Genomic DNA, 56,913 nt, shown 5'->3' on the forward strand with positions numbered 1-56,913 from the left:
TTCCACAGAGATGGCACCATTTTACATTCCCACCGGCAAGGCAATGTCTGAGGGCTCCAATTTCTCCACATCCTTGCCAATACTTGTTATTTTCCTTTTTTTTTTTTTTTTTTTTTTTGGTTAGAGTTATCCCAGTCGGTGTAAAGTGTCATCCCACTGTGGGTTTTTGTGTTTTTGTTTTTTTTTTAAGATTTTATTTATTTCTTTGACAGAGAGAGACACAGTGAGAGAGGAAATACAAGCAGGAGGAGTGGGAGAGGGAGAAGCAGGCTTCCCGCCAAGCAGGGAGCCCGATGTGAGGCTCGATCCCAGGACCCTGGGATCATGACCTGAGCCGAAGGCAGACGCTTAACCAACTGAGCCACCCAGGCACCCCAAGATTTTTTTTTAAGATTTTATTTACTTTTGACAGAGAGAGAGAGCACAAGCAGGGGAAGCAGCAGGTGGAGGCAGAGGGAGAAGCAGGCTCTGCACTGAGCAGGGAGCCCGATGTGAGGCTCGATCCCAGGACTCTGGGATCATGACCTGAGCCGAAGGCAGACGCTTAACAACTGAGCCACCCAGGCGCCCCCCGCTGTGGTTTTGATTGGCGTTCTGCTAATGACTAATCTGTTGAGCATCTGTTGCAAGCCTTTTGGTTACTTTTGATTCATTTGCAGAGTTCTGAAAAAGTTGATTTTTGTATCTTTTCTAAGTGTTCACATTGTTTATGGGGGGCGGAGATTTGCGGAGGTCCTCACTCCACCATTTCAAAAGTGCCACGGTCCTGGCTGACTTCCCAGTGGATGACACGCATCACATTACCATCATCATCCCGTTCTAGGGTCATTTCTACAAGAGACAGAGTCTAACAGCATCATCAGACAAGGACGAAATAAGCCTGAGGTCTCATCAACTCATAGATTCTCTAATTCTTATTGTTCCACAACCTGTCTCCGCGCCAAGACAAGCGTCTGGCAGCAGGAGCGGTGGGATGCTCCGCGGCCCTCCCTCTGGTTCCCAGCACCGTGCTTTGCCTGCCCTAGAAGATTCAAAGTTGTTTGGAGTTACGGTGTCTGCATCCGGACTGGGGCTTTAGTCCGTGCTGTCCAATATGGTTGCTATCGGCCACAGGTGGTTACTGAGACTGAAACCAAAACTAATTAAAATTAAGTAAAATTTAAAATTCATTTCCTCGGTTTCACTAGCCACAATTCAAGTGCTCAGTAACCATATGCGGCTACTATAGGGGACAGCACAGATCTAGAACATTTCCACCATTGTGCTGCTCCAGATACTTCCTCTCCAGCTGTCTCTGAGTACGTGACAGGTGTTGGAGTCCAATGGCTGAAGAGGCCCTGAGCATGAAGTCTCCTTCATTTGCAAACAGGCACCTTTCCTAATGGGTGCTGATTACTTTTTTTAAAAAGATTTATTTAGGGGCGCCTGGGTGGCTCAGTCGGTTAAGCATCTACCTTCAGCTCAGGTCATGATCCCAGGGTCCTGGGATCGAGCCCCGCATCGGGCTCCCTGCTCGGCGGGAAGCCTGCTTCTCCCTCTCCCACTCCCCCTGCTTGTGTTCCCTCTCTCGCTGTCTCTCTCTCTGTCAAATAAATACATAAAATATTTTTTAAAAAATTAAAAAAATTAAAAATAAGAAGATTTATTTATTTATTGGGAGGGAGGGGCAGAGAAAGAGAATCTTCAAGCAGACTCCCTCCTGAGCACGGAGCCCATGGCGGGGCTCGATCTAATGACCCATGAGATCTAGATCTGAGTCAGACACGCTCAACCAACTGAGCCACGCAGGTGCCCCAGGGTGCTGACTACTTTCTTTCTTTTTTTTTTTTTTAAAGATTTTATTTATTCATTGGAGAGAGAGAATGGGAGAGAGAGCACAAGAGGGGGGAGGGTCAGAGGGAGAAGCAGACTCCCTGCTGAGCAGGGAGCCCGATGCGGGACTCGATCCTGGGACTCCAGGATCATGACCTGAGCCGAAGGCAGTCGCTTAACCAACTGAGCCACCCAGGCGCCCTGCTGACTACTTTTAATAGACAAGGTAATATATGAAGAATATGACTTTTCTGGGTCATTTCCTACTACTACTAGATAGAAATTTCCAGAGCACTTCTGTGCAAGAGAGGATGCCTAAAGAAAATACCCCCCAAAATATCTTAAATAATCCTACCATTGTTATTGGCTCCCAGGCCCTAGGGCCATTTCTCTTTTTAGCACTCACTCAAGGGCAACCCAAGGTCAGTTTTCATATAATCCTCACTGGGTCTCTTGGTTCCTCAGCCAGGGCTGTCGCTAGCATACCCTCCACCTCTCATAGAGCCGCAGCTGGTCTCAGAAAGATTTAGTAAGGATTATAATATAGACCCATTGAGCAGAAACGGAGCAGCTGAGAAGCCCAAACCAAGAGAAGGGCAGCCAACCGCACGGTCCTGGCCCAGTGCTGGCTTCAAGCAAAGGGACCCTCTGGCATTAGCTGAGAATGACTGAACACCAGCTTCAAGCCAACGTCCAGGGTGTGCAACCTGTCCCCACACTCAGGAGGGTCCCACATTTGGTTTAATGCTCTGCTGTCACCATCTTGAAATCCTTAATCATTTTTGAACAAGGAGCCCTGCATTTTCATTTCGTGCTGGGGGCTTCAATCCACATAAAGCCAGGCCTTTTCCATGGAAGGTGTTAATCTGTGAGCAAGAGACAGAACAGGCAAGAGAAGGGACACTGGTGGGTAAGGGGGCTGGAGTTCAGGCATTAAAGGGGTAAATGCTTGCTTGCTGCAAAATGTGACTCTTCAGAGAAAACTCTGAAGACATATGACAAGGGTTTCTGTGTCATAACTTTGCTTACCATAATGTGGACAGTTTATTCTCTTCCCCAACTTTTGCCTAACTTCATGTAAATGAGTAAAAACTAAGAATTGACAAAACTCCTTAATGTCCATTTGAAGCAAAAATTTTCAATGTTTGAAAGTAAATTCAATCAGCAAACTTGGAATGATCATTTTTCGTTCAATATGCCAAACAAGATACTGTTACTTATCAGCAAGCCGTTCAATATATTTTTGATGTTTAGGGGCGCCCTGGGTGGCTCAGTTAAGCATCTGCCTTCGGCTCAGATCATGATCTCAGGGTCCTGGGATCACCTGCTTGGATCCCTGCTCAGCGGGGAGTCTTCTTCTCCCTCTTCCCCTCCCCCTGCTTGTGCGTGCTCTCCTTTCTCTCAAATAAATAAATAAAAATCTTAAATATGTATATATATATATATATATATATATATATATATAGAGAGAGAGAGAGAGAGAGAGAGAGAGAGAGATGTTTAAAAAAGCGACCAAGTGGGGCGCCTGGGTGGCTCAGTTGGTTAAGCGACTGTCTTCGGCTCAGGTCATGATCCTGGAGTCCCAGGATCGAGTCCCGCATCGGGCTCCCTGCTTGGCGGGGAGTCTGCTTCTCCCTCTGACCCTCCTCCCTCTCATGCTCTCTGTCTCTCATTCTCTCTCTCTCTCAAATAAATAAATAAAATCTTAAAAAAAAAAAAAAGCGACCAAGTGACATTAGAACACAAAAGGAGACTTAAATCTTACACACAGAAGTGGAAATAGCTAAATGTCATCTTTTATCTGAAAAGGGCTCAAAATTCTAGACTGTTTTTGGTCTGTTTAGGAAAGGAGATATAACTATTGAAATACATTAGTCAGAAGAAAAGAAGATAAAAAATCGTGAGAGAACAGATTGCCAGAGTCAGCCTGATAATTATAAAAAATAGGATGTCAGAGTAAGCTCATTGTAACCACGAGGACAGATGGAATATCTGCTGTTTAGCAAAACAGATGATGTACAACAACCGCAGCTTTAATTCCACGTAAGTGCAGCTGAAAATGCACTCCGGCTTTGTGGCCACTTGCTAGCCATCTGCATACATTCAGGGTATTTGCTTTGTTCAGTAATAAAAAAAATCAGCTAATTCTAAAAAATAAAACAAAAAACGTGCATCCTTGATAGCTACGTCTTCCGGACCCACCTGACACACCATCTCGTCTTCCTGAAAATGTATGCTATTCCCAGGACAAGCCAGAAGAATATTTCGAATATTTGAATTTATTAAACTTGCCGGTCCGTTCAGGCCGAGAAAGCTAGAGTGTCTGAGCCAACAGCACCCCTCTGACTGGATCTCAGGGTGAAGCACCTCAGACGGGGAACGGCACCCCACCTTGGCCACCATCCCCACCCACTCACCAGTCTTGAAGGAGACCAGCCGGGGAGAAGTAGCTCTTCTTTGAAGGGGGGCAGGGGAGAACACGGTGAAAACAGTCACCTCGGGTTGCCTGGGTGGCTCAGTGGGTTAAGCATCTGCCTTGGGCTCATGTCATGATCCCAGGGTCCTGGAATCGAGCCCCGCATCAGGCTCCCTGGTCAGCGGGGAGCCTGCTTCTCCCTCCGCCTGCCGCTCCCCCTGCTTGTGATCTCTCTCTCTCTCTCTCTCTGACAAAAAAATAAAATCTTAAAAAAAAAAAACAGGGGCGCCTGGTGGCTCAGTCGTTAAGCGTCTGCCTTCGGCTCGGGTCATGGTTCCAGGGTCCTGGGATCGAGCCCCACATTGGGCTCCCCGCTCAGCTGGAAGCCTGCTTCTCTCTCTCCCACTCCCCCTGCTTGTGTTGCCTCTCTCGCTGTGTCTCTCTCTCTGTCAAATAAATAAATAAAATCTTAAAAAAAAAAAAAAAAAGGATGAATACCCAACTTTAAAAAAAAAAAAAAAGAAAAACAGTCCCCTCAAGTTGCCCTTCAAGTGAGCATTTGCTACAGAGAGAAGCAGAGTTCATCTTGCATGTTCACATGATCCTTGGAGACCCAGGCCAGCTCCCACAACATCACCTGCAAGGACAAGAGAAACAGTCCAAACTGGGGGCCCAGCCTAGTCTAGCCCTGGTTCTGAAAGGACAGTTAACATCGCGCCCGATGGAAGAACGTCTAGTGGGTGAGAGAATCACCCACCCTGAAAGCCGGGCTGGGACAGTGAAGAGAACAGCTGATGTCATCCCCACCTTTTCCTGTTCATACACAATACTCCACAAATACCCAAGGTCCCTTTTCTTCTGAAATTGCTACAGCAGAGCATGCTTGCTTCAGTTAAAACGTGCAAGTGGGCTGACCATAAACCCAGGGCCACCTAGCCCATACACGACCCTTGAGTGAACTTGAAAAAGATTCTCCCCTCCGGGCAGAGGCAGCTTCCTGAGCACCCAGCCTGGTGAGTGAAGGGTGCCTTTGCACATGCTGGAAAGAGTCCCAACCGCCACCCCACCCTGGGGAGATATGGCTTCACAGCACAACGCACAGCTTGGCCAGCAAAACATGGGCTCGGTTTCACCACCCCATCCCCACCCATTTGGCTAGGCCCCCTTGCTCAGTGAACGGCCTGCACAGCTGCACTCACTGGCTCTGCTTAATCACTAAACATTAAGCTGCTCTACAGTAGGAGGAAAGCAATTCGCCTGGCCTGATTCTTATCATGTGCAATTTACTGACAATTCTTAAAACGTCACAGCCATAACTACTTTTTTTTTAAGAGAAGGCCTGTTGACTTAAGAGAAACTCAGGAAATTTTCAGGTTATATAAAAGGAAGTGAAAAAACTTAGATAAAACTCAGGAAGACATTTAGGTCTTTGCCCAACAGCAGAGGAATAGACGATGTGGTCTGTAGAGTCAGCTGGAAGTGAGTTCAGTTTCTGGCCGCATGACCTTGGGCAAGTCATTTAGCCTCAGTCTCCGCATCTGGAAAATGGAAATAAAAATGTGTGCCTCCGAGCGCCTGGTAGCTCAGTTGGTTAAGCGTCCGACTCTTGATTTTGGCTCAGGTCATGATCTCAGGGTCGTGAGATCAAGCCCTGTGTGGGGCTCTGCTTGAGATTCTCTCTCCCTCTCCCTCTGCCCCTCCCCCTCCTCTCTAAATAAATAAATAAATAAATGAATAAATAAATCTTTATTAAAAATAGTGTACCTCACAGGGCTATTCTGAAGATTACAGAAAGTAATGTTCATTCAGCTAATACTTACTGAATACTCCTTACATGCCAGGCACTGAAACACAACTGTGAGTTTACAGACAGGGTCCATACCATTTAGTATGGGGTCAAAAATAATATAAAATTTCCATTAGGATGAGTTATGAGAGGGTGTGATGGGGCGGGGAGGGGGGGGTGGAATTGACCTGGTGAGGTGGGTTGGGGTAGTTCCTAGTTAACCTGTGATCTGAAAAAGAGTGGAGGCTACCAAGCAATGAGAGGGGTGAAGACAGACCCAATCAGAGGGAAAGGGCATGTGCAAGAGTCCTGCAGCAGGAAGAAGCTTGGCTCCATCAGGGAAGCAAGGCCACTGGGGCTAAAACACAGAAATCAGGGAAAAGAGTAATATCAGAGGAGGCTGGAGAGAGTTGGCTGGGGCCCAACTGGGCAGAGTCTTGAGGCCACGATAAGGATATGGCTCTTCATCCTATGAGCAATGGGTAGTGAAGGTTGGATCTTATGCAAGATGGGGCAAGAGGGGAGAGGAGGCAAGTGTGACAGAATTGTATTGTTTTTGAAACAAATCACGCTGGCTATGGAGTAGAAAATGGATCGGAAGGGAGCCAGATGGTGTGGAGATCAACTGGTAGGTCATTGCAGTCATCCGGGTGAGACAGGATGGCTCCTGGATTCAGATGGGGTGATGGGGAGAGGAAAAGGGGTTTCACTGGGGAAGAAGAGGGAAACAGACTAGATAGGCAATGTGGTGGGAGGGGCTGAGAGCTTCAACCAGGCGACCCCCAGACGTGGGACGTATGGTTCTAGTTGGACACTGGTGTCATTCACTAGGACAAGCAATGCCAGAAGAGGACCACATTGTAGGGGGAGGTCCTAATTTAGTTTAGGGAATACTGAATTTAAGATGTTTCTTCTCCAACAGAGGCACCAAGAAAACAGTTGTGCCTGCACCTCTGACCTCAAAGGAAAAACCCACTACAATCCACTACAGGTAAAAATCCATGAATCCTCTGTGTAGAGGGGGCACCTGAAGCCATAGTGGTGGATGCAGCCACCTAACACCACTTGGATCATTTGTAAACTTAAAAAAATTGCTTACCTGATTGTGTATTCTTGTTCTATATCCAAGTCAACAAATAAATATTTTATTTTTTATTTTGTTTTATTTATTTATTTAAAGTAATCTCTACATCCAACGTGGGACTTGAACTCACAACCCTGAGATCAAGAGCCGCATGCTCTTCTGACTGAGCCAGCCGGGCGCCTCCAACAGATAAATATTTTAAACTTTTTATACTGTTCCTGAAGATTTTATATCTCTGAAAGTATGGCAAGAAGTCATCTGGCCATGGAGGGCATGCGTTCAAGAGAAGCTTCCACTCAGAGAAATCTCCGGAAACCTGAATGTATTAGTTATACATAGCTGTGTAACAAATTATTCGGAAATTTAGTAGCTCAGAACAACAAATGTCTTATCTCACAGTTTCTGCAGGTGACGAATTCAGGAACCACTGAGCCGGATGCTTCTGAGTCCGGGTTCCACATGAGGTTGCAGTCAGGAGGTTGGCTGGGGCCACCATCACCTAAAGGCTGCACTGGGGCCGAAGGAGCTGCTTCCATTCACAGGTGGCGGCATTCTTTGCCATGTAGACCTGTCCATAGAGCTGCTTAAGCATCCCCACAACATGGCACCTGGCTTCCCCAGAGCCAGTGATCTGAGAGAGAGGTTGGAGCCACAACTTTTATGTGCTAATTTCAGCTGTCAGACATGGGCTTTTCCACCACATTCTATTCACAAAAAAATGAGGCGGTAAGTCCGGGCCATGCATGACAGGAGGGGAATTAGGCTTCACCTTTGGAAAGGAGGAGTATCAACAAATTTGTGGACATTTTTTAAACCTCTTGCGGAAATCACATAGTTTAGTTCTTTGACATGAAACAGCTCCTTCTTCTAGGCTTCTCCATGGCCTTCCACATTCAGAGGGAGTGGGCTTTGGACCCACGTCTGCTAATTTCCCCAGCTTTTATACCCACCTGTTCTTAAGCCCAGAGCTTTCACTGCATCCTTCTGAGAACACAAAGGGTGAAGTTCAAGTTGAGAAGTGACGCCGATGAGGGCCTGGCTGTCTACACTGGTTCTCATGGCTTCCTTTATCTCCATCCTCCGGATTCTGGTCCTCAGTCTGCCCATCTGGGAACAATATGCCATCACATCCTCAGAGAGGACCAGGCTCTGGTGATGTAGTCCCCACTGAACTCATTTTTGAGAGACTAGTTTATAAACACCTAGACTAATTTTTTAAACCAGGATACCGATGTGCTTGTGGCCGCCCCAGGAATCCTCGGGCCTGAGGAATGCAGGTCCATTCAGAGCTATACCGAACACTTTGGGCAGCTCCAAGGGGCGAGTTGCACACAAATACCCAAGGGCTCCTTCCTTGGGAAACAGGACAAAGGAGTAGAGGTGAAGGCCTTTGAAGAACCCATGGTGTCCATGCCTGGCTTCCTCCAGCCACACTGAGGACCTCAACACACAAGCTCAATCCTGCCTTGTTCTGGACCAATCTGGACCAAGGTAAGTAGAATATTTCTACCCTTCAAGGTCTGGAACTCAGCTAGTCATAGGAATCCTGGTATCCAAGATGCCAGCTTGGACAGTCTCTGGACACCAGCGCTGTGTTAGTTAAGAGTACACAGCCAAAATAACAAGCACTTTTATATTGGCTCCAAGCCCAGCATGGAGCCCAATGTGGGGCTTGAATTCACGACCCTGAGATCAAGACCTGAGATTGGAGGCTTAACCAACTGAGCCACCCAGGTGCCCTAATGGTGGCTTTTAAAAAATTCATTTCTCTCTCCTGTCACAGGCCAGACATAAGCCATCCAGGCTGGGAGGAAGGTGTCTCCACAGCATCAGAGACCTAAGAGTATTCTCTTGCTAGCTCTGTCATCCTTTGGGCATTCCCTTTGTCCTCACAATCCAAGATTTCTGTCATCATGTCCCATTCCAGCCATCGGGAGGTGAGGGCCTGCTGCTTCTTTCCCTTAAGGACACAACCCAGAGAGTACCCACTTCTCTGTGACTCACATCCTCCTGGCCAGAACCTGGCAGATGGCCACACCTGGCTGCAAGGGAGGCTAGGGGATGTAGGCTTGATTCTGGGTAGCCACTGGCCCAGCTGAAAAGCTGGTGTGTCTTGGTATAAGAAAGGAAATACAGGTATAGGGCAACCCAACCAGCAGTTTCCACCATCAGAATGTTGTCTACTCCTTGTCACGATCACAATAAGGATAATTTACGTTTATCAAGGGCATTCCAGGCCCCAGGCACTGTGCAAGGGTCTGACCAGTATTATGGCCCAGTGTGCACTACAAGCCTGTTAGTGTTCCTGCTTACAAAGGAGTAAACCGAGATTCAGAAATATCAGCAACTCTTTCCAGTTCACTCAACAAGGCAGGTCAAAGCCTGCATTTAGACCATCCAGCTAATTCCACATCAAAACCATGATCTAGAGCAGCGCCGTCTGCTAGAAACAGAATGCAAGTCACATATGTAATTTTAAATATTCTAGTGGCCACATTTTTTAGAAGTTTCAAAAAATTAATTTATGGTATACATTATAATAAAAAATATTTAACCCAATTATTCCAAATATTATCATTTCAACTTGTAATCAATATAAAACATTATTAATGAAGGGCGCCTGGGTGGCTCAGTTGGTTGAGTGTCTGCCTTTGGCTTGGGTCATGATCCCAGGGTCCTGGGATGGAGCCCTGCATCAGGCTTCCTGCTCAGTGGACAGTCTGCTCCTCCCTCTGTCCCTCCCCCCTGCTCATGCGTGCCCTCGCTCTCTCTCTCAAATAAATAAATAAGATATTTAAATAATAATAATATTATTATTAATGAGATCATTTGCGTTCTTCTGTGGGTCTCTACCCAACACTCTGGTGCCTAGATGCTTCACATGTATCAACTAATTTCACTGTCACAGCTGACCTGGGGTCCAATAGTCCTTCTGCATGGTTTGCTTCCTTTTTTTTTTTTTTTTAAGATTATTGAGAAAGAGAGAAAGAGAAAGAGTGCGAGCAAGTTGGGGGAGAGGCTAAGGGAGAGAATCTCAAGCAGACTCCCCGCTGAGCACGGAGCCCAACGCGGGGCTCAATCTCATCACCCTGAGATCACAACCTGAGCTGAAATCAAGAGTCAGACACTCAACAGACTGAGCCATCCAGGCGCCCCTGCAGGGTTTTACACTCATTTGACAAGCTAGCAAACTGAATTGCAGAGGTCAGGTAACCTGCCCAAGGTCACAAAGGGCTCAAAGTCAACTTGAGTGGACAGAGTACAAATCTGCACCCAGTCTAGGTTGGGATCGCTACTGGCTGTGGGACCCTAAGCAAATCCCTGCAACCTCTCTCCCTGTTTCCTTTGTTCATTCAGTGAGCCGCAGGCTGAGAGCCTGCCATGTGTCGGGCACCAGGATCTAAAAACACACGTCATCTCCCCATGGAGCTTACAGTAAAACGCGCTGGAGAGATATTAACTAACCCAAGACTGACAGAAATATATGTGAAATTAAAGCTGTAATGAGGGTCACAAAAGACAGATCCCGGAGGTCAGAGACGACAGCCCCAAAATGAAACAGGAAAGAATTGGGGTTAGCTCTGTGAAGAGGGGACCGGTCCAGGTGGGGGCCCCAGTGGTGATGAAAAGCCATGTGGCAAACGGACCCGGTGTGGCCACAGAAAGAACAAAGGGTGAGTAAAGGTGAGGATGGGAATGTCCGGTTGAGCGTCTTGAGGAACCCATTGAAAGTGTTCTAAGCAGGAGGTGGGGCTGACATGACCGTATTTGAATTTCAAACAGATCACAGCTGCGCCATGGGGAGGACAATGTGGGAGTGAAGGCGGGTAGCAGTAAGGCCACGCAGGGTTGCTGTAAGGACTGAGGATAAGACAGAAGAGGCCCCAGCGTGGTGCCCAGCCCCCTCGGTGCGCAGCAGATCCCAGCTGCTCTTCTTATGCTCTTATTATTGGGCGCTCCCAGGGCTTACTGTCTTTGTAACCCATCTCCCTTTCCACCACAGATCGAATCCAGTGCCTCAGACACGATGGTAACTCAATAAACAGTAGTTAATTGGTCCAAGGTTCACGGCTTTGTTTTTGTTTGTTTGTTTGTTTTGGGTTTTGTTTTTTAATTTTGCCTCCCCCCATCCAGGGAGCCCTAGTTTCACATAGCAACGGACGGGGAATCTGGGAAGGACAGTTTGAATAAAGATCCTGGACTGCGCCACTCTGCCGCCACCTGGTGGCAACATGACTACATCGTAGAGCAATGGCTCCGGGCGACATTAGTGTCAAAAATAAATGAAAAGATAACACTACTAACAGTACACTTAAAGATGGTAAATTTTACTTTATGTGTCTTTACCACGATAAAAAAAATAATTAAAGTGAGAGGAGCCTGGGTGGCTCAGTCGTTAAGCGTCTGCCTTTGGCTCAGGTCATGATCCCAGGGTCCTGGGATCGAGCCCCGCATCAGGCTCCCTGCTCAGCGGGAAGCCTGCTTCTCCCTCTCCCACTCCCCCTGCTTGTGTTCCTGCTCTCGCTGTGTCCCTCTCTGTCAAATAAATAAATCTTTAAAAAAAAAAATGGATGTGGGGTAGACACCTGGGCTGGATTGGGATCTGCCTTTGCCATTTAGCTGAGAACTTTCCCTGGACTTCTCACCTCCCTCTGGGAGCTTCGGTATTCACGTTTGGGAAATAGAAGTAACTATTCCATGAACTCAAGGATTGTGCTATCATTACAGACATAGCAAAGGTCAAAGGGCTGTCCCAGAGCAAGGGTGCAGCCCATGGGACACAAGAGCTCGCTCAGAACACAGGCTGTTCTGGAACCTTCCTGGGGAGTAGCCCGCCCCTGACCACATGGACCAGGAGGTGCCCTTCCCTGCACCATAGGCAGCCCAGGTTTTCACCCACAGATTTTAGCATGTTGCTGTTCAGGACGTTGCTTATATTTTATTCCCTGACTATACAGTTCCTTTGAGATGACAAGCCACTAGAAAAAGTAGTGACAGGCACTCCCACCCTCCCCCACGCCCTCCAGGATAATAAGGTTTATTCACAGCTTAACAGGAATTATATTAATTATATAGTACCTCAAATTAAAGAAGCCTGTGGACATTTATGTTAGACTATATTGCTTATAACACACATAACCTTGTTTAAAGTTTTATTGGGATAATTCACCCTATAAAATGGTACAATTCAGTGGTTTTTACTATTTTCACAATGGTATATATTCACACTGTTGGGCAACCATCACCACTATCAAATTTTAGAACATTTTCCTCACCCCAAAAAGAAACCCTATACCCATTAACAGTCACTCCCCATTCTTCCCTCCCCCGACTCCTGGCAACCACCAATCTATTCTCTGTCTCTATGGATTTGCCTCTCCTGGACATTTTATATAAGTGGAATCATACACTATGTGGCCTTCTGTTTCTGTGTTCTTTCTTTCTTTTATTTCTTTTTCTAAAGATTTTATTTATTTATTTGTCAGAGAGAGAGAGAGAGAGAGAGGGAGAGAACACAAGCAGGGGGAGCGGCAGGCAGAGGGAGAAGCAGGCTCCTCGCTGAGTGAGGAGCCCGATGAAGGACTCAATCCCAGGACCTTGGGATCATGACCAGAGCCAAAGGCAGACACTTAACTGACTGAGCCACACAGGCGTCCCTCTTTCTTTCTTTTTTGAGAGAGAGGGAGAGCACATGCGGGAGCATGCGAGGGGTGGGGGTTGGGAGGGAAGGGGCAGAGAAAGAATCCCAAGCAGAGAACCCCAAGAACCCTATGCAGGGCTTGGGCTCAATCTCACAACTCTGAGATCATGACCTGAGCCAAAATCAAGAGTCAGACACTCAACTCATTGAGCCACCCAAGCGTCCCGTTCATCTTTTTTATTACAGCCTTCCTAGTGGGTGTGAAGTGACAAGATTTGCATCTTCCTAAAGACTGATGAGGTTAAGCATATTTTCATGTGCTTATTGGCTATTTGTGTATCTTCTTTGGGGAAATGTCCATTCAAGTCCTTTGCCGCTTCTACATTGGGTTGTCTTTTTGTTGTTGAATTGTGAGAGTTCTTTATGGTTCCAGATACTAGACCTTTAACAGATATATGATTTGCAAATATTTTCTCCTGTGGATTATCTTTTCACTTTCTTGATAGTGCTCTTTGATGCACAAACATTTTTAATATGTGATCTTTTAAAGTGAATGTTTGATTTATTATAAAAGTGACATATTTTATTACATTCACAAGTTAAAAAGAGAAAATCGTTGTCTTGTGGTTGGGTACAATTGGGCTGCCATTCTTAATAAACTCTAAGCAAAACAGAACTGGAAGAAAACCACCAAACCCTGATTATGCATTCTTAACAAAACCAGTAGCAACCACCAAACCACATGCGGCCATGCCAACACCACTGCTCTTAGGAACAGCAAAAGGGCAAGATGCCCATTGTGATTCAACTGTGATTTTTTTTTTAAGATGTTATTTATTTTATTATCTGAGAGAGAGTGAAAGCAAAAAAGATCACAGAGGGAGAGGGAGAAGCAGACTTGCTGCTGAGCGGAGAGCCCGATGAGGGGCTCCATCCCAGGACCCCGAGATCACAACCTGAGCTGAAGGCAGATGCTTAACCAACTGAGCCACCCAGGTGCCCTCAACTGTGATTTCAAGGTTTGGATCAATGCACTGAGATAGGAAAATAGAAGTATTAATATCAATATTTTAAAAGAAGGGGGAAAAGATACCTTTATTTGTCACAATATAATCTAGAAAATCTGAAGCTCTCCTAAAACATTAAAATTAATGAAAGGATTTGGCAAAAATGATTGGCTTCAAGAAATATGTACCAAAAAAAATCAATAGCTGGGGCACCTGGGTGGCTCAGTCGGTTGAGTGTCTGACTCTTGGTTTCAGCTCAGGTCATGATCTCAGGATCGTGAGATTGAGCCCTGCGTTGGGCTCCATGCTCAGCGGGGAGTCTGCTTGAGATTCTCTCTCTCCCTCTGCCCCTCCCCACCCTCAAATAAATAAAAAAACAAAACAAAACAACCCAATAGCTTTTCTTTGAACTGGCAATGACCAAATAGAAATCAGTGTGGAAAAAATATCCCATTCACAAGAACAACAAAAAATATTGTGTCACTAATTTGAACAAAAACAGGATCTATATGGAAAAAATTAGAAAGTTGTATTTAAGGACATAAACACAAGGCCTAGAAAAATGAAGAGATATCAAGATCCTGCTTGGAATGCTTTCTACCATTAAAATATCAATTCTTGGGGCACCTGGCTGGCTGGGTCAGTGGAGCATGCAGTTCTTGATCTTGGGGTTTTGAGTCCAAGCCCCACGTTAGGTGTGATTACTTAAAAATAAAATCTTTTTATAAAAAATGTATCAATTCTTCCCAAGTAAATAAAAATTTTAAATACCTCCAATCAGAATGGCCTGAGATGGGATGGAAAACATAAAATGATTTTAAAGTTTAAAATTGTTTCTTGGGGCACCTGGGTGGCTCAGTCGTTAAGCGTCTGCCTTCAGCTCAGGTCATGATCCCAGGGTCCTGGGATCGAGCCCCACGTCAGGCTCCCTGCTCCGTGGGAAGCCTGCTTCTCCCTCTACCAGTCCTTCTGCTTGTGTTCCCTCTCTTGCTATGTCTCTGTCAAATAAATAAATAAAATCTTTAAATAAATAAATAAATAAAATTGTTTCTTAAAAAACGTTTTAAAAATGCTTCAATAGCTTTTAAAAGTAACTATAAAGTTACTTGGGGCAAAGACTGCTAAGTTCTCGCCATCATTAACTCTCTCCTTTCTTACTAACAAAATTTATATATTAATGAGGATAGCAGTGTGTCACCCCAATAATATTACAACATTATAACTTATACACTTGCATTTCCCGGCCTCCCTTAAAGATGTGGCTTTGTGACTAAAATCTAAAAGTTGTTGGGAAGGGTTTACAGAATGACGCCTTCAGAGAGGAATAGATGAAGGTTTGAAAAAGTCTTTCCCCCCTTTCCTCCTACTTGGAATGCGAGTGTGATTGTTGGCATCCCAGAAGCCATCTTGGACTCTGAGGTGACCTTAAGTATGGATGCTAATACGAGGATAGTGGAACAGAAAGATGGAAGGATCTAGTCCTTGATGAATATGAAGCCACCACATCAGCCCTGGGCTGCCTATTCCCTGTCAGATAAATAAACTTCTGTTTTGTCCAAGTCACTGTTATTTTAGGATTTGGCTGTATGTTCCTGATCCAAAACCTCTTTGACACACTATTATAATCAAAAAAATTATTTTTTTTTTTTTAAAGATTTTTTATTTATTTATTTGAGAGAGAATGAGAGACAGAGAGCACGAGAGGGAAGAGGGTCAGAGGGAGAAGCAGACCCCCTGCTGAGCAGGGAGCCCGATGTGGGACTCGATCCCGGGACTCCAGGATCACGACCTGAGCTGAAGGCAGTCGCTTAACCAACTGAGCCACCCAGGCGCCCTATAATCAAAAAAATTATTATCCTGACACAGAAAAGGCAACGAATAAATCAGTGGAATGTAAAAAAAAAAAAAATCCAGAAATAGATCCAAGTATTTATGGGGACTTAATACATGAAAAGATCACAGTTCAATTCACTTGGAGAAAAACGGTTCATTTACTAAGTTTACCTGACATACTGTCTTTTTGTCTGGAAGAAAACAAAGCTAAATCCTTCCTTACATCATAAATAACATTACTTCCAGGTGGAGTAGAGATCTAAAGGTGAAGTGTAAAACAATTAAATTAATAAAAGAGAAGTTAGGGGCGCCTGGGTGGCTCAGTCGTTAAGCGTCTGCCTTCGGCTCGGGTCATGATCTCAGGGTCCTGGGATCGAGCCCCGCATCGGGCTCCCTGCTCCGCAGGAGGCCTGCTTCTCCCTCTCCCACTCCCCCTGCTTGTGTTCCCTCTCTCGCTGTGTCTCTCTCTGTCAAATAAATAAATAAAATCTTTAAAAAAAAATAAAATAAAATAAAAGAGAAGTTAGAAGAATATTTGCATAAATAAGCTTAGATTGGGGAGACTTTATTAAGCGAAGCAGGAAACCAAAAAGCCACAAAGGAAAAGACAGACATAAAAATGGTAGGGGCACCTGGCTGGCTCAGTCGGTAGAGCACGGGACTCTTGATCTCAGGGTTGTGAGTTCGAGCCCCACAGTGGGTGTAGAGATTACTTAAAAACAAAATCTTAAAAAAAGATTGTAAAACTTTGGTAGAAGGAACTACAAAGTTAAAATACAGATTGGAAGAAGTGTGGGTGCAACACACTTGCTGGACAGTGGTTATCATCTATGACGGGGTCTGCAAACATTTTCTGTAAATGACAGATGGTAGATATTTGAGGTGTAAGGGTCATAAGGTCTCTGCCACCACTACTCAAGGCTGTCTTTGTAGCACAAACTCGGCCATAGACCAGAAACAAATGAGCACAGCTGCCTTCCAATAAAATGTTATGCATACTGAAATTTGGATTTCATATCATTTCCATACATCTCGAAATATTCTTCTTCTTTTGATTTTTTTCAACCATTTAAAAATGTAAAGAATATTCTTAACTTGAAGGCCTTACAGAAACAGGCAGCTGGCCAGTTTTGGCCTAAGGGCCATAGTTTGCAAACTCCGGTCTATGATATACAAAGAGCTCCTGCTACTTGGTTGTAAAAGGCAAAGGACAAAGGATGTAGACATGCCAGGGGCAGAAGAGGAAACCCAAATGGCCACTAAACATTGGTAACAGGATGTGGAATGAGATTTTTCCTGTTATCTGTGCACAATATACGACAAATAGTCCCACATTCTAGAGAGAGAGTATTGACACCCTCTTGAAAGCTTCCTATAGGACGCCTGGGTGGCTCAGTCGGTTAAGCGTCTGCCTTCGGCTCAGGTCATGATCCCAGGGTCCTGGGATCGAGCCCCGCATTGGGCTCCCTGCTCAGCGGGAAGCCTGCTTCTCCCGCTCCCACTCCCCCTGCTTGTGTTCTCTCTCTCACTATGTCTCTCTCTGTGAAATAAATAAATAAAATCTTTAAAAAAAAAAAAAGAAAGCTTCCTATAAAACACCAGAGACAGTCTTTTGATAATCGGCCCCATCACCCACCTCCAGATGGTTAACAGGCAACTACTAATTCAGGAAAGGATTGACAGAGAGGAGAGTTGGTGTCAGACCTAGTCTATTTGACACCCAGAGCAGATGATTTAAATCCTCTTCTCTACTACATTATTTTTAGCATTTATTTTTATCATGAAATGAAACTATACCCAACATGGAAGGCCTTACATATTTCAAAATAGATCCAGACATTCGATAACTTCCTCTTTTGCTTTTTATTTTTCTTTCTTAGGCTCTACTGAGTCAATGTCTTTTCATGTAAAGACAGTGCCCTCTTCACACTAATCTAGCACTGCTGTAAAGGTATTTCGTAGATGTAATTATAGTCCCAAATCATTTGGCCTTAAGAGAGGGAAATGATCTGTGTGGACTTGACCTAATAACATGAGACTTTTTTTTCTTTTTTTTTTTTAAGATTTTATTTATTTAACAGAGAGAGACACAGCGAGAGAGGGAACACAAGCAGGGGGAGTGGGAGAGGGAGAAGCAGGCTTCCCGCCGAGCAGGGAGCCCGATGCGGGGCTCGATCCCAGGACCCTGGGATCATGACCTTAGCCGAAGGCAGCCGCTTAACTGACTGAGCCACCCAGGCGTCCCTAACATGAGACTTTTAAAAACAGAGTTCCTCTGGCTGGTTGAAGAAACCCCTAGAAAGGAATCCATCTTGGCCAACACCTTGATTTCAGCCTCATGGAGCTGGGAACAGAGACATGAAGACATGCTATGCCCAGACATCTGACCTATAGAACCTTGGGCTAATAGGTGGGATGTTGTTTTAAGCCACTAAATTTGTGATGAATCATTATGTAACAATAGAAAACTATTACACCTTTATTGCTTGTACCCAGGAGGACCACTCCTACCCTCTGCCCTCTGTACCCACCAGTAAGAGGCCTTAGGGGAGAATGAGGATTTTTCCTCTCCACCCAGCCCTTGAATAGGGAAACAGACTAAACTCTGCTCCACGCCACCTGACCAAGGCTAAGACAGGGTGTTCTGGCTCTGCCAGGCCCCTGTCCCTCGTCTCATTCCCTGAGGTGTCCCCTAGAAGTCTTTGACCTCTTGTGCAGTCTTGAGAATCACTGCTTTGGTAAAACCCCATACTTTCCTTAGTCAGTCCCTATCTTTGGATGTTCCAACAGTTTCCATTTTTAATATTGTAAATGTGGCTACCACAAACATCTTCGTACATAAAACTTCGTCTGGATTTTGGCTGGTTTTCTTAGGATAAGAAATGCTGAGTCAAGAGCAAATGAACATCTTTAAGTCTCCTCATATATACTGCCAAACTTTTCTAGAAAGATTCTACCAGTATATCACCCCATTAGGGGAGCATGATGTCCAAGGTTATTGATCTAAGCTGAGCCAGAGATTGTGGCTCAAAGACTTAGGAGGTATTTCATGGGGAAGGCCACCTTTTCATTTTACTTCCCCTCTCTCCCTCTTAGTGAACCATCTTCACTCCCAAGTTTCCAGTCGTCCACTGGGAACTTCTACGGGGAAATCCCAAATGCACCCAAACCTAACGTGCCCTCGCTTATCTTAAGAGCGTGGTTTCGTTAGGGAATCCGGTTGGTTATCATCAGTGGTTATCAGCTTGTCCCAGACGCACGTCGACGGGGTCAGAGAAGGAACGACGTGCGCTGCGCACAGCAGCTTCGGGAGGTTTGCGGGTGTATACGTAACAGCGCCTGCGCACCAACGCACAGGACGAAAGGGTGACGAACATTCGTCACGGAGCTTCGCCAGCAGGCGGTGCCCGAAATACAGGTAACCGCGCCGGGCACCGAGACGCGATTCAGGTGATGCGAGCTAAGGACGTCGCGCACCAGAGCCCAGCTTTCGCGCCTTACGAGACACAACTGCGCATCCGCCAAAAGGTAGGCGGACCGGACCGCCGAAGGCGGACGGCGGGCGCGCGAGCGGGCGTATTAGCGTTTCTGCGCATGCGCCCTTGGACGCGCGGGGGCGCGCGGCGTCTGGGAACGAGAAGGAAGCAGATGGGAAGGGGTGGGGTCGAACCCGGCTCGCGCATGCGCGCGCCGTGCAAACTATTTGGCGGGTTTTTCCTGGTTGCTCTGTTCTGTTCCAGTCATTGAGATGCTCCGCGGTAGCTTTTAGGAAGCAGGACGTTCTCTGCAGAAGAGCGAGTTAACGAAATTTCCGCTTACTTCCTTCGGGCGTTTGGGGGCTCCTCCCACATTAGAAAGAAGTGTTTCTCCGTGACTGACGCCGGGGGCCTTCTGAGCGCCGGAGGGCTTGGGCCATTTGGTCTTCTTCCGTCTCGGTCTCCGTGAGGGGGAAAGGATCCGAGGAACCTCGTCCTGCCCATCAGTCTCCACGCCGTGAGGTCCTTGAACTCAGGTCCGAGCTCGGTGGGCCGGGCCCCCGGCCTCCCCCTGGGTCACCATGAGTGTGTCCGCCCAGCGCCTGCTGGAAGAGTTGCAGATCTTCGACGTAGATTGCGAGGAGGCTCTGACCGAGAAATGTGAGTCCCTCGCCCCCGCCCCGGACCCCAGCCGAGGTCCACCTCCCGCTCCGTGTTCCCAGCCCCCTAGAACCCAAAAGGGAACGCTTCCAAGTTTCCCCTTCCTTAGATCAGACCTCTTGGTGGTTGGGAGACGACGAATTAAACCAAATTTCGAGATTGGGGATGTAGGGACTTTGAAATGTTTGCAATGTACTGCTTGGATCCCAACTCAAGAATAAGGATATGAAGCCCGACTTTAAATCAACGCAGTTTCAGAAAGGTGGAATTGGGACGGGCCAGGTTCAGACTAGGCCCGGTGGCATGAATTGGGAAATTCTTTAAGCCCCCACAACAGAACAAGAGATGTGGGGGTTTTGAAATGTAACTTTTTATTCCTGGCTCCTCCCTTTCCAGCCTGCACTTTAAACTTCTGCTGATCCATCATTTCTCATCAAAGCTGTTGGTGGTCTGTGCAAATATGAACCCTTGAGGTGGATTCCCAAAATTGAATTTTAGCTTGTCAGCTGTTTACAGAGGGAGAAACAGACAAGGAGACTGCTAGTCTGTGAACCCGTCTCCTCTCCTCAAGTCCGGTGCTCCCTCTTACTGGTCAGGCTCTGGGGCAGGAGGTGTTTGAAGCAGTGTCTTGGAAGACATAGAGTTTTCAGTTTTAGAATCAGGATGAGGGGCGCCTGGGTGGCTCAGTCGTTAAGCGGCTGCCTTCGGCTCAGGTCATGATCCCAGAGTCCTGGGACTTCCCTGCTCAGCGGAAAGCCTGCTTCTCCCTCTCCCACTCCCCCTGCTTGTGTTCCTGCTCTCGCTGTCTCTGTCTCTGTCAAATAAATAAATAAAATCTTAAAAAAAAAAAAAAAAGAATCAGGATGAACGTGCACCTGCCTTAACCATTCATCAACACTTGGAACTTCTTTTTTAATGTATAAAACCAGAATGCAAACATATTCACTTACAGTGAGATACCAAAATACTCCAAGTTCTTCTACCCAGTGCATTCTTTTCCAAAATGCCAGTTCTTCCATCCCACAGAACTAGTTTGGCAGGGGTGTTGGACTTCTAGGCTTTGAATTCATAATCACTAACCTCAGTGGGACTTTAACTTTGCCACCTTCTCCTTTAATGTCCTGTCCCACTCAAAGCTGATGAACTTCTTGTCTCACCAAGAAAGTAGAAACAATTAGAAAACTTCCACAATTACTTCTTCATTCCTACCTCTCCTGCCCTCCCATTACAATGAATAAATTCTCCCTATTCCTAGCAAAATCCAAACCCTCCACTTGAGTCCTAAATCCCATTCCTTCTCGAACCTTCTTAAGAACATCACTCCAGGGGCGCCTGGGTGGCTCAGTCGTTAGGCATCTGCCTTCGGCTCAGGGTCCTGGGATCGAGCGCCGCATCGGGCTCCCTGCTCAGCAGGAAGCCTGCTTCTCCCTCTCCCACTCCCCCTGCTTGTGTTCCCTCTCTCGCTGTCTCTCTCTCTCTGTCAAAATAAATAAATAAAATCTTAAAAAAAAAAAAAAAAGAACATCACTCCAGTAATTCTAATCTCTTACATATTTTCTATTTTTCTCGCTATAAGAGTTTTTCTCCTAATAGCATAGAAGTGTGGTTCTTGCTCCGCTTTTAAAATACTCTATTGAACCCAGTCCCCGGTTCCAGTTCTCTCCTCCCCAATTACAGCAAACCTCTTCAAAAGAGTTGTCTATATTTGCTGTCTTCAGATTTTTCTTCTTTAAGCCCATGTCATCCCCATTGCTTCACTGAAATTGCTTCTCTCAAGGTCACCAGTGACCTTAACCTAGCTAAACTCGTGGTGAATTTTCAGTCCTCATCCGGAATTAGCATTTGACACCACTTGTCATGTCTTCTTTGAAACACGTTTTTCTCCTAGCTTCTCAGACAGCACGCCTAATTGTTCTTATCTTACTTGTCACCACCTCTCAGGCTCATCCTGAGTCCCAAATACATACACTTCCTTAGGGACTCTCACCTGGTCTCTCGGCTTTTCATCCCATGTGTTGCTGATGATTCCCAGGTGTATATTTTAGCCTGGACTACTTGCTAAACTGCAAACTCATCTGTCCAACTGCTAGTTGGATTTGTAATTGGCACCTCAAACTCTGTATGTCTAAAAACTAAGCTCCCGTATGTCCTCCCGCTCCTCAGTACTTCCTCCTCCTGTCTTCCCCACTCTTGTAGGTGCTCAGGCTGAAAACAGCATCATCCTTGGCTCCTTTTTTCTTCACCATCAGCAAATCCCACTAGCTTTACCCTCAGGATGCTTCCTATCTGAAGTCCAACCACTTCTTCCCACCTCCACTGCCACCACCTTGATCCAAGCCACCATCATCTCTCACCTGCACTTTGCCATGGTTCTCTTAATTGGTCCCCCTGATTCTGCCCATGCCCTCTTCGTTCTAAACTAAACACAGCATCCAGAGTGATCCTGTTCAGTGGAAGCTGCATCATGTTACTGTTCTGTCAGGTGCCCCCCTCTAGTGATTTTCTTTTTTTTTTTTAAGATTTTATTTATTTATTTATTTGACAGAGAGAGAGAGACAGCGAGAGAGGGAACACAGCAGGGGGAGTGGAGAGGGAGAAGCAGGCTTCCCACCAAGCAGGGAGCCCAATGCGGTGCTGGATCCCAGGACTCTGGGATCATGACCTGAGCTGAAGGCAGACGCTTAACGACTGAGCCACCCCGGTGCCCCCCTGTAGTGATTTTCTAAGTTGCTCAGAGTACTAACCAGGGTAATTATAGGGGCCAAGAGTCTGCACTCCCTTTACCCTTGAACTCCTCTTCTGCCTCCTTCCTCACTGTGTTCTAGCCATAGTAGCTTTGCTGATCTTGTTTCTGCCTCAGGATCTTTGCTTAAAAGCTCTTTCCCTAAAAACTGCACTACTCATTTCCCAGTCTTCCACCTTTTCAGTGAAGCCTTCCCTAATCATTGTATTGAAAATTACCAACCCCTGCTCCCAACCCCCTGATCCCTTCCCCAGCTTTATTTTTCTTTTTTTTAAATCTTATTTATTTTTTTAAAGATTTTATTTATTTGAGAGGGAGAGAGAGAGCAGGGGGAGGGAGGGGCGCCTGGGTGGCTCAGTCGGTTAACCGTCTGCCTTAGCCTCGGGTCATGATCCCAGAGTCCCAGGATCGAGCCCACATTGAGCTCCCTGCTCGGCAGGGAGTCTGCTTCTCCTCTGACTCTCCCCCCTCTCGTGCTCTCTCTCTCTCACAATCTCTCTCTCAAATAAATAAATAAAGTCTTTAAAAAAAAAAAAAAAAAGAGCAGGGGGAGGGAGAAGTAGACTCCCCACAGAGCAGGGACCCCGACCTGGGGCTCAATCTCAGGATGCTGGGATCATGACCTGAACTGAAGGCAGATGCTTACCGGACTGAGCCACCCAGGCGCCCCCAGCTTTATTTTTCTACACAGCACATTTAACCATCTAACATACCACAGATTTTACTTCCTTGTTTTCTCTCTCCAGTAGTAAGCTTCATGGAGACAAGGATTCTTCTCTGTGTTGTTCACTGCTATATTCTCATGCCTGGAACCGTGCCTGGCACTAGTGGGTGCTGAAGAAATATTGACTGAAGAAATCGAAGATTGATTTCACCTTTCACGGGGAAAGCTGCAAGAAATGAACTGTGTTCTTACCTGTTCACTTTTCCTTCCTGCAGTGGTGGAGCTCTGCATTCTGTATGGACAGAACGAGGAGGGATTGGTAGCTGAGCTTATAGCCTTCTGCACCAGAACAGGGAAAGGTTGCCTCACCTCAGAGACCCTGAACTCTTTTGAGCATGAGGTAAGAACAAAATGTAAGGAAACTAATAATGAAATTCCCCATTTCTGCTCTTGAGGGGAGGCGTTGTGATGTATTGTGAGAAGAGTATGGGCTTTAGAAACCGATCTGGACTCTGGTCCCAATGTGCACTTGGGCAGGCTACATAATGTCTGTCCCTGAGCCTCCGTTTCCTCTTATGTTAGTGGTTCTAATAACCCATATTTTTTTTTATGGTTATTGTAAGAATTAAATGAGAGTGGGTCTAAATCACCTAAAACTGTGTATGTCGAGTGGTAGGGCTTCAACAAGTCATTGGTGGGGGTGTTAGATTTAAGTGGTTACAGACAGTCACAGGATAACTCTTCGTTTTTAGCCTGTCATGCATCATCTTAACTTAATTCTTACTTGGAGGAATTTTATATATTAGATTATATTTTGAATGCCTGTTATTACCTCTTGGCTGTGGAAAACACCTCCTCTGTTACTTGACTATGGAATAATATCTTCATTATCTTTTATTCCTCAGTGTCTGAGCAAAAAATTGTCCAGAGTGCCCAGGGATGGTGGGCACGCGGGAGCTAGAGACATTGTTTCCATCCAAGAGCTGTATCCTTTCCTGCTGGGGTCTTTATATAAAGCCAGGGGCTGTATTTGGTAATTTGTGTAATTTAAAAATAAATAATAAAAGTACCTACTATTCAGGGGTGCCTGGGTGGCTCAGTCGTTAAGCATCTGCCTTTGGCTCAGGTCATGATCCCAGGGTCCTGGGATCGAGCCCCGCATCGGGCTCCCTGCTCAGCGGGAAGCCTGCTTCTTCCTCTCCACCTGCTTGTGTTCCCTCTCTCACGTTCTCTTTCTCTGACAAACAAATAAAATCTTAAAAAAAAAAGTACCTACTATTCAGGTTTCTTATTTAATCAACCCTTGCCTTAGATTTTGGGTAGAAGTCTGTTTTTCTTGAGCACTGTTTTTAGAATCGAAGTGGAGGAAGAAGAAGAGAGCCTCTTGAACTCTTACACCACACCCTCTAAGGTGAGTATATGTTTGGAGATTGCTTTCTATGAATATCATTTTTTTTTTTTTTAATTCTAAAAAAGTAGCCACCCAGGGGCGCCTGGGTGGCTCAGTTGTTAAGAATCTGCCTTCGGCTCAGGTCATGATGCCAGGGTCCTGGGATTAAGCCCCACATCGGGCTCTCTGCTCGGCAGGAAGCCTGCTTCTCCCTCTCCCACTCCCCCTGCTTGTATTCCCTCTGTCGCTGTCTCTCTCTCTCTCTGTCGAATAAATAAATAACATCTTTAAAAGAAAAAAGAAAGAAAAAAAAAAAAAAGTACAATATTTAAAAAAAAAAAAAAAGTAGCCACCCATACAGTTCCTACTATGTTTCTACTTACACATCTTCCTTTCCTGTCACAGGCATAGCTGTGTTTATGTAATGGTAGTCCTTGTAACCATATACCTATCCTGCTTTTTTCAATTAGCGTAAACATCATAAAATGTTCATAAATATGGTTTCTCCATAATTACTCTTCGTAAAAGTTGCAAAGTGTTGTATAGGTGGAGGTCCTAGAATTGAATGATCCAGTTCCAGTGTTGGATCCCAGCATGAGGGGTAGGATAGGGTAGTGGGATAGTATTGCCCTCAAAGCCTGAGTCAGCAGACCTAGGTGACCTTAGGTGAGTTGTTTTATCCCTCTGAACTGCAGTTTCCTTATCTCTGAAGTCCCGATGCTTCCGTTCATTTACTGAGCAGCTGCTATGGGCCGGGCACTGTACACTGTACTAGCTGGGTGAACGGTGGTGAAAGAAACAGGCATGGCTGGGCTCTGCCCTCAAGAAGCTCTAATTTGTAGAAGTTCATAAACATGGAGTAAGCCTTAATTTTTCCAAGTCGAGTTACATTGTGAGAAAGAAGGTAAGTCGTTTAGGGGTGCCTGTGGAGAGCAGGAAAGCTAAAGACACGGCCTGTGAAGCTGCTGACACAAGACAGGCGCACATAACATATTATGTGGACATACTGCAGTTTTCCTTAGCTTAAAATTGAAGAGATGTAAAATCAACGTTTGATTTTCCCCCTAGAGATGCTCCTGTCCTAGAGCCCATATCTTACTAAAAAGTTCTTCCATTTTGGGGTTCGCTCAGGCCAGGAACCTTGGAGACCTCCCTGAGTCTTCCTTCTCTCTTACGCTCCACATCCAACTCATCCACCAGTCCTGTCAGCCCTCCTTCTGGAATCCCGGCCCTCTCACCTTGTCCACTCACCACCAGGTCCCCAGCACTGTCATCTCCTGATTGAGCGGGACGGCTTCCTGTCCTGGCTTCTTTCTGCTTTGTCCGCCTCTGAGCAATTCACATAGCAGCCACAGTGCGCCATGCTCCTTTCAAATGCAAGTCAGGCCAGGTTTTTCTGCTCACAGCCCTCCACTGGCTCTCCCATCTTCCCCGATAACATTCAGAAGATGTGTGAGGGTCTGTCTGAGTTTGCCCTGCTCCCTTGTCCACTTCCCACTCCTCCACACTCTGGTGGTCTTGTTCTTCAAACACACCAGACATGTGTCCACCTCCTCTGTCCCCTGTCTGAGGGAAGAAACCTGCCTACAAGAGCAAACCCCTCCTCTTTCCCTCCTTTTCTTCTCTTGCTTTTCTTTTCTCTGTGGAACTTACTACCATGAGACAGGTTATATATTTCCTTGTTTGCTTCAGTCTGCCTCCTTATGAGAACAGAAGCTCCTTGAGGGCAGAAACATAGCTGTGTTCGCTGCTGTTTTCCCAGAGCCTGATACATTAATCATTGTTGAAGGGCAGACCTTCTGAATAAGAACAGTTGCTTGGCTCCCTAAGCAGCATCAGCCAGGATTGCGGAACCTAGTGGGGCTGCCTCACGTTGATCTGACTGACAACCTCACAGGTCCAGAATTTGTGATTTGTCTGTATATCCAGAGTCAATCATGTTCTTGGGGACTGACTCGTGGTAATCCAGCTCTCAGACTGATGCATAGGTCAGATGCAAATTTACTTGATTTCCTATGGAAGTATATGCCCTTCCCATGACGGAAATACCATCCTGAGGACTCCCATTCCTGCCACGAAGGTATTTAGGAGGCCCAGTTATGAATCACAGTTGGTGACCAGGGAATCAGACTTAAGTGAGTCGGACTAAAATGAGCAAACAAGATGAAATACGTGTCTGAAGCTCAGAGGAGACGCCACGTGGGTCTGGCCTAGAGAAATGTAAAATACTTAGAACAGTACCTATCACGTGGAAACTGCTGGATCACCGTTAGGCCATACATCAGTGGCCTCCCGACAAAGTAGTCATGGGGCCGAACGTTGGCCTTGCCCTCACAAACAGTGCCACGGCGAGGTTGCCAGGCCCTTGTGGGGTCTCCGAGGCAGGTGTACCTGTGGCCTTGCCTGATCATTATTAAATATTTGCCTGGTGCTGTTGCCAGCTACTCTTTTGCCTCCACGCTCGCCATAAATCCCCTGGTGATAATTTGGCTTTCCACGTGTCCTGCCTGACACGGAGGGGATGTGTTAGCCTGCCGATTTGAAGTTCCCATGCCTCCAACGTTATATTTCTGGTAAATTAATAAACTGGCAACCTGGCCTATAATTTGGGTTTCTGTGTGGTATGAGAATGTGCTTACCCCAGGATATGAGAATATGGTATCCTCGGTCACTGTATTTCTCACTGCAAATGAACAGGCATGCAGCGTTAGTAGCAAATCTCATGAGCGTGGTTAGAGTGAGCGCATCCCTGAGAAGCGTAACGAGTTGGTCTGTTGACACCATTGGGTTTCGCTGCAAGGGCTGAGGACAAGGGCCATGAAACTGCCCTGTCTCCCAATGTGCCATCCTCTTGCCATGTTTTGGGAGACAGACTGTCTTTGTCTTGAAATACCCCCACACAACCTTGGCCCTAGAGTTCGACAGCCCCTGTGGATTACAAGAGTCATTTGAGAAAATATACCAAAACCATAAAATCTTATCCATCCTTTGGCCCAGTATTTATCCCTAGTCAGAATCTCTCCTAAGGAAATAATCCAAATTATGGGAGAAGCTATCTGCGTAAAGATGGGCATGTCAGCGTTATTTATAATCACCCAAAATTACAAGCATCCCATACATCCAGCGGTAGAGAAGTAGTTATGTCAGCTATTATGTATCAATTTAATCACAGCTACTAAAAAGGACGAAGGTTGTGGGGATGTTGGAAAATGTTCATAGTTAATATAGCGTGAAAAAAATCAGTATATGTAATATTCAAATAAAGGTTTATATTTAAGATTGTAAATATTAGAATTTATATATTTTTTAAGTTGGAAAAATATGAAAATACCAGAAAGGAGTATTAAAAAATGGTTATTGTATAAGAGCAGTAGCATCAGGGTCTTTTTAAAACCTAATTTCCGTCCCAGCTACTTGATGGTCTTTCCTGCATCTGTTCTCTTGTGTTCGTCCCCAGTTGTCACCAGCAGGCCGCTGTGGTGGCATAACTTCGGTGCGCAGCCAGGAGGAGCCCAAGGGCAGGGAATCCTCTGCAGACCAGCTGGCCTCCTGGTTGCGTCCTGGCAAAGATTTTATCTCTGCTCTGCCACAGTCAGCTATCCTAGACTCTGGGGAGCAATAGATCTCTGAGCTGTGGGTCTCATCCTCCATCCTGGGCATACATTTGGATTCTTGCTGATGAGCGAAAGCCAGAGAACAGAAGTGACCATCAGTGAGGCATTTGCTAAATAGACTAAGTTCAACCATGTTATCTGCCTGAAGTCCTTCTTTTCTCTAATTTTGAAAACGTGCAGGGGACTTTGCCAAAATGAGTAGTAATGTGGTCCCATCCCTTCTCAGGAAAATGTGTCTGCGCAGGTCAAAACTCCCAGCTGTTCTAAAGCAAAGGGGTAGGGAAAGAAAGTGACCACGTGAACAGTTTGATAGGACAGATTGCCTGCTTGGCAGTCATTTCTGGGAAATGTTGATACTTTTTCATAATTGCCTTCAAAATGGGGACAGGATTCCAATGGATTTGGTGATAGCTGCTCAAGATTTCTATACGGGATTATGCTTGGAGATGGGGCCTTAAGAAGGGAACCAGCCCAACCCTACCTTGTGCCCTTCACTTGGGCACCGTGCTTTTCTTCCTAAGGGGCTATACCCTCAGGTAGCAACTTGGGTCTACAGTGACTGGGATCTTGTTTTCTGTTTTGTTCCTAGGGTTCTCAGAAGCGAGCTATCACCACCCCAGAAACCCCCCTAACAAAAAGGACTGTGTCTACTCGGAGCCCCCATCAACTCCTCTCGCCATCAAGTTTCTCTCCAAGGTACAGATCAGAATGAATCCAGCTGCCGGACAGCAGGCCTGCCCTCCCCTTTCTGTGGTTGTCAGGGGGCTGACCCTCCAGAGTGATAGACTCAATACGGGTGGGTGTGTACCTCTGTGGTGCCTAGCTTGAGAGCCTATTGCTCTCTGCCCTCCCTGCCTTCTCTTCCTGTGTGGAAAATTACCGTGTCTTCCAGTAGTTAAGGAAACTCACTTTCCACCCACTTTTCTAGGGCTCATTTCCTAGATCAGGAGCAGATATCTTCTCCAGAAAACAACCTGTCTATTCAGAAGTCCGCGAGTCTCAGGAGTCTTGCCAGTAGAGACAAATAGGCTTCCACCCGCCTCTGTTAGTTTTGGTGTTGTTGGGTTTCTTCTTCTCCTTTTTCTTCTCTTCATCTGTAGTATCTATTTTTTTTTTTTAGGATTTTATTTACATATTTGTCCGAGAGAGAGCACAGGCAGGGGGAGTGGCAGGCAGAGGGAGAAGCAGACTCCCTGCTGAGCAGGGAGCCCGATGCGGGGCTCGATTCCAGGACCCTGGGATCATGACCTGAGCCGAAGGCAGATGCTTAACAACTGAGCCACCCAGGCGTCCCCAGTATCTATTTTATAAAAAGAATAGTACGTATCTGTGTTCATCCTGTTGTATAACCTGTTTATTGTTCCTCTCTCAGGTTACAACTAGTTTCTCAGAGTTTGCGTGTCACTGTGAATCTACACAGACTTAATTGGCATTTTTATCCCTGCTGCCACATCTGCACGTAAATCCACAAAGATCACATGTGATTTTTTTGAAATCCGTAAATGACGTGTCTCCTATTAGAGAATTCCATTGGCCAGGGCCCTGCCGAGTAGAAGAAAGGCTTGGTGCTGCCAGGTCAGGATGAGGCTAAGGACCCGTCACGTTAACCATTTAGGGAACTACGAACTGCCTGTACTGTGGATCCCTTGTAGACGGAGCGGAGCTTAAGATTGTCCAGCTCTGTCTCTTGAGAAAGGAGGTGACCGCAGTCACTCCAGGTGAGCGACCACGGGACTCCGAAGGACAGTTTCTCTAGTGTAGTCCACTGCTGCTTTCAGGAGTTCTCAAACTGGTTTGGGAAGCGAGCTTTCTAGACGTACAAGGGCATCTTTGAAACTTGATGGGTAGAGACGGTTCTCACCAGCTGAGCCAGCACCATGACAGCAGCTACACTCTAAATAAGCAGTCCCCCGAAGCGTCACTGCACTAAAGGGCCGGCTGTAACCGCTGTCCCATGGAGCTGCGCGCAGAGGAGCTCAGAGAAGCCGGCGGTACGCTGCCTCGGCATTTTTAAATGCACGCTAATAAAGCTGACATCAGAAACTGGTTCTGTAATTTATGAAAGTAACTTCTCAATTATTCAGGTAGAGGCAGCACGGAGATCGAGATCTTTAATTGAGCTCATTTTCCGTAGCCTCTGTGGGAAGAAGTTGCAGTATTACCCACGTAAAACTGGTTCCTGCAAAGCTTCGGTGCCTAAAGCGCAGACTGTTTGAAAGCGACCTCTCCGGAAGCTGTGTTCCCACCCAGAGGATTAGAGGCTTGCACTGCCTTCCAAGGAGCTCAGCGATGTTCGTGTTCTTGTTTACCACGCAGTGCGTGGAAATATGAGAACTTGTCAGTTGAGCCTCGGATAATGGGAATGTTTGTTCACCAGCTGACTGAATTCATTACGTCTCCACCTGCACACACACGGGAGAGAGCTGATGAATTCCTTTTAACTTCATTTTATTGTGGTGTCTACCTTGAACTGTGTTGTGAGGTGCTATGGATGGACAGCGGTTTTGGGCTTATCCACAGCCAGGCTCTAGTGGTATTCTAATAAGTGCTAAAAAAAAAAAATTGTAAGAGGGACGCTTGATTGGCTCAGTTGTTAAGCGTCTGCCTTCAGCTCAGGTCATGATCTCAGGGTCCTGGGATCGAGCCCCACATTGGGCTCCCTGCTCATTGGAGAGTCTGCCTCTGCCTCTGCCCCTCCCCTGCTTGTTCTCTCTCTCTCTCTCTCTCACAAATAAATAAAAAATCTTTTAAAAAGTTATAAGAAAGAAAAGAAAGTGGTACTTGAAACTCACTTTTTAATTAATCCAGAGTTTGGTGTGGTTTTGCTTTGTTTAGTTGTAAGCCAGGAGAAAACCTTTTAAAATATGTCTGTGTCTCTAAACTTACCCTCATTCCTGAAATTCCTTAAAGGTCCGGGTATGTCCAACCCCATTAAGCTGATTAGATTTATAAATTGTGAGGCCAGCTTGACGTTTCTCCAGTCCCCATTTCCAAAAGGTAACCTCATTTTATTCGTCTCTCTCTTTAGATAGGAATACAGTAATGTGCATCTGTTTTGCTTCCAATCAGTGCTACTCCCTCTCAGAAATACAACTCGAGAAATAACCGAGGGGAAGTGGTTACCTCCTTCGGCTCAGCGCAGGGTGTGTCTTGGTCTGGAAGAGGAGGAGCCGGTAACATCAGCCTGAAGGTCTTGGGGGGTCCAGAGTCACTCACCAGGAGCTACAAATCAATGTTTCAGAAGCTTCCAGACATTCGAGACGGTAATTGTTTTTCTCTTTGCAATTCTGGAAAATATAAAACCACCTGGAAGGGTGTAGAGTAAGTAACAAAGCTTCAGCTAGGCTAGTAGAACAAGTTCCGAGGTTGCCTTTGAGTATAGAAGTTGGTAGATGTCCTCTGGGTACCCCTAGCAGTGGAGGGACATGAGGTGACGCTCTCAGCAATTCTGCCAAGTCACTTCGCTTCCCTAAAGAAAAAGCACATAACCATTTCCCAGTGACAGCCGTTTGAACTGTGTAGAGGAAGCCAGTGAAAGTCAGATATTTATGGTTTCTTCCTTATAAAGAATGGAAGACTCTCCACATTGCACTTGACTCTCCCTAAACCTCACTGATGGCCAGAATGAAAGGAAGGCTGGGTTGTGGACATTCGTGCTGACTCTCAGGGATTGTGCCACATGATCTGTGGCCAAATTTCAGCCACCAAATATTGGGAGATTGGCTAGGGCTTTAGAAAGAGGTCCTGGGCACCCTCCTGCTTCTGTAAAATGACTGACTTCAATATTTTACGATGCGCTGTATCTTCTCCTCTTGACAAGTGAAATGTCCTAAACACAGTACTTTTTCCCTCTGGGCTTTCAGTTCTGACCTGTAAGATAGAGGAACTTGGCAGTGAACTCAAGGAACATTACAAGATTGAGGCTTTTACTCCTGTTCTGGTCCCAGCTCAAGTAAGAATTGTTCTAATAGTCCTTCCTAATTAATATTGTATTTTTAAACTGATGGTAAAAAGACATCCTTGCTTCCTTTTTTACTTCTTGTCTATATTCTAGTTAGAACATCTGTCTTGGTTGAATTTGATAACATGGATCCTTCTGAAGAAAGACTGAGAAGTGCTTTCTGGTTTTGTGACCAGAGATGGTCATTTTCTTTGCACTTGGATTAGGGTCTTGCACATAAGCAAAGACTGAGGCCTTTTCCTTTTTAGTGGTGAGGCATGTAGCCCCCTGGAGACTTCCCACAAATAGAAGTGTTCAGTGATCAGGATATGAGGACAACAGCAAGGACAGGGTTTCTAGGAATGGTGACCCATAGTCTGTCCCCTAGTTTGGTCTCTGTCCTTATGGATCAACTGTTGCCAGTAGTATCTTTAATTGTGGTTTAATCTGGCATATGTTCCAGTGCTTTCTCTCTGAAACATTTTTTAATCTAAGGGGAAATGTGTTCTAGAAGATTCCTTAAGGCACGTCTGTCATTGTTTGCATTCAGAGAAGATTGACCAGTTGGGGAAAAATGCAAAACCATGTCATATAAGGAAGTTTGGGAGGAATTGGGAGGAAGTAGTAGAGGGGAGGCAGGGATGCACAGTCTTGTGGGGAAAGATTAGACTTCCTCAGACTGCCCCCAGTAATGGGAACAGGACAGAGGAAGCCACAGGGAGAGAAATTTCAGCTCAATTTAAGAACTTCCTGTTAAGAGACAATATGGTGTGTGGTTAAGGATCTGGCTCTGGAGCCAAACTTCAAACCCAGGCTTGACCCACTTTTTGACCTTAACTAGATTATGTAACCTGTTGCTGATTTTTCTCTTTTGTAAAGTGGGTCCAGTAATAGTATCCACTTCACCATCATTGTGAGGATTAAACAGGTTAATACACGTAAGCCTTTAGAACAATGCCTGGTATTCACTAAGCTCAATAGATGTGAGCTATTAATGGTTGAGACTATCCAGAGATGCAGTGGGCTGCCTTGGGGTGCAGGAACCAAGTTTGCCTTCACTAGAGATGCCCAAGCTTAGATGACCACTTAGAGGGCCTCAAGCATTGGGTGGGTGGGCAGACCAGATGCCCTGAGAGTCACTGATGATACTTGTCAATATGATGCCCCTGCCAAAAAAATCTTTCCTGCTTGGGATTTGCTTCGCTGTTCATTCTGTTGACCCCAGATTTTGAGCTCCTGTCCCCAAGACTGTCGTTCGTATGTTACACCTTCGGTAGGAGCCTGTTACTCTGCTGGGCCAGATTGGCTGTGACACCAACGGGAAGCTGAACAGCAAGTCAGTGATTCTTGAAGGAGACCGGGAACATTCCTCGGGGGCTCAGATTCCAGTGAATTTATCTGAGCTCAAAGAATATTCTCTGTTTCCCGGACAGGTGAGACGGGCTGCACGCGTGCTGTTTGCCCTATAGCGTGTGTGGTGGGCGGCGGCAGGATGAGCATCTCGTCGCTGGCTGCCTCCTACTTGCACGAGGTGTGGCGGGAGCACCGGCCCTAGAGCAGACAGCGGTGTGGGGATTCCAGCTTTCCCTGAGTGCTCTGACCTCAGCTCTGAGACCTGCTGCCTGGTTGAGCCTCCAGCTCCACCCCAGCGGGGAGTGTCACTCTGGCCAGGTTCCTTATCTCGAAGCCAGCGTGTCTTCATCTCTAAAATGGGAATAATAATTCTTACCTCATAGGATTGTTACAAAAAATTAGATCATTCGTATAGAGCACAGTTATTATTACTAACACAAGCCCCTTAATTTGTTTTCTAGAAAATACCCCCAAGTTTGTAATTATAAAATGAGATAGATGGACTTAGTACTTAATAGATGTTTTTTGTTTTTTTTTAAGTAAAGTACCCCCAATGTGGGGCTCAAACTCATGACCCCAAGATCAAGAATCTCATGTTCTCCCCACTGACCTGGCCAGGTGCCCCAGTACTTAATACTTTCTAACTATATCAAAATAGTTTTACTGCCGATCCCTTGTTCACCTCCCGTCCTGCTTCTTGTCCTTCAGGTTGTAGTTATGGAAGGAATCAACACGACTGGTAGAAGATTTATTGCCACCAAGCTCTACGAGGTACGACGGCAGTTGCCCCATCTTCCCTCCTGCTTTGCTGCAGACACAGTATGTGCCGTTCTGTCTGTCCTGGAAACTCAGGAGAACCTATTGATTTGCTGCTCAATCCTCTAGCTACAGAATGGGAAGCCACCTCTGGGCCCCCTTGCAAACCATATCTGTAAAGGGCCGTACAGTAAATACTTGAGGCTTTACAGGCCATACGGCCTCTGTCACAAGGACTCGGCCATTGTGGCTCAGAAGTGCCGTTGACAGCCTGCAAACCAATGAGTGTGGCTGGATTCGTGAAAGCAGGCAGTAGCCGGATCGGGCCCACAGGCCCTAGTTCACCTACCCCTGCTTTAGGCGGTAGTCCTCCACAGATTTGCAAATAACGCAAGCAAAAGTAGCAGATTCCCTGCTCTCAGGTCCTTGCCTAGGATACTGTACTTCAGACCCCCGTGTTCTCCCACCTTTTGCTGGGTGTTACGAGTTTAGCCATGACCTCCCATTACCGGGGTCTCTTTGCTGCTCTGGTGCCATATAGGTACCGTCCGTTCTGTGAGCTTTTAGCTCCAGGGAGCAAGACTGAGGCTGCTTTCTTCCTTCTGCATCTCAGCCCTCCCCCACCACCCTCCCGCCCCACTTGCCGAAGCTGTGGTTCCCCACTCTCGTTCAGGTTCCACCCCCACCTTTGTTTTAACCAAGAACTCAGTTTAGTTTTTCTCCTGTTTTTAAGGGCGTGCCACTTCCATTTTATCAGCCCACCAAAGAGGATGGAGGTAAGTTTGGGTTCAAGCATTGTTTTGCTAACAGTGAGGATGGTGGATGAGGGTCGTCCAGGTTCCTCAGGCCACAAGAAAGCTGCCAAAGCCGCCTGGGAGCACCCCGGTGGAGGCGAGGGAGGACAGCAGATGGGTGGCTTTACAGGCCCTTGGTGGAAGGCCAGGGTCTGAGCCCACTGAGCGTGACCACCTGGGTTCTGGCTACACAGGAGGCATGCCATCTGTATCTGGAAGTTACTTTATAAAAGGCAAAATAGGAATAGTTTCTTTCAATGCACTGTGGTGTCCTGGATGGGATCCTGGAAGAGAAAAGGGACATTAGTGGAAAAGCTAGTGAACCCCACATAGTTAGGAGTTAACAATAATAAGCCAGCATTAATTCCTTTGTTTTGTTTTTTGAAGATTGATTTATTTATTTTGGATAGAGAGTGTGTACACGGGGTGAGGGGGCTGGGCAGAAGGCACGCCCCATACAGCTTGATCTCACAATCCTGAGATCATGACCTGAGCTGAAATCAAGAGTCAGACACTTAACCGACCGAGCCACCCAGGTGCCCCTGGATTCATTTTGACAAATGCACCCTAGTGAGGCAGGGTGCCGGCATTCGGGGACGCTGGGGGAAGGGTATATATACAAGAACTTGGTATTATCTTTGCAGCTTTCCTACATTTCTAAAGTTATTCCAAAATAAAATCTTATTAAAAAGTTAGACAAATTTCTGGGGCACCTGGCTGGCTCAGTCGGTTAAGTGTCTGCCCTCAGCTTGAGTCATGATCTTAGGGTCCCCATTCAGCAAGAGTCTGCTTCTCCCTCTTCCTCTGGCACTGCCCCTCCCCACTGCGCTCATGCTCTCTCTCTCTCAAATAAATAAATCTTTCTTTAAAAAGTTAGACAGGGCACCTGGGTGGCTCAGTTGGTTAAGCGACTGCCTTCGGCTCGGGTCATGATGCTGGAGTCCCTGGATCGAGCCCCGCATCGGGCTCCCTGCTCGGCAGGAAGTCTGCTTCTCCCTCTGACCCTAACCCCTCTCATGTGCTCTCTCTCGTTCTCTCTCTCAAATAAATAAAATTTTTAAAAAAATAAAAATAAATAAAAAGTTAGACAAATTTCTAAGGAAGCCTAGAGTTATTTGGTAACTAACCTAGGTGGGAAAGGACAAAAAGAAATTTTAACAGACTGCTTCAAAATAATTCAAAGCGTTTTTTAAAGCAAAGCAGAAGACTGTTGAGGACTCGCAGTGAGATGGCCGACTCTAGGGTATTGTCAGCACCCCATGCACAGTAACGGTGTGTGATGAGGTCATTCTTGGCGGTGACCTAGACTCAGGAATGAAATTTAGGAGTTTATGACATTGCACATTGCATCAGAAGGTCCATGTTGCTGGCAACAAGAGGAGCGTGGTGGTATTGGATCCGCTTCAGGTGGTGGGATGAAATTGATGTGGCTGAGATGCCCAGAGCCTGAGCTGTGTGCCAGGGAAGCCTCCAGAAGCAGTGGAATAAGTTATTAACATTTTTTTTTTTTTTTTAAAGATTTTATTTATTTATTTGAGAGAGAGAGAGAATGAGAGACAGAGAGCATGAGAGGGAGGAGGGTCAGAGGGAGAAGCAGACTCCCCGCCGAGCAGGGAGCCCGATGCGGGACTCGATCCCGGGACTCCAGGATCATGACCTGAGCCGAAGGCAGTTGCTTAACCAACTGAGCCACCCAGGCGCCCCAGTTATTAACATTTTTGACCAAGGTACTGAGCTAGACACTCAGGAAGACACGAAATGAGAAGTGGGCCCTCCTCTCCTGGCACTTGCTTTCCTCCAGGGTTTACATCTCCTGTAGGCTCCTCAGAACCAGATTTAACTCTGTCCCCTGCCCTAGCACTGCATGAAACAGACTCTTCTCCCTGAACTCTCGATCTCGCTTCATGGTGTTCCTGCTCTGGTGGACAAGTAACTGCCTAATCCCTACGACGGGGGACTAGGTTATTTTATATGGCAGAAGGAACTTCGAAGGTGTCCTTCAGTTAAGAATCCTGACATGGGGATTATCCTGGATTGTCCAGGTGGGCCCAGTGTGATCACAAGGGTCTTTATAAGGGGGAGGGCAGAAGGATCCGCATCAAAGATAGAAATGGTAGGCTGCTGGCTGGGAAGATGGAGGAGGGGTCATGAGCCAAGACATGCAGGTGGCTTCTAGAAGCTGGAAAAGGCAAGGAAACATCTCTCCCCGTGCCTCCAGAAGGAATGCAGCCCTGCCAAAACCTTGATTTTAGGACTTCTGAATTCCAGAACCATAATCATAAATACGTGTTTGTTTTCAGCCACTAAGGTTGTGATAATTTTTCATAGCAGCCATAGGAAACTAATACAACTACACGATGAGTCAGATCTTTGGGTTTTTTTGGCGTAAGCTACAGAAACTGGTTCAGACTAACTTAAGAAAAAGAGAATTTGTTAGGGGAAATCCAGCTAGCTCACAGCAAGGACAGGGAGCTAGAAATGCAGACTCAAAGGCAGATAAGGACCTCACAACTCTAGGTGTCCAGCTAGCAAGAATTCCCCAACTATCTCATCCAGTTACCTCTGGCTGGAATACATGAGCTCCACCCTTTTTTCTGTTCTTAAATGATTCACCTCGAGATTCCATTACCAGGGAGGAGAGTGTGGATGGCTCAAACTGGTCACACGCCTGTCTCTTAGCTAGGGGACAACATTGCACCTGATTTATAGCCCCCCAGACTGCCTTGTGGAGGAGAGGGCTGGCTCTCCCAAAGGAAAGCCGATTCTGTGAGGAAAAAGGCAGTGCAAGACAGGTGGCCAAACATCACACCTCCCTACCCCTCACACAGGAATCCCAGGCCAAGCCTCACACCCAGCCCATCTTTCTGGACTCCTCACCAGACCACGTTCTCCAGTCACACTGGAACACAGATGCTCCCTCAAACCGCACACTCTCCAGGACCCCGACTTGCCCTTGCTCCCGGGAAATTCTACTTACAAGCATAAGCAAAGTGAAATAAACCAGTCACAGAAAGATAAATAGTGTATGATTCCACTTACATACTTAGAGTAGCCAGAACCCTAGAGACAGACAATAGAATGGTGGTGGCCAGGGCGTGGGGGAGGGGGGGCTCGTGTTTAATGGGGACAAGAGTTTCGGTTTGACAAGAGGAAAAGAGTTCTGGGAATGGATGGCGGTGATGATTGCACAGTTCTGTATTTATTTAATGCCACTAAAATGTATGCTTAAAAATGGTTACAATGGTAAATTTTATGTTGTTTGTGTTTCATCACAATAAAAATAACTAGGGGAAAGGCATGAGCAAATCTCACCTTGATCAGGTCTTTCCTGATTGCTGCTTTCTCCCATTGCTCAGTGTGCTGCTAGCAAACTGCCTGTCACTCCCTAGTTATTCGCATTCTTCCCTGTCTCTAGCAGCTGATGGAGTATTCTTTGAGGATGGGGATTAGATCTTGGATTCCCAGAGTTCTACACTTAGGGAGACTCTTAATTAATTGAATCCTATGGCATTTTTCCCTAATTGCCCTTTCTCCCGCCATCCCATTATCTTCTAATCAACACTTTGTGATCCTTTCTGTCTTAGATTTTGAGCAACACATGGTCCTGGTGGCCTGTGGGCCATACACCACATCCGACAGCATCACCTACGATCCCCTGCTCGATCTGATTGCCGTCATCAACCACGATCAGCCTGATGTCTGCATCCTGGTAGGAAGCCCTCCTGGGACAGCTTCACTGGGGGAGGCACCAATGGGAAAACTGGGGAGACCTTAGAAAAAGATCCAGGGGCGCCTGGGTGGCTCAATCAGTTAAGTGTCTGACTCGGTTTCAGCTCAGGTCACAATTTCACAGTCATGGGATCGAGTCCCGAGTCAGGCTCCGCACTGAGCATGGAGTCTGCTTCAGATTCTCTCTCCCTCCCCCTCTGCTCCTCTCTCTCTCTCTGTCTCTCTCTCTCTCTCCCTCTCTCTCTCAAAGTTTTTTTAAAGAAAGGCCCAGTGTTGTAGGACGCAGTACACCTGGTTAGGGGGCCTTGGCGGCCTCCCTCCATCCAGGGTCACAGCCTTTGCCTGTGATATTGGCTGGGTACTCCCACCCCATCTGCTACCTGAAGGGACAGATGAGCCCTGGGCAGAGAACTGCTAGGAGAGGGTGTGTGAAGGCGCTCATGGACACGTGTGGTTCTGATACCTTTGTTTCTCTTATTTGCAGTTTGGACCTTTCCTGGATGCTAAGCACGAACAGGTGGAGGTAAGTGACGGGGGCCAGGAAGGAAAAGTGCCAGACACCTGCACCAAGTTGAGCACTCGCTCTTGTTTCCATATTTTGGACTTTATGCTGCATTTGTAACAAACCTAAATTAATCCCTGTGGCTAATCAGAAAAACATTGTAGCAGGGCATTTTTGTAAATATTTGAAGGCTTCATGTCACCAGAATACAAGGCCATTTGGAAGCTGGGGGAGGGAAGTGCACGTCTGTGAGTCTGGTGTCCCCCCGTGAGGCTCGGTGCTAAGGCACGAGCCCGCTCGCGCAGGCGCAGCTGTCTGTGGCTCCAGGACCCACGTCTTGCTGTCCTTTGATGCAGAAAACACAAAAGGCCCTTCTCAGGACATCTCTGTGGCCGAGAGTCGGTGCCTCCTACCCTTTGTCTCAGGATATTGTACCTTCCGCAGAAAGGATTGCAGAATGCTCTTGCTTTTACTCTCAGCTTACATTCTAGAGGATTAATTCCTCCGCCATCCCCTTTCCTGTCCCCAAACAGAGTCTGCTCCTTGAGGACAGAGACCACGAACATGTGTCTTTCTTTTTTTTTTCTTTTAAAGATTTTTTATTTATTTATTTGACAGAGAGAGGGAACACAAGCAGGGGGAGTGGGAGAGGGAGAAGCAGGCTTCCCGCAGAGCAGGGAGCCCGATGCGGGGCTCGATCCCAGGACCCTGGGATCATGACCTGAGCCGAAGGCAGACACTTAACGACTGAGCCACCCAGGCGCCCCAACATGTGTCTTTCATCGTACTCTGTCCTCCAGCTCCTCGCTCAACAGCTGGCCCCCGGGGTCGTTCAGCATGCTAGGCCAGTGAATAAAGGCCCGCGTCTGCTCTCTGAATCGGTCTCCTTCCTTCTCTTGCAGAACTGCCTGCTCACAAGTCCGTTTGAAGATGTTTTCAAGCAGTGTCTGCGGACAATTATTGAAGGGACGCACAGGTCAGAATTCAGACTGTTGGACAGAACCTTACGCTGCCCAGTTTCTCCGGGGCAGGAAGTAATGGTAGCTCATGTCCCTTTATCCTTTTGAACTCCAGAGATCAGATCCACCTCTTGACTCCCAAGCGCACCGACACCGGGTTAAGAGGCGTCTCTGAAATACAAAGATAAACACACTTGACAGGAAAAGGCTGCGAAGACTTTCGCTCTTCCCTTGCTTGCCCTTTACTTCCTCCCTTTTCTCACTCCCTTTTGTATAAACTCCTATTCCCTGGGAATCTTCCCGGCTGATTCTGAGAAGTGTTTGATGAGTTCCCCAACGAAATCCCTGGGGGCCCCAAACATCTCGATGCTTGAGTGATTGTTTTGGGGTGAGCCCAAGTCCTTCCCCAGAGTCAGAGCTGCCCCACGTTTCACGGGACACTGCGGACGGCCGAGCAGGCCGTGGTAGAAACTTGGGGGCGCAGAGAGGAGATCTTGGATCCTTGCCATAGACCAAGGGGCAGGAACTGTGAGGAGAGATGCGCAATTCTAATTTGAGAGAAAAGGCACTATTCCAGGAAGAGTCTTGAACTACAAGTAGGAAGTTATTCAGGAAGCTAACATCCTCACTTCCTGCCCCTCTTCCTCCAGGGCCGGGGTTTGAAAGGAATTGGTATAGGTGATGGATCTTCTCCTCTAGGGATTTGGTTGCCTGCGGCTGAGCTCATAGAAAATAAACATTCCTGAGGCTAAGCTTTTAAAAACAAGTCTATAACAAAGGTGGTTTTTAAAACAAGATGTATAATCTTCCGCCCATTCGCAGTGAGAACTGATCCCAGAGTCGATTAGTCGTAATACTACCTTCTTGTATCGGCAGCAGGGCCGGTCTGGCAGACCTCAGGGACTGGGGAGAAGCACCCCCTAACTTACCTGGGAGTCAGGGGACTCGGCCTGCGCCTGGGTCTGCCCCTTCCCCACTACCCCCCCCAAATGAAGTTAATCCAGGTGCCTCTTGCCTCCCACGCTGTCGTTTGTCGTGACGCAGGCCAGACCTGGGGAGTACCTAGTGCCCCTCAGAGATACCCCTCCCCACCCCAACTGCCAGGAGCAGGGCTGGTGTCCCTGTTGGGTCGGGTCCCCTGGGGATGGACAGGGACCTCAAAGCCGTGCCCCAGCAGGCGGGGTGCTCTCAGTGCGACATTGGGTTCTGTTTTTGGTTCCTCGCCCCATGTGGTGGTGACAGCAGTGGGACAAACAAAGAACAAACTGGGCATTGTTACTGTGGGGTGAGCGCCCAGCGCTGCCAGGCACTTTCTTCTGTAGCCAGTGTGCGCCTCGGGGCAGGGGGAGCTGCCCTGCCCTCCCCAAAACAGTGTATGAGCGGTCCGTGCTGGGGGGTGGTTTATTTTTATTCCTGAGAGATCAGACGTGCAGAGCACAAAGCTGATTTATCAGTAAAAGCCAGAACTCGCGGAAGCGCCCTGTCCACAGAGCAGCAGAGCCGCAGAGGGAGCGGCTGTGGGGACCCTCCCACCGTGATGCACGAGGTTGTGCAATGCTCAGCATAGTTGGAATTTTCTCTCAGATCCCTCCCCCTACAGCCACTTCATAGCCATGAGCAGGAGGGCTGTTTCCTCCTTAACCATTGCCCTTCCAGCACCTTCGCTGAAACAGCGGCTCCACACCTTTAACCGTGGCCAGCGGCACCTCCACCCTTTGTGTCCATCACAGACTGAGCCGTGGGGTCTGGAGCACAGCTAGTCCCGGGCGGGTCAGCCCTGGCTTTGGGTACCGATCATGTACTTACCTGTGTCACAGGGACTGTAACTAATGTGCAAAGTGGTCTCAAGATCCTGGTTTTCTTTTGCACAAGTCTCAGTTCACGCTCTGAGTAGGTATGACAGACAAGGGACAGATGTGACAACAGTCACCAGTACCTTTATCCCATGGGAAAGGCAGCTGCGGAGCTGCGTCTGGGAAGGCCATAGATTTCAAGCAAGAGAGGGAGCTGACAGCGAGCACTGGTGGGGGGTTTTAAACATGCCCTCAAAGGGACACTGCGCCTGTGTGGTTTGTAATAGGCCCCTCTGCCGAGCACAGCTGAGGGAACCAAGGAAACAGGATTTTTTTTTTTTTCCTTTCCTCTTTTGTGTGGCTGAGGATAAACAGTTGGGTCCTCAAGTTAAAGGTTTTTCTTTGCTTACATGTTGTACCCTAGAGATTCCCCTTCTGCCTCCATCAAAGGAAATCTGTTTTTCCTGTTGCTGTTAAATAGTCCTGTCACTCTTGCAAGACAGTCTGCTGAGAAAGACTTGGGGCATCGCTTCCCTATGCAAGAGGGAAGGGCCTCGGAGAGAGGCCAGGTGTGCTCTTCCCCATCCCTCGGAAGGTGTGTCTGTCTGTTGTTGTAAATAGGACCCAGTGTTCTGGTAGGAGGCTGCGGTTTGACCCTCTACGCGAGAAGGCAGTGTGAGGGTCCGGTCATGGCTGGTCTCTCCCTGGGCAAGAGCCCCTGGTCAGGGAGACCAATGCCTGTACGCCCCATCTGTGTGCAGCCCCATCTGTGTGAAGTCAGAACTTTGGTTTTGTATCTGGCTGCATGTCTCTGGTTCTTTGGTCAGAACCTTGTCTTTCTAGATTTTTCTGTTTCCCAATTTCTGCTCCTCCTTTCCTACTAAATAGTCCCGTCCTCTCCCTGGTGGAACACCACATGGAGCCAGGACAAAGCACATCCCGGGTGACCTGAGCCTCGTTGAGGTAGATGTGTGGAAGTGAGAACAAGGTGTCTTTTGCTCGCAGTGTCCCATGGGAAACAGCACCTCTCCTCATAGAATTTGGTTCGGAAATTCCTCTCTGGATGGAGGCTCTTGTCTCAAGCCCTGATATTTTCAGTCTGTCGTCCAGCTGTTCTAACTCGAATGCGCTCATTTTTCTCCCTCTTCTGATGGTTTTTGGACGAAGTAGCTCTGGCTCCCACCTCATCTTTGTCCCATCTGTGAGGGACGTGCACCGCGAGCCCGTGTACCCGCAGCCACCTTTCAGCTACTCCGATCTGCCTCGAGATGACAGAAAGGTACCGCATCCCTGCTCTGGCCCCTGAGTGGAGGGTGGGGAAGCCTTCTGGGGGCATGGATAGGGCCTGAATCTTAAGCAGCTTTCTTTAACAGACAGATGTATTTATGATTTACTGTCCATTGGTTTGGCCCCCCTTTCGGTGGTCTCTCCTCCCCTGGGAGACCCCCCCCCCACTTTCATGGGGAAGAAGGTTCTAGCTTTGGTGCACAAATGCTTGTCTCACCCCTTCTTATTTTAGCGAGTGCAGTTCGTGTCTGAGCCCTGCAGCCTCTCCATAAATGGAGTGATCTTTGGCCTGACGTCCACGGATCTGCTGTTCCACATGGGAGCCGAGGAGATCAGTAGGTGGGAAGCAGTTCTGGTCCAGCAAGCAGGACACTGGCGCTCTGGACCCTGGGCCTTTCTTCCACCAAGAAAATCAAGGGGCTGCTTGGGAGAGCCTTGACTGGGAAGTCCCTAGAGCAGCCCTTTGTGCCAGACCCTTTGGCCATTCGAGTTTCTCTGTTCCCAGCGGGAGCAACGGGATACATTTGTTTCTGCTAGCGCTTGTCTGTACAGTGTTGGAGACCCCAAAGAACCATGGCCATGTGTCTTTGAGCTTTGTTTTTAATCCTAGAGGTTCATCTCCTTTTCTTCACCTCCCACACTCGCGACCTAAACAGGACTGTGTGTCCCTGCTCCTAGAGGATGAACTGCCGAGCTACTCGGCAGGGTGTCGGTCTGCAGAGAATCAGACCTAGCCTGCCTGCTGATGCAGGTCCAGCAGTTCCCCCATCGCTGGGAGGAGTGTGAAGCAATGCATGTGTTAGGCGAGATGGGTGTGTGCTTGTTAGCTGAGGTCTGAGGGGCAAGGGTCAGCCTGACAACACACTCACTGCTTGCTGGTGCACTCCTTGCCCATTCTTGCACACTGAAGTTTTAGCCAACAGCCTGCTGTGGTCTTGATCACCTGGGATGCCTGCTCTTTCCCGTCGCAGCCCGGTGGCCTGCTCCCCTTCTCAGGTGGGAACAGACCGAGCTCTTTGTCGGGGGGTCTTTCGACTTCCCCAGAGGTACCCTCTCATCACTGTGTGTGGGCCATGTAGCTTCTCCCCGGTTTATCGAATCCTCGGGTCCTCCGCAAAGAGACACAGGAGCTGAGAAACAAGGCTCTGCATTCCATTTCTTGCTTCTCTTGCTTCCCCAGTGCTTCCGGAACTTCAGACAGACTCAGCCGAATCCTCAAGCACATCCTGACCCAGAGGAGGTGAGCTCACTCGTGGGAATATCTGACCAGGACGAGTGTGCTTTGGGGTCCGGTGCTCTGACAGATTTGATTGCGAGCACCTTCCTTGGGCCACTACCAGGGAACTACTCCCTGTGATGACAAGCCTGCCTTCTGTCCCCCAAACACAGGGAGGAACAGGAGAGACAGTCTGTGAAAGCTCGGAGGCCATGTGGGAAGAGGGGACCCCGGCTCAGTCACTGCTTACTGTTTCTCTCCGTCTCTGTAGCTACTACCCGCTCTACCCTCCCCAGGAAGACATGGCCATTGACTATGAGAATTTCTACACCTATGCGCAGCTGCCCGTCACCCCGGACATTTTCATTATCCCATCAGAGCTGAAATACTTTGTGAAGGTAAGTTTGAAGTCAGCTTTTTCCCAGAAACGCCAGGACCCATCTGACTTTCCCTTCTAGACCACTGATCCTCATTCCTCATCTGGGGACAGTGGCCTCATTTCTTTGGGAGAGGTGGTAAAGGACTAGAAAACGAATGTTAGTAAAACATTTAAGTAACAGCCATCCCCCTGCTCCCCTGGGAGCTCCAGGGGCGGGTAGGAAGGCCCTCAAACAGTGGTTGTCACGTGGGGGCCATGTCAGGGTGACCTGGGAACGTTTTGCACATGCCCTCGCCTGCCTCCCTCTCCCGAATTCGGATATGACCTCCGGGGGAGCTCAGCCTTGAGAACTTGAGAGAAGCTCTTGGTCATTCTCATCTCTGCCACCCGGGGTGGGTCTCTCACGGGGGATCCACGCAACCCGTAGCCCTCTTGCCGAATCAGAGCCAGTTCAACCTCAAGAGGTAAAACTGTGTTCCCGTTCCCTGGACGATAACCAGGTCAGGTTTGTCTCCCAAGTTGGGGAGCTGATTGTTACCCTTCTTCATTCCGCTTCAGAGGCTCAAAAGGAATTCAGGGTTTTCCGATAAGTTAACAGATTAGACTTGAGATGTGTTCAGTTGCCTTCCTTTCCATTTTATCAACCCCTCTCTGGGGTCTGACTCTTAGATGATTCCAGCTTTCTCACATCGGCCCCTTTCCTCTCCCCAGGATGTCCTCGGCTGTGTCTGTGTGAATCCCGGGCGCCTCACCAAAGGGCAGGTGGGGGGCACCTTTGGCCGACTCTTCCTCAGGAGGCAGCAGGCCGAGGGTGGGGAGGGGAGGCGGAGTCCGTGCACTGCTGTCCAGGTGGTCCGGATCTGAGGCCTGGGCGCTTTATCGTCCCCCGTCACGCGGCGCTCGCAGACGTCTGAGAGCCCAAGAGTGGCCCTCTGACGGGAGCCCAGCCATTGAGAGGTAGAGGAGAGGCTGCGGGGCACGGGCCCAATGGGCAAGGCCTCATGCAGCTGGACCCTGACCCTGAGTCGAGCTGCTCTGGAAGAAAGCTGTTGTTTCTTCGTGGACACGCGAAGAGTCCCAGGCAAACTGGCTATGGATGCGGCATCCTCGGAAAAGGCAAGACGACTGTGATTTTTCTACATGAATCAGACACAGGAACAACTTTTGGAGAAATAAAAGTAAATTCTGAGGGTGACTTCTGAGTTTAATTCCTCTTCCGCTCATTCTTTTTCCTGGCAGTGAACAAAGAACATTGCCTCCTTGACCTGTGCCCATGAAGGCAGAGCATCTGTCACACTGGGTTTCCGTCCAGCCGCAAGCCTGGTCCTCCCCAGGCCCCTGTGGCCTCGGTGCTGAGGAGGTGTGCTGGGCGGGGGCCACGGAGCCGGGCTGCAGAGCGAGCAGCTGGCTGTGGCCTGGCCCTCCCCGCCCAGCACTCGCCTGCGTGCTGTGGTCCCAGCCTGACCTCTCCCATCTGGAGGGGGCGGCTGCACGGAGCCCTGCCAAAGCCGGATTCCCCGGTGCCGACCCTGCCAAGCTGCACAGCACGCGGGGCTCGCCCACAGCCCAGAGCACTTGGCCAGGCGGGGCCCTCTAGGGTCCCCAAACATCCCGTGTGTCCCGGCGTTTGGGGAGAGGCCGTCACCAGCTAACCGTGGACCGGGTTTTTGCCCAAAGCTGGCAGGCTGTCCTGCGTCCTGTGCCAAAGCCAAGCCCGAGGGGCCCGACTCCAGGGCTGAGGGAAGTGTGCGAGGGAGCAGGGGGTGTGATGCCTTTGGCCTGAGTCAGAGATAAATAGGTGACCGAGCAGTGTCCAACCTTTGCCTCCCACCTCAGACGGTGGAATCCACGGCAGATCCAACCAGGTTTGGGAGAAACTGGTCTCCCTTTGAAAACAAGCAGCTGCGGTTTTGTCTCGTTCATTTTATAGGCGCCTCCTCTGAACACAAGAACCAGAGACAAGCCCCAACTTGGGGAGCTGATTTTCTTCCTCCTGAAGATCCCCCTGCATGGGAAGCACCTAGCCACTTCGTCTCCGGATGTGCCATTTTGGGAGCCCGGGCCCCTCTCCCAAACCTCAAACAGCTGTGGTCCCCCAGTTCAAGAAGAGCCTTGGTATCATTCCACCAACCCCAATGTCCGCTAAAACCCTGCCCTCCACCCCCCCACCCCTGCCTTAGAAAACCCTTGCCCGGGAAGATTAACCAACAGGCCCTGGGCTGCGATAAACCAGGCTCTGGGCCCTTATCGTGTGAGCCCATGCGTGGTTCCTCCATGTGCGGCTCCTAGGGAGCCACACTCTTGGCAATTATGCCCATGTTGCTGAAGAAGCTTTGTGGGGAATCGCCATGTCGTGGTCCCCCCTTAGCAAGGTACAAAGGCCCCTCTCCCCTTATGACAGACTCAGCAAGATCCAGAGTCCCCGTGGGATGGGGCAGTTGGTGGAGGGGGAGGAAGGTTCTGCATCCTGCGGGGGAGGTGTGTGCAGGGCGGAGGGAGGCAGTGGTGAGAAAGCTGGAGCTCAGCATGAATGGGAGCGCGAGCCTGTTGCCTGGAGACGAGTCGTGTGACTGTTGGAAGTGATCCTGGAGGGCTCCGAGCAGGCATTTAAAACTCACGGAAAGCAGGCTGCGGACCCCAGATTGCAGACAGCTCTGGCAGGCGGGCGCCTCTCTGCCCCCAGACGGTTCCCTTTTGCTCGTGTCAGGAAGCCGGTGCCCAGGGTCTGCCAACTGGCTGCTCCTAGACCCCTTTTCAGCTGGGCCACTAATTTCCTGAATGGCTGTCCCTCTTGCTCATGGAGGGCTCTTGCACCTGCCTGTGCTGGGGCACCGACCTCTGGAGTAAGGCTTGAGGAGGGAGGGTGGAGGAAGCCAAGGAGCCAGAGCTGGGCCAGGACTCCTGGGACACTCCTGCTTCAGAACCCCCTTTTGTTTGGTGGCATCTCCCCTGGTCCTGGTCGTGCCTGTGCCCTTGAGACACAGATCTAAGGGTGGAGCCGATGGTTCTGAGCAAACAAAATCCCTGTGCTCTTACCAAGTTCCACATCTCGATGTCCCAGCCCTCATGCCCCGCCCAGGGTCACCGCCTCTTCCTCACTCACTGGTGCTGGTGGAGCCTGAGGCTGCCCTCCCTTCACCCCTGCATGGCCACCCTTTAAGATTCGGGCTCTGTCCCCAGGAAGGTCAGGGGAGAGCTGCTGAGGGGCACCCCAGTGGGTTCTAAGAAGGAAGCCAGGGGACTGGGGCGGTGGGGGCAGCCAGAGGAGGGCTGGGGCAGGGCCATGACTCTGCTCCTTGGGGCCTCCATCCTGCTCTGTCTCTGCAGCAGCTTCGGCCTTGGCGTTTCCTTTCCCCTGACCTGGGGTCACCCAGCCTGGCTCAGCCCGTCTTGCAGCTTCCCCTGATGTTGGGAGTAGCCTTCTGGGCTGATTTTTCACTTCTGTTTAGTACACGTTTCTTTTCCCCTGACCTTGGGGCTCCTGGCTGAGGGCCCCCCCCCCCCATCCCCGAGAAGGCGTCTCCCTCCACACTTGAGCCTGCTAACTAGCCATGAAGGGTCTCGACTGACTGGGGTGGGGATGGGGGTAGATTTTTTTTTTTTAACACTTTAAAAATTAGTGAGATACACGGCCAGCATGAACTTTACCATCTTAGTGTGTACCATTCAGTGGTTTTTAGTACATTCACAATGTCGTATAAACATCATAACAATCGAATTCCGTATTTTCCTCACTTCTAAAAGAAACCCCATCCCCATTAGCAGTCACTCCCCGCCGCTCCCCACCCCACCCCCTGGAAAACACAGACCTACTCTCCACCTTGACGGACTTGTCTGCTCTGGGCACATCACACAAACGGGATCATATAATACGTGGTCCTCTGCGTCCGGCTTCTTTCTCTGAGCATCATGTTTTCAAGGACCATCCATGTTGTAGCAGGAGTCAGAATTTCATTTCCTTTCTCCCCTTGTTTGAGTACTATTCCCTTGTGCAGCTAGACAGTGTTGTCTTTCTTCACTCATCAGGTGATGGACGCTGGAGCTGTTTCCACATTTTGGCTGTTGTGAATGATGCTCCAGTGTTGGAACATCTCTGTCTTCAGTGCTCTCGTTACATACCCCAGCATGGCGGGGAAGGGGCTTGAGGGTTATGGGGGGAGGGAATGCAAGGAAAGAGGAGGACAAGAGGAGGAAAGAGAGGGGCAGAGGGGGAAAAAAGAAGTGATGGGCCAGGAACAGAGCTCTGGAGCCAGACTGTGAAGTTAGGAATGCCTTGCAAAGGAGTTTGGACTTGATTCACCCCAGGGAACTTTTGGAGGCTTCTGAGTAGAGCAGGAGGACAGTAAGGAAACTGCATCTTAGGAAGGCCTGGCGGTGCCTCAAAGGGCAGAGTGAAGCTGGGAGAGGCTGGAGGCCAGAGACACTTCTAAGAGCTATCAGAAGACAGAGCCACCCGGTACCCACTCTCTGTTCCCATGGAAACAGTACCCTGATTTCCCTGTGGGGAACCACCCCTCCTCCACACTCCTCCCTTGCCTAAACCAAGCAGCACATCGCCCCTCCCTGGCCTCAGTGAATGGCCAGGGATAAGCATGACCGAGGATAGTCCAAACACCATGACTCCAGCACTTCTGCAGGAGTGGTAGAAAAGACACGGCCGCAAGAGTGGAGTTGCTGCAGCCATCTTGCCACAATGAGGGGAAACCCATCCTGAATAGGGACTAAACCAGAGGACACATTGCCAGGAGTTAGAGAGGGAGATGTCAGCACCAGGCCACGTTGTCTGAGCTCTGATGAAGCTAGCCCCCACCCCTCAAAATCTAAGCCACAAATACACCCCGTTCTTTCTGTCTTGAACTAGTTGGAATTGAATTTTCTGTCATTTGCAACCAAAACAATGAGGGCCTGATCTGGGACAGCAGGATTGGGATGACTGCCGGGGACAGACAGAGAAAACACAGCTCAGGAAGGCAAGGGAGTTAACATTTCTGAGGACGTACTGTATGCACTTTGACAAAGAGATCACATCTAACTCTCTCAACAAACCCTGCTGGCAGGTGCTAAGAGGTTGGAGGTCACCGGCCTAAGTAAGTGATGGAACTGGGATTTAAACTCCAAACCCGTTGTCTCTCCAACCTGCCACGCTGACCAACTTGGTACACGACAATGACAGACTGAGAAGGAGTTGGAGGTAGCAGCCCACGTGCCTGGGAGCACAGGGGGGAGGGGGTTGGAGGAGAGGTGTTTGGGGAGGTGCCTGGGACTACTGGGGGCAAGTTGGGACCAAATGGCTATTGGGCTGGGCTTTGGGTGACAGGAGCCGCACTCTGGTGAGGGGTGGGAACTGGACTGTGGACTGGTTGATCTGGGAGTGGCCTGCATAAAACTCACCGCACTCAAAAGCTGGAGAACTGGGAGGTCCTGGGGGTCTGGCGGAGGAGGGGGCAGCTGGAGGTGAAGCTGACACTCCTGGCCTCTCAGTCTGGAGTCACTGAGGCGGGACTCAATCAGCTGCACTCAGGCTTTTGAGCCCCTCTGTCACCCCTCTATCCCTGAGCAGCCAGGCCTATCTGCCCCCTCCCGGTCTGCCCGAGAAATGGCAAGGGCCCCAGGGGCCAGCCTGCCCTTAGACCCACCTGGGCCCATGGCCAGTTCCCGATTCCGCCACCCAACCCACCCTCCTCCTCACGTTCCGGGCTCCCCGCCCTCCCGGAGCCTGCCTGACAGCTGAGAGGCCGGCGGCTGCCTGGGCCAAGGGGCCCCTCAGAGGTCTCTGGGACAGCTGCTGCCCCATGACCCTGCTGACCCCTGGTCCCTCTGCGCTGCTCCCGGAGGGCCCAGCCGAGCCCCGTCTCCTCTGCCTGCTCCATCACTCCCAGATCTTTCCAGGGTCTGAAGCATCTGCTCAAGGATCAAGTCAGCAGCGCCCCCCCCCCCCCGGAAGAGTGGGAAGGGGGAGATGCTGGGCTGGCGGAGGCGGCCCCTCAGGGCAGCGGCTCTCTTTGGAAGCAGGCAGCAGTCCCTCCTGGCTTCTCTGTTCCAGGAGCAGGAGGAGAGCTGGACCAGGGTCTAGAAGGCACGGCCATTCCTGATTCCCACAGGTCCTTCCCAAGGCCCACGTTCCCCTTGAGGACTCCGTCCCCTTCAAATGCTCTGCCCCTTAGAACACTTCGAGTAGCAGTGGTCTGCTTCTGGGGATGGGTATGGAAGGGCTAGGGGACAGGGGCAGGAGGACTCGGAGAATTAATTGTCATGTCCATGCTCATAGTGCATTTGAAATCTTTTGCCATGTGCTCAGATTACTTTCAAAGAAAATATACACACAGCGATCTGGCCCCTCCACTCTGTTCTCCATGTCCCGTCCCGTGGTAACCCCCTCCCCAAGAATCCGTCAGGATGCCTGCTTCCTGAGAGCAGGGAGCCTGTGCCATCCCAGTAGAGGACATCGCGGGCAGCGGGCCCACGGGAGATACCTGCAGAAGGAATGCCTTCCCTTCCGCCCTCCCAGACAGGCGCCCAGAGAGGAGGAAGCAGGAGTGCCTCTGCCCCTGGTGTGCGGACCTGGAGCCCGAGCCCATCACTTCCCACGCTCGCTCCTGTTGACAAACGCTGGCTGTGGGCCGACTCCGTGTCGGGATGGGACCGGGCTGCAGAGGGGAACCGAACAGACAATGCCTGCTCCCCCCAGAGCCCCGCTCCAGTGCAGAAACCGCAAACAAGCAAACACCAGGCACAGAAGCAGGCAGATGCTGTGGAGAAAACCAAAGCGGGGCCCAGTGCAGACGGGGCGCCAGGGCGGGGCCCACAGAGAAGTCCTTGGCTCCCGGCTCTTACTTCCTAAAGCCCGTCTCCGACACGCCCCCTTCCTGCTGTCCCCAGCCTCATGTCATTCATTCGCGGATCCATTCGTTTGCTTGTTTGTCACGTACCTGTTATGTGGCCCGCACTCTGGGGAGACGCTGGTGGCTACCGTCCAGGGGGCGCCAGACGTGAATCAGTGGACGGTAGCACAGAGGGACAGTGGTCCAGGGTTTCTCCAAGGGATCACAAGGGGACTTGACATCAACTGGGGGTGCGGAAGACTTTCCTGGGGGAGAGAGGCCACAGCTGAGAGCTGCATGATGCGCCCCAGGGAGGGGGCCAGGTGAGGCGAGGGGCGGAGCATGTGCAAGGGGGCTGCCCCTGTGGCCGAGGGAGAGGGGGCAGCAGGGGCCCTGCCCAGGGACTGTGGACCCAGAAGTGTGTAAGCAGGGGCATGTGGGGTGGAGAAAGGGCAGGAGGCACATCATCTTCACCCCCAGAATCTTCCACCTCCTTTGGTGGCCCCACCGTCCTCCTTTCCCTCCCCCACCCACTCCACCCTGAGTCATCACCCTGGATTGGGCTCGACGCCCCCCTTCTCCTCCCTCCATGGGCCCCGTGGCTGGTCTGTCACCAAATTCCAATCTTTCTACTTTATTATCTCCAACTCTGGCTTTTACGCCACAGCTCAGAGCCAAGTTCCATCTCTTTCCTGAACCAACTGTCCCCAGAGTGGCCCCTGCCTCCGGTCAGCCCTCCCTCCAAGGTCCCCCTTTCTGAAGCGACCTTCCTAAGCGAAACCGTGCAGCCAGTCCACAGAGAAGGAACGAGGAATGGCCCTGAAGCCAAGGAAAAGACGGCCAAGCTCACTTCGCATAAGAGAAACGCACAGTAAAGCTACACGGAGGCTCCTTTGGCTAGGTTTAGTTTTCCCTTGCAGACTCGCAGAGATCAAAGAGCTCGAGAACCAGGCGCTTGGGGAGGCTGAGGAGAGAGGGGCCCCGCGGCCTGTGCAGGGGCCTGGTACCCAGCACATCCCCTGGAAGGACCAGCAGACAGAGCTGACCAATGACAACAGCGCGTGTCCTTTCACCGCCCCCCCCAAGCACGGAGCAATTATTCCGCAGCTGTGCTCACGTGTGTGTGAATGCGCGGCTGTACAAGGTGACTCACGGAGCCCTGCTTCTCATAGGAAAGGGCTGGGAACAACCAAAAGGACGGCCGGCTGAGAACGACTTAGGTATACCATGACACCCTGGAAAGCTAGGCAGCAGCAAAAAAGGAAACTGAGGACACTTTCTGTGTACTGATATGGGGTGGTCATACATGTAATGTTAACTGAAAAAAAGCAAGGTGCAGAACAACAGGAAGGGCAGAGGCTCAATGAGACGCAGTTTCCCAGACGCCCTGGGGGTCACCTCCACTGCTTCTGACATTATGTAGAGCCTGTCCTCCCCCCAGGACCTGCCGGACGGGGAGGGGGGGGAGGCCCTATTCACCTAGATATTGCCATTTGTGTAGAAAGGATGGGAGGGGCTTTGCTTGCACAGGCAAAGAGTATCTCCAGAAGTGTTTACAAGAAGCTGATAATGCTGGTTGTCTGCCTGGGGGCAGGGCTAAGAGGGAGACTTTTGCCTTGGGGGTGGGGTTAGTCACACTGGAGACTCTGGAAAACTGAGCGGTGGTCACCAAAGTAAGAGGGATGCATGCTGGACAGGGAAGACAGTGCTCACCCACTACCCTCTTGGACTTTCCGCCTCTCCTACGCCATGGTCTACTGGATATCTCTTGTTTCCTGGATCACACCGTGCATCTACTTGTATTCTTCCTGACCTTTGCCTTTGCCTCTGCCTGCTCCCTCTGGAACATCTTTCCCTTTCCCTGCCTGGCGAACTCCTATTCATCCGTTAACACCCTGCTCAAATATCACCTCCTCCTTGAAGTTTTCTTAACACTCCCATCTGCTTCCTCACCTCTAGCAAAACAAATCCTTCTCATTTCTGTTCTTTTTAGTTCTTCTTTCGATCCTCAGTCACTGACTGAGCCTCATCCACACTGGCCTGGGATAGATAGAGGTGAATCAGAGCCAGCCTCTACCCTGGAGGACCTCCTTTATGGCACAGAATGTGTTGTTTTAGCATTGGCTATTTGTTTCATTTGGGGTTATCTGTTCCCTGCAAGCCGGGGACCAGCCTTGGCCACCTGCGTCTTCGCTAGTCCAGCATAGCCATAGGCAAGAAGTAGAATCAAATATGAGTTTTCAAAATGAACAGTGACAGAGTGTCTTGAGGAGGTGGGAAGTGTTGAAGACTGCCCCTGCTGATTCTGTGTTCCCCAGGCCAAAGGACAGCCATGCAGCTTGGATGCTCCCAAAGGCCTCTGGGGAAAGTGCCTGGGCTGGTCCCTCCTAGGACAGAGCTGTCACCACTCTGGAAACCCCCATGGTTCTAGGCCTGGGGCCAAAATCCAGACCCAAAGGAAAGTCCCCCCACAAGGCCCTGACACCCAACTCCCCAGGAGGGGTTCAAGACAGAGGCAAAAACTGGGGGAAGCTCCAAGGGGACTCTCATCTGGAATCCCAGCCTCTGGCGGATCAGAGTTCTCTAAAGGAGGGTGAAGAGCGAGGAGTGCAGGGCTGGAGTTGGCAGGAGCCCAGGGGAGGAAGGAAACAAGAAACAATCAAGGAAAAATCCAACCCAGGCCTGGGGTTGGCTGAGGCCATGGGGCCCTGCAGACTGAGCTCAGGCTGAGGTGGAGGAGGCTTCCTAGGGGCGGATGGAGCTCCTGCCTGGCTCCCTGCTGCCCTGTGGCCCTGGGCGGTAGGGGTGCTGAAGCCCCTTCCAGATACTTTGTCTTTTCTCACTGGCCCCCTAGGTCCCCCCAAGATTATCACTACCCTTCCCTTGTGACCCTCTGCTCCCAGACCTGCTCCCAGACCTGCCCCCAGACTCCTGGTCACTATTGTCCCACCTGCGTCCCAGGGCCCTAGCTTCCCAGGAAGGTGGGGCTATGGAGAGCTGGCTGCAACCTTGGGGTCCTTCCCTGCCAGCCCCTCCATCCTCCCCACTTAACCTTGGAGGAGAGGGCTTCCGACTCTCTCCACGGGGGCTCGGGCTGCTGACGTAGATGATTTCCAGGAAGAAGGGGCTGGGAGGGGAAGGAAGGGCTGAGTCAGTCACTGTGTGGTGATTACAGGGCCCTATGGGGGAGGGGGGAGCAGCCACGGGGTGGGAGAAACCAGCTAGACCCATCTCCGGGCCAAGGAGAGCTCCCAGAGGAGGAGAAGGAAGTTGAATAGCCCATTCCAGGCATTTCTCCATCAGTAGCCTTCCTTGCCTCTAACCCCTCCCAAACGCCCTTCAGGGTCCTGCCCCTTCAGCCACCAGGGTGTCCAGGAGTCCTTCCAGTGAGAACAGTCCAGGCCTTGGCTGAGGTATTAGACCCTGGACATGGGGTACAGGCGGGGTAGGGGGAGGATACTTGACCTGATTGTCTGTTGAGTCAGAAAAGCAGGACACCCTGGCTATCCCCTGGCCCAGGATCCCAGCCTCCCCGCCCACACTCAGGCCCTTACACACAGCCTGAGAAGTTGCATAAAAAAAGCCAATTTTAGCAAATGAAATCCTGTTTCATAAATGTGCATTAATTGCAGGGCTTCCACAGCCACCGGGTGTGTACGCAAAGATCCTGCCTATTCAGCAAAACCTCAAGGAGAGGAGCTGTCAGCAGGCTCCTGAGGGATTCCTCCAGCCCCAGCCAAGTGACATAACCTCATCTGTGCATGAAGAGGATGAACCACTCACCTGAGTGCTTGCAAAGCACAGAACCCACCACCAGGCCCCAATCATGCCTTGGATGTAGGCTTTGTGCGGGCGGGCCCTGAGCTCTGGCTGATGGCAGGGGTGTACCGAGCAGCATGGGGAGCCAGCACTTAGCTGGAACCTTGTCACATCCAGGTGGACTTAAAACAGTCTCCCCCAGAGCACAGATGGTGGTCCCCATGACTCTGGGCCCCGGTTAGGAGTCCTGGCCTGGCAGCCAGGCTGGAGAGATGGCTCCCTAGTCGCTGAGGGAGGGGAGCAGGGGCTAGGGCCAGGCTGCGGGGGCCAAATCCACTGTTCTCTACCCATCCCCCAATGTTCCCCAGTAGCCCCCCCCCCAACCTCTCTGGAACTGGTTCCCAGTGTCATGTGGCCTCCGATGTCTTTGCTGTCCAAACTTCCATCCCTGCAACTTTCTATTTTGTCACCAGCTCTCAATGGAGCTCTTGACCCTTCCCAACCTCCTTCCCCCAAAGGAGGACTCTCAGCAGATGGGTAGAGGGTAGGGGGCCATGCCGCAGCCACATTCCTGCAGGCTCAGGAGGTCTCATCAGTGGACTCATTCCAGGTCAGGTGGTGAGGCCAGCCTGCTGTCCCTCAAATCGACTGTTCCAATGTTTGCATGAAAGTGGCCCCTGTGTGGGCTGTGTTCCCATCCACAAAGCACACACAAGTTTCTTATCTTGTTTGGGACTCATGTAACTCTCCTTTTACAGGCAAAGAGGCTCAGAAAGGGACTGTCCTTTGCCTGTGGCCACAGAGCAAGTGGGGAGCAGAGCCAGCACGGCACCTGGGTCCATGGCTCAGAGGCAGTGCTGAAGGTGGCACAGAGCAGGGGTCCCCTCAGGGCTGTGCTGTGGGAGGAAGTGCAGGGCAAGGGGGCCAGTGGCTGGGTGAGAAGCCTGAGGCAGGAGGAAGGCCCAAAGACCACAGGTCTTGCCCTTTGAGGCGGAGCAGATCACCATCAGGGCCCTGAGCTTCAGTTTTCTGGCTTTCCTAGAGCGCTGAATTCCCAGCGACAAGAACAGCAGCAGGTGCTGCTAGATGCTTCAGTCTCTGTTGAATCACTGAATGGAGCGAGGGCAGGTTCCTTCTGCCTATGTCCCGCGCCCTGTGCAGGGCCTGCCCTTCAATAAATGTTTCTAGTACCGAATGAATGAATGAAACAAAGTTAGAAGGAGTCTAAGTATGGGTTCCACCCCCGCCCCGGAAGCCACCTAAACTGATGGCAAACGGGCGTGTCCAGGCCACTCTCCCCGCACACCCTCCGTGCCCTCTTTGCTAGGGGGCGGTAAACTCCTTAAAGCTCTTGCAAGTTTGTTAATATTTTAACTCGGGTGCCTCCAAGGCCTCATTCATTCCCTTAGTGGCCACTGAACACACTCGTGCGGGCGCCTCCCCAGACCCAGCCCTCCAGGGAGGGAACGGGTCCAAGGACGCTCGGTGAATTCTGAAGA

At 49.4% G+C, this 56,913-nt stretch overlaps 1 protein-coding gene across 3 annotated transcripts; it reads left to right on the forward strand.

The window, feature by feature from the left end:
- Positions 1-18,174: 18,174 nt before the first annotated feature.
- POLA2 (DNA polymerase alpha 2, accessory subunit) lies at positions 18,175-46,022 on the forward strand. 3 transcript variants are annotated; one of them, XM_032414502.1, is made up of 19 exons: positions 18,175-19,107; positions 19,320-19,715; positions 23,398-23,522; positions 24,028-24,107; positions 24,476-24,533; positions 28,716-28,822; positions 31,196-31,389; positions 31,990-32,078; positions 33,344-33,499; positions 34,128-34,190; positions 34,909-34,951; positions 38,554-38,678; positions 39,183-39,221; positions 40,103-40,176; positions 42,958-43,231; positions 43,472-43,578; positions 44,420-44,479; positions 44,727-44,853; positions 45,546-46,022. In XM_032414502.1, the coding sequence occupies exons 2-19, from the start codon at positions 19,637-19,639 to the stop codon at positions 45,696-45,698; spliced, it is 1,953 nt and encodes a 650-aa protein (XP_032270393.1). In that variant the 5' UTR covers positions 18,175-19,107; positions 19,320-19,636; the 3' UTR covers positions 45,699-46,022. The 3 variants fall into 3 exon arrangements, with proteins under 3 accessions (XP_032270393.1, XP_032270392.1, XP_032270394.1); XM_032414501.1 differs by having other exon boundaries at positions 19,434-19,715; XM_032414503.1 differs by having other exon boundaries at positions 18,176-19,107; positions 19,434-19,715; positions 43,123-43,231.
- Positions 46,023-56,913: the final 10,891 nt, after the last annotated feature.

The sequence above is a fragment of the Phoca vitulina genome, unplaced genomic scaffold, assembly GCF_004348235.1.
Source record: "Phoca vitulina isolate PV1807 unplaced genomic scaffold, GSC_HSeal_1.0 scaffold16, whole genome shotgun sequence".
In the NCBI taxonomy this organism is placed as follows: domain Eukaryota; kingdom Metazoa; phylum Chordata; class Mammalia; order Carnivora; family Phocidae; genus Phoca; species Phoca vitulina.

What these genes read in the sequence shown, in the direction of transcription:
- POLA2 (XM_032414502.1), top strand. Translation starts at nt 19,637, where the DNA reads ATGAGTGTGTCCGCCCAGCGCCTGCTGGAAGAGTTGCAGATCTTCGAC. An exon ending in TGAACTCTTTTGAGCATGAG is followed by an intron (nt 23,523 to 24,027) that starts GTAAGAACAAAA and finishes TTTATTCCTCAG; the next exon opens with TGTCTGAGCAAAAAATTGTC. An exon ending in CTGTTCTGGTCCCAGCTCAA is followed by an intron (nt 32,079 to 33,343) that starts GTAAGAATTGTT and finishes CACCTTCGGTAG; the next exon opens with GAGCCTGTTACTCTGCTGGG.